The sequence below is a fragment of the Lampetra planeri genome, chromosome 6, assembly GCF_965212315.1.
Source record: "Lampetra planeri chromosome 6, kcLamPlan1.2.h2, whole genome shotgun sequence".
Taxonomy (NCBI): Eukaryota; Metazoa; Chordata; class Hyperoartia; order Petromyzontiformes; family Petromyzontidae; genus Lampetra; species Lampetra planeri.
This window is the reverse complement of record NC_136112.1, coordinates 918,606-969,335: the sequence shown is the minus strand read 5'-3', so window position 1 is coordinate 969,335 and position 50,730 is coordinate 918,606. Positions and strand designations below refer to the sequence as shown.

The following is a 50,730-nucleotide window of genomic DNA, read 5'->3' as shown; positions in this document are numbered from 1 at the left end:
TGCACACACGGTTGGGGCAAGTGCTGTTAGCGAGCAGCACCTATGAAGGATGGCGTGGCCATTGCAATGCCTGGCTGGCTCTTGTCTTCTGCTGATGTTTACACACCGCTCCAGGCACTCATTTAAAGCCGAGTTGACCTAGGGGAGGGCTGCCCAGGTAGCAGTTCAGATAATTGCCACCGATGTTAACCGTGGTAGGGGATTGAACTCGCGTTGCCGGGGGGTGGCGATGGTGTTTACCATCGCCACCCTTTACCATCACCACCCTTTACCATCGCCACCCTTTACCATCGCCACCCTTTACCATCGCCACCCCGCCGCTCCACGCACACGCCCCTACGCTCGTCACAAGATGCAGTATATATGTCTGTTTCGTTAGTTGTGTTGCTTAAGTTATGTCGACTTATCAAGGACTTTTGAACATGGTTCATAGATGCATTTCTGTTTATGGCATTGTGAATGCCTTTTGACTGGGGGTTGGGGTTTTTCTTTATGGGTGTAATGAGTCACCCTGCCCACTTGTGATTCAAATTATCACGATATCAGGGTCCCGATTCGAATCGATAATTTTATTTTTACACTGTGGCAATAATGTAGCAGCCAATCGTGGCTTACTGGAGTTCAAGTGATGAACCCATTACATAACGTGTATGAATTGTAAAACGGCGATACATGTATCGAGAGAGAGAGAAAGATTAAGAGTCAATATTGATCAATGAGTCTGCATAGTTTGCACCCAGCACTTAATTTCAGTCGGAACAGTTCGGAACTGTTCTAAAAATATATTTCCACACCACGTCTGCCTCATCTCGTTGTGTCCTCATTGTAGCCAATATTCCTATAAATCGGTCCATATAATTATGGGAATATATGGCATAATGATATAGGTTTATTATGAGTGATAGAGATGTACTCTGCGACCTCGTGGTAACAGTGCCTTTACACCCCTTACTCTGAGCCAGCCTAGCTTGCAGCCTTCCGGAAAATCTAGAGAGAAATTACACCCTGGTTTATACCCCGAGGTGTCCGCGTCTGCTGCAAAACGTGCATGTTTGCACACGCAGTAATGAGTGACTGTGTAATAAGACTGGCCATACATAGTAATAAGACTGGCCATACAGAGTAAAACGTAATAATGACAAATGTAACCAGGTGTCCAATTGACTCCTTGGGTGATAAAACATTTTTTAAAAAAACATGACTTGCAGCCCCTTTTAAAATCGTACACCGTAGGCTTTTGTGACAAATGGTGAGTAACATTAGACTTTTGGTCCAAAAATCGTAACAATCAACCCATTGTCAATCGACTGTGTCCGTCATACTTGACCACGCTGGTCAGTGCAGGTTAGTAAAGTTCATGGGGGGAGGGGCATCACGACCAGTTCATCTATCACTCGCCACTGATGTTAGTCATGGCCAGGAGTCAAACTGTGCTCGTCGTACCGCTGTGCGTGACCCACCCCCACTCCCACTTCCCCTGCTCGCACCAACTGAGCCCCGAGTGGAATCGGAAATAAAAGGCACTGGAAAATGTGAGTAGAGATTAACATTTTTACTGGCCGGCCTAAAATAATACCTCAACCAAAGACCAGAACAATTTTAGAATCGGATCACGTATATAAAGATAGCATAACAATTATATTCTCTAATCTCTAAAACCCTCGGTGAGTCTCTTGACTCGTGTTCGGACGGGTGCTGCAAGGGGATGTTTTTTCCAACGTTCTGCCGGCCAATTCATTTCTCCCACTCCTGCTTGGAAACCCAGCGTCGTCTAGCAGAGAGGTGACGGGGAAACGCCGCGGGGCGTGGGTTGAAACCACGGAACAGCGCAGTCACTCGCCACCACCGCAATCCTCGCTGTGTCGCATTGATACTCGGCTACGGCTGGACGGTGCTGCAACCGGTCAATAAAATAATCCGTTGGACAAGGAGCTACATTCTCTCTCCGGTGTGTTTTTGGATCGTACGGTACTTGCCCGTCGTTCTCAGACATGGTGTCCGATGGTTTCTGCTCCACGTTCTGAGAGCCTCTTCAGGAAATTCAGTTTTGACTCTTCACTCTTACAAGCTCAGGCGCTTCAAGGACCAAAGTTCCAGGAAAAGCGTTGTGCTTCTTCGGGTGACTCGGTTGGACGTTTCGCACCATGGTGGGAGTTTGTTGAGAAACTTGAGCTCCCGTAGCAAGTGCTCAAAGAAGCTGGATGTAACCAGCGAGGCGTCGTACGATCCAACACACCAGTAAATTGACGCGCTAACTAATTGGCACGTTTTGTTCACGTGATAAAACCGAACCAATTGGCTGTATCGGGTGGTGGTGGTGGTGGATTAACGGCACCTATATTTACGCGATCCAACCAAAAAAAAAGCTTTACGAATAATATTGGTCGCGAAAGCCTGCTACTACGGTGTTAAACTTCCTTAAGGAACTTCAGCTCCTGAAGAGGGATCGGACATCACGCGAACAACAACACGTGGTCGAAGCCAGCAAGCGCGTTGGAGAGGCGTGCACAGTCACGAAAATCAACTCCGTCGAGAAGGATTTCTATTCCAAACATTCCGCCGTCTTCTGAGTTCGACGGATCATCCAGAATGCGCCAGCTCTCGGAAGCTAAGCAACGTTCGAGCCTGGATAATGATTGAATGGGTGACCCACCAACACCATGCTTAACAGCTGTCATAGGTTACGCTTTTTTCCCCAGCAGTATTTGTTTATTGGGATAAACACAATTCACCATGAGAAAAAATAATTAAATAAAAAAATTCGTCGGTGAACAACTTGAGTTTACTGTTACTGACAGCATCCAGAGTACATAAAACACAAAATATAGCTTTTATGTGTGTGGCCAGGAGATAGCAGTACAGCAAGTGGGTCTGTTAACCTGCCTGGGTGGACCTGAGAGTGTAATCCTCCCCGTTGTCTGCAGGGGGCTTTTTCCAGGCGCTCGACTCCACTTGCCTCCTGCCGTGTCCCTCTCGTCCTCCTCGCTCCCAATCGTCTCTCTCTGTGTGTGTCCCTCCTCCTCCCTGTGCCAGTCCCCGTGCTCGGTCATTCTCCCTCCTTGCACCCCTCCACTGGAATACACTTCCCCGGTACATTAAGTATCACCGCTACCCATAGACTCAACACTGCTACCCATAGACTCAACACTGCTACCCATAGACTCAACACTGATACCCATAGACTCAACACTGCTACCCATAGACTCAACACTGATACCCATAGACTCAACACTGCTACCCATAGACTCAACACTGCCCATAGACTCAACACTTCTACCCATCGACTCAACACTGCTACCCATCGACTCATCACTGCCCCTGTACATTGAGCAGTCCCCCTCCTTCACCTCGGTCCGTTCCTCTCTCAAGCCTCGCGTCTTCTCCATCGCCCAATCTCCCCGCCTTCCCTTTCGTAGTCCCGAAGCGCATCATCGCTCTATCGCTGTCACTCGCTCCTCACTCACCGACTCGTAGCACGCCCCCGCCACCTGCACCGTCACACTCTCGTGTCGCCGTGTTGCGAGAGCTGGCAAGCGCTTCAAGTGTCAAGACGCCCTCGCTGTAAATAAGTCATATTTTTTTTAAAACTTTTTTTTAAGACACGCTTTAATGAAATGTATCGTACTGGCAATGGAAGAACTCCACGACTCCAGCAAGTGGCCCCGAAGCTTGCCGTAACGTAAGGGAGCGTGGCCAATTACAGCCAACGTCGGTTGAACGTGGACAATTAGACCCAAGCCGAAACATAACATAAAAAGAATGTTTAAAAAATATAGTTTTTTAATGATAGGATATAGTATTGTCATCAGTATGACATAAGTATACCAAGCTTGCAGTCGATATCGCATTGGGAAGTGGGTAAAAATTGAGTTACAAGATTTGAGGATACAACAACAACAGAGTGAGTTAATAAAAAACGTGTAAAATAAAATAATAATAAAAAGCGTGTAATTAAATAATAATAAAAAGCGTGTAAAATAATAAAAATCGTGAAATAAAATAATAATAAAACGCGTGTAATTAAATAATAAAAAGCGTGTTAAATAAAATAATAATAAAACGCGTGTAAAATAAAATAATAAAAGGCGTGTACTAATATATACAATTACATTCTGCTCAGCAACGTGGCGGGCAGCAGAGGGCACTGATGCTGCAGCAGCAGCAGCAGCCACGCCGCATGGTTGTACTCTACTCCTCTGCTCCCACGCCCACGTGGCCCCGCTGCCTTCGCCAACCCGCACTGACCAGGGCGGTGAAGTATGGTCACGGGCCGTCGTGGTGTGGGGGGAGGCGCTCATCCAGCAGTGGATAAACATAACTCGAACCTATTATTCAAAACAATATTATTTGCTGATTCTTGATCAAGCGGCCGGCGACAAACCACCGTTGTGATAATAATTTAAATTAAGTAAATTACGAGATTTATAATCGTTTCATGGTGACGCAACGCAACTATATTTCCTAGCACTGATTGGAAGTGTTATAGAACACATTAGAATCGCCACCACGGATAAGAGCGATTTACTAAAGCTGCGAGCCTTTACACTCTGTAGGATTGTAACTGCAGAAAGTTCTGGAAGTCGTGTTTGTAATGTGTGTCAACAATACACAGACATCGTTAGTCAATGTGTTTAGAACATATTGACATAAAATGCCCCGGGAATTAATTCCACCGCTTCACAATGTCTTTTATCCACTTACATTAAACTTATGTATACATTTGACAATTAAATGCAAATGTACTGAAGCGGACGTGACATTCTGAATTAATTGTTCAAAAACAGAATCGGAAAGCACGTATTGTTGAATGGGTCTTGTAAAAGACTGCCTCAATGTTAAACACTCAGTATTTAGTGATATATATGTAATTAGTGATATATATATAATACTTTTAGGAACCTCTGGTTACACCAGCCCACAGGGGATTATCTTCTTGGTTCTTTCGGTAAAGTCACGTAGAAGGGAAGTAATAAAATAATAAAAATAAAACATAATAAAATGAAATAATTCTCACGACGTTTCGGCTACAACGCAAGCATCCGTCTTCAGGTGAAGAATGAGACACTACCAAGCTAGGAGCTTATATATAAACTGGGTTGGAGGTGGAAGAGCGCCTTAACAAAAAAGAATGTGCATATGAAGAGGAATTTTGGCATATTCATGGAAAATGCGTAGGAGGTGGGCGGGGGGGGGGGGGTTTCAAAGGCATATTATGCCCATGCATTATGCAGGATCAACAGCACCAAGGGGGGGTGCAGGGAGTAGCATTAACAAAGGAAAGGAATGTTATTGATATGTTTGTCCTACCTGAAACACGGTAGGACAAACACCTCAGCCGTGGCAGATCACTGTTACAACTCAGTGGGCTCACATGACATTGACTTCTCCAAGACAGAGGTTCTCTGCAAGCCATCTGGCTATCATGAGAGATTCGTTCATGAGGCGATCCACATATACAAACACAGAGACAATTTTAACCGAGAAGATGGATTCTGGCTTAGCAATCATTGGAAGGACGTAATAAACCATTTCGATACACATTAGGGTGGGTAGAATAATACATAGTGTTATGTTGAAATGTATAAGGTATAGGGTGGTTTATAGTAATACAGTATATAATTTAATGTTGGGTTTATCTATGGCAGTATATAGTACGGTATATGCTCGTGTGATGTAAGATAATAAAGTTTAGATGGAAGCATATTATATAATTTTTACGACGTAGAATTGTAATGTATTACTTGCTGTTAGTAACTCAGCTTATTGTAGAGTATAGTAAGTATACTGATGGTGCTATGCAGTTTATACTTTAGTTTTTTATGTAGTTTATACTTTAGTTTTCTACGTGGTTGTTTAGTAACTGCAGCTACATATCAATAACATTCCTTTCCTTTGTTAATGCTACTCCCTGCACCCCCCCTTGGTGCTGTTGATCCTGCATAATGCATGGGCATAATATGCCTTTGAAACCCCCCCCCGCCCACCTCCTACGCATTTTCCATGAATATGCCAAAATTCCTCTTCATATGCACATTCTTTTTTGTTAAGGCGCTCTTCCACCTCCAACCCAGTTTATATATAAGTTTCTAGCTTGGTAGCGTCTCATTCTTCACCTGAAGACGGCTGCTTGCGTTGTAGCCGAAACGTCGTGAGAATTATTTCATTTTATTATGTTTTATTTTTATTATTTTATTACTTCCCTTCTACGTGACTTTACCGAAAGAACCAAGAAGATGAATCCCTGCAGTCACGAAAGCTTTAAATCACAGGGGATTAATTGTGTCCGTCGTGCAGGGAGGGGCTGGGTGGGGAGGGGGTGGGGAGGGTGGGGAGGCGCTGGGTGGGGAGGGTGGGGAGGGGCTGTGTGGGGAGGGGGGCTGGGTGGGGAGGGGTGGGGCTGGGTGGGGAGGGGCGGGGCTGGGTGGGGAGGGGCGGGGCTGGGTGGGGAGGGGCGGGGCTGGGTGGGGAGGGGCGGGGCTGGGTGGGGAGGGGCGGGGCTGGGTGGGGAGGGGCGGGGCTGGGTGGGGAGGGGCGGGGCTGGGTGGGGAGGGGCGGGGCTGGGTGGGGAGGGGCTGGTCACCCCGTGGTGCCCTTATAAAACTCAACGTTTAACCTACTCACGCCGGCTTGTGCCCGCCCTCACAGTTCGCCATATTTGCGGAATACACCACGCCGCCGTTGACCCTGGCCATTGACCGAGCAACCCAACGTTCTTATTAGCTCCCTCCGCAGGAATGTGTTTAGTGATATATATGTGATTAGTGATATCTAACCACTCGTTTTCCTTACCTAGATATGAAATTCGGCGGTTGCTATGCGAGTCTCCTCCGCATAGCAACAGCGCAGCACCCGTGGCCAGCTCGCAATGTTTATTATTTAACACGGCCATAAAATACCGAGAGACTCGCTTTTATATATATACAGAATATATAACTAACTCTGTTTGATCTCCACCTGTAAACCTTTTTATACAAACACGGCCCCCTATTGTCAATCCACTGCTGGATGAGCCCCCCCCCTCCGCACCACCAACACTTGGGGGGTTATTTGACCATACTTCACCACGACTAACCGCAATATTTGGCGCTGCTGCTGCTGCTGTGTTGACAGTGGTGCACAATTAACAATTAACATCCTCAACATGTTCCGTGTCAACGTCAACACGGTGCGTGTCTCTTGTGTGTTTGGCCTTAAAAGGGGGAAATAGATACGAGACGACGTTTCGAGAGATGGCCCTTCTTAAAAGCACATATAGCAGCGGCTGAGTGGAATTTTGTTTGGGGGGCATAGACGTAGAAGAGTGGCACGTCGCCAGGCAGTAGCCGATGATAACAATTACTATAGATGGCGCGACTCGCCTAATCAGTCACCCATTCAGTCACCCAATCAGTCACCCATTCAGTCACCCAATCAGACACCCAATCAGTCACCCATTCAGTCACCCTTTCAGTCACCAATTCAGTCACCCATTTAGTCACCAATTCAGTCACCCATTCAGTCACCCAATCAGTCACCCATTCAGTCACCCAATCAGACACCCAATCAGTCACCCAATCAGTCACCCATTCAGTCACCCTTTCAGTCACCAATTCAGTCACCCATTTAGTCACCAATTCAGTCACCCATTCAGTCACCCAATCAGTCACCCATTCAGTCACCCATTCAGTCACCCAAGTCACCCAATCAGTCACCCAATCAGTCAGACGTGCGAGTGACAATAATTATTACAATTTGATGACATCCATTTCATGTTTTTTTTCCTTTCCCCCAGGCATGTTTGAGCTATCATTCGTTTCGTAGCCAGCTCGCTTTTGAAAATTAAGTTTAATACGTCAGTGGGGCATTGCCTCGTCGTATTGGGGATGGTTTCGTGTCGTATTTGTGTGCGTCTGGGTCATTAGTTTACCTTTCCTGTACCGCCCCGACTGGACATCTGCACGTAAAGCGCTTCATAGCTCATCGGATTCCTAAATAAAATATTCTGATTAAGCCAGCAGTAGATTGAGTGTGGCTGGATGTTAAAAAACAAACCTCTGATCTGACACCGCGCTCCTCGCTCTCCGTGTTGACAGCCAGGCCGGTCACGTGGTGCCCGTGTCGCGCGCTGATTGGTCGACGACGGGGGGGGGGGGTGCACGCATCTCGCCGTTCTTCGCTCGGCGATTTCACGACGCAGCCTCGTCGCCCGCAGCGATGTCCCTCAAGCAGTGCATGGACGAGTGGGGCGAGCTGGAGACGGAGTACAAGACGTTACAGGTGTGACGCGCGGCCTCTCGGCTCGGGGGCGAGGGGGGTACCCCTCTTGCCTAATCACCCTGCCCGCCGATGCTCGCCCTTACGGGTAGCGCCAGTAGGCCCGAATGCCCCCCTCCTCCTCCCCGATCGCACCTCGTAACCATTGATTAATTACCATCATAATCCATGATCAATACGCTGCTGGATGAAGCCCCCACGCCGCCCCCATCACTCGCGTTCCAGTGATGTTTACATCTCACTCCATCTCCGCTTTGGGTGTCTCTGGACGTGTTGTTAACGATGGAAATTAATTGCAAATTCATTTTTTTGCATTCGTTGTTGCCGATTTTGTGTCTTGGTTCTTGCAATTATGGTCAAGCACTTCAAATTAGTCGTTGTGCACGCTTGTGAGTGGAGTGCTTTATAGAGTGCGGTGTACGTGAGGGGCTCGGTGGGGTTCGGTTCGCTCTGGAACACAACGTTGAGTGGGGGGCGCGATGTTCCAGATACGAGAACGTTCCAAACCAAGAACCCCCTCTGGCGGATTGGGAGGGCTTTGGTCGGGGGGTCAGCGTGGGGTTCATTGTGGCCACGACCTCGGCACTGGGTGTCGAATCGCCCGTCGGTCGTGACAAGGCTGGGGGGTTAGGCAATCCTCACCACGTGTCCTGAGGGTGGCGCACGGAGAGGCCGGACTGCGCTGCGCCGTCTGTCCATTTACCCCTTTCATCTGCTTGCCGCTGGTGTTTTGTATTGTCTACTTAATCGTTCTTGTTTAAATATTTTCCGCAACGACGCCAATTGAAATGTTGCGTGTTGTAGTTTTTTTGCGTCGATTTAAGAGCCATATCTAAGAGAGAGAAGGCCACTGCCACAAAACAAAAACATCTGGCAGTTTCCCAGCGTTGGTTTAAGCAACCCTGACTGCTGATGAGGCACTGGATGTCGAAACTGGTCCAGAATGGTTGGGGGAGCAGTGGCACGGTGATAAGCGCACTGCACTATGAACCCGTGACCTGAGTTTTATTCCTGGCTAAGGCTAACAGCATTGGTGTGTAATATCTGCACAGTGGTGTAGCTGTGAAGATTGTAGGCGGTGCAACTCTTCCAGGACCCATGTGCCCAGAGGGGCCCAAGCCCCGGCATATGAAGAGGGGAATAATTTGACGGGAAGTCTCATTTAATCCCTTGCACCAATGTCCATTCCTGCTACGCCACGCCACTGCCTGTGGCTCTCAATGTGAAGTTGTGGATGTCTTAAGTCGTTAGGCTATGGATCTCCATGCGGGTCCGTTGGTCTCGATGTGAGGCTATGAATGTCCATGTATGGGTGGGTCCCTTGGTGAATCGTAGGCATCATGCGAGTCTGTGGGCAGCGGTGTAGCTGTGTGCAGGTGGTGCAAGTGCAAGAGTGCCCACAGACCGAAGTGACCTAGAGTGCCGACCTACAAAGAGTGGTGAGCAATTAGACAGGGGGCCGCATTTAATTGCTTGCACCAGGGCCCTCGCCAGCTGCACCACGCCGCTGGCAGTGAGAGAGGCGTTGAAAGAGGCGAGAGACAGGCGAGAGAGAGGCGAGAGACAGGTGAGAGAGACAGGTGAGAGAGACAGGTGAGAGAGACAGGTGAGAGAGACAGGTGAGAGAGAGGCGAGAAACAGATAAGAGAGGTGAGAGACAGATGAGACGGATGAGAGAGGTGAGAGACAGAGGTGAGAGACAGAGGTGAGAGACAGAGGTGAGAGACAGAGGTGAGAGACAGAGTTGAGAGACAGACGTGAGAGACAGAGGTGAGAGACAGAGGTGAGAGACAGAGGTGAGAGACAGAGGTGAGAGACAGAGGTGAGAGACAGAGGTGAGAGACAGAGGTGAGAGACAGAGGTGAGAGACAGAGGTGAGAGACAGAGGTGAGAGACAGAGGTGAGAGACAGAGGTGAGAGACAGAGGTGAGAGACAGAGGTGAGAGACAGAGGTGAGAGACCGGTGTTGCTTCCTAACACGAGGTGGGTTGTCTTGTTTGGTCCCACAGGAGACGCACAAGTTGTATAAGCACAAACTGGACGAGGTCACGAGGCTGCAATCGAGTTGCTGCGAATCCATCGACAAGCAGAAGCGAGGCATGAAGGACCTCCTGCAGTCCCTCAAACAGTACTGGCCTCTCACCTGCACAGCAGGATTACACGCATGCGCACTGTACAATAACAAAAGAGAACAAAGATCACCCGTGTAGCCTTAACAGACTTTTGGGGCAAGTGCTGTTAGTGAGCACCTATGAAGGCTGGCACTGTGGCACACCATGCCCGGCTGCCTTTGTCTACCCAGTGGTGATGTTTACATATCGCACCAGGTGCTCATTTGAGGCTGAGTCGACCTCGGGGAGGCCCAGGACTGATTCAGGTAACCGTTACTATTGTACAATAAACACAAGCACTAACACCCACGCATGTGTGGTCGTGTCCTGGATCATAATTTACAACTTATCTACATTCCAAGTGCTTAGTGTTTGTTTTATACTGTTAGCGGTTGTTGATCTATTTAAAGCCTTACTCACGGATTGTTTTTTGTCAAACAAAGTTTTCAGAGAAGCATGTTGACTTCACGGTGGAACATTCTGGCACAGTGACTTGAAATGCTCTATTAACTGCTTTGATGTACAATCCGGTTCATATTTTTACAAAGTATCTTAAGTGCAACCACACATATCACAAACTCTGTACAAAACGTGGAATGTTACATTTCTTAACTGTAACCATGCATTTGCATTACTTTACTACTTAATTAAAAATTCACATTGAGTTGTCTGCAGCGGACGGTGCAACAAAATCCATTGTTGTACCAGAATTGTACGCTCCCAACATCTGTGCTACCCAGCTTCCCCAACCCGCGCTGACCGGCGCGGTGAAGAGTGGAGAATCGGCGCCCATGACCAACACGGCTTGCGGAGGCCCTAATCCACCAGTGAATGGACAAAAATAACGATGAGAACAAGTTCGGGCGAAATGGAGCGGTGGGATATTGGTTAGCGCAATGTGCTATTAACCTGGCGGCCTGCGTTTGGTTCTTAGCCATGCCGAACATCAGTGGGCAGTGTTATTTGAACCGTGCCAGAGCCCTCACCATCACTATCCTGCACAATGGTCAAAATAGCCCCTAGACTGACTAATTCGTCCATATTGACTAATCCATGTTGTATTCAGACACCGCACTCCAGATCAATACGCGTCTCTGTTTGCTTTTTTCCTCGCACTGCTGGCATGAACTGACCATGGAATTCCTTTCCAGAGTATCTTTACCCAGATTCGTATAACCGTTTCTGGAATACATTAATAGTGTTGCTTGTTACACGCGGCTTGGCATTCCTGACCTTTGGACCCGTACTCCGCCACTGATAGAAACAATATTTTTTAGGAATATTGTTTCGTGGCAGTGTCAACAGGCGTATCCTTTGCGGTGAACGTGGCGCGCGTGGGAGCGGTTGGTTTTGTGAGCGCTCACCGCGGTGTGTGGGTCTGCGTCACCCGCTCCGTTTTCATCTGCAGCTGTAAACCGCCCAAGTTCCCCGAGGAGAGGGAGGTGGTGGAGAAGGTGGAAGCGGCGATCGAGGAACGGCAGGCGATTTTCTTTGACATGGAAGCCTTCCTGCCGAAAAAGAATGGGTATGAGGAACAGGAAGGATGCACCCATGACCTTTGTCGAAATAGCCTTTCACATGGCTCCTAACTAGCCGGAGGAAACTTGAGCCCATTAGTTGTATTGCCATTGGCGGAGGTTTTGTCAGGAATTAATCCAGCAGTGGATATTTGATGATGATAATGATGAAAATGATGTTGGTTTTTTATGGAAGTTACTAAATCCTGTTTCCAGGTTATTTTAATCAATTAGAATAATTTGTACGCATGTGTTTTTACGTTTCTTTTTAAAATTCAATTCAGGCCAAAAAGGCAATGACGATTAGAGAAATCTGAACGCGTTCCACGGAGTGTTGACTTAACGCCTTGGCCCAACACTGTCAAAAAGATAACACTGTGCGTGATGTGGGAGAGAGATCCTTTTCGTTTTGCTTTGCTTGTCACGAACCCATGACAAAACAACGAACAATAATCTGGATGCACAGCTTCCGTAACCCTGTGAATGACATCACATCGTTGGAGTAATTTCTTGAGTAAAATTCCTTGTTGGTTTTGGCGTTACGAGACAGACACGGAATATTTTGAGCAGTTGTACTTGCAGCGTAAGCTTTAAGCTCCACAATAGATTTTAAGGAAATTGCACGTTAATGGTTCTGTGAGAGCCTTCACATTCGGTAATTGACACCCCTGATTAGCACGGCTGGCTACGTGTGCTGTGAAATACGTTCCACATACATACATTCGTGTCCAATACTTGTCAACTTGTATTTATAATCAATGATTTCACATCTCCACCGTGGAGATTGAGCAATTAGATAAGTTTCTGTGTAGGAGTGAGATGGAAGTCAGCAGAACTGGTGATGGGGAGGTGAGGCCTTCATCCTGCAGTGGGTAGACAATGGCTGACGAAGGTGATGATGATGATGATGATCCCGTAGACTATTAACTTTTAATCTTTTGTCCACGCCTGGTGTAGATTTAGAATGTATTGAACCATGCCTGTTATCAGATGCTCTGCTGTAGCATTCTCACATCGTATGTTGGTTGGACATAACATGTAAGTATCAGTGACGTGCGGTCAGGGGAGGCAGTGCAGGCAGAGCCTCACCTGTCATACTCCAATTTAAATAGCTGTTACGAAAAATCTTTAGATTTTTCCACTGAAATAAATGTAATTTCTGTATGATTCCAGTCATTTTTATAGTCAAAATATGTCACCAATGTAATCATTACTATCTCTCTGTCACCAATGTAATCATTACATTGGTGACAGAGAGATAGTAACAGGCACGCACTTATTGCCCGCGCTCCATCCAGTTTCTGAGGGGTTGCGCAATCAGAAGGGAGGCTGAGCTAAATGCTGCCTCACCTCTCGTCTATCCCTGTATTTGCAGCGGAGCTCCGCACATTTGGCGATTTTGACTATAAAAAGTTGGAGAAAAAAAATCATTTTTATTTTCTTACTTTTCATTGGAGTATGACAGGTGAGACTCTGCCCCTCCCCTGCCTCCCCTGACCGCACGTCCCTGCTGAGTATATACCAACAAGATAAGAGCTGCTATTTTTGGCTTGCATCCGCTCGAAAGCAGTCCTCTAAAGATCAAGACGTCATCCTCGCCAAAGCCGTTGATGCCCTGGTTGTGGTTGGTGGCTGGAAGATGACACCACCGGGAGAGTAGCCACGCAATACCCACGTGTGTGTGTGTGGATGCCACTCTCACACTTGAGAATCATTTGGGATTACTTATAGCGATCGCCATTTTGGTATGATACACAGCCATCATCATTTGGGATTTTACATCTCCATAATAATTTAGTATTTTACATAAGCATTACCTGGGATTATGCATAGTAATCATCGCCCACTACTGCCAGACTAATGCCCTCTTGCAGGCCAGGTGCTGAGTCACCTTATACCCACAGGGACACTTGCCACTGGGGGTGCCCCCGTTCACATGTTTGAGACGGGATGTGATGTAAAGCGCTCTGAGACGACCCAGCGCATGGTGGCGCTATTTCACAAACATTGCTGTTATATTTATTCGATTTCAGTCATCAACAGGTTATCCAGGGTCTCACGACCCTGCTGTGGGTGCCATTGGCCTTCTTGAGGCTCACATGCCTTGGGGTTTACTTAGTTACAACTACACCAAGGGTCCCCCCACCCCCCAAACCTAGAGCCCCTTTAGGCATAACTTTCAGAGAGACCCACTCGTGATATTTCCCCATCTCCCACAATGATGCTTGGGTGGAAGGAGTTGGCATTTGTGAAAGCTGTCTTTTACGCCATTGTCAACCCTACTGACGGTGACAATTTGTATTCTGTTCCACAGGTTGTACTTGAACTTGGTGCTGGGAAACGTGAACGTGACGTTACTGAGTAAACAGGCCAAGTACCCGCCTCCTCTTTTGCCACACCCTCCTTTACATTCGCCGGAAACCCGCACGCAAAATCGTCATTCACGGGGGGGGTGGGGGGGGTGCTCGCGGGCTTTGTGAACAACGACACGCCTTCCTGCACCACTTGCACGTCCTGGCATGCCGCCGTTGTAATGCACCGTCGCCACCAGTGGGGAAAACATGCCGAGCGTGTCAGCCGCATGCCACTGCATTCACAGGAAAGCTTTAATCACCCTTTCCCGTTCCAATGACGTACAAACTGTTCATCGTCAGTTTTTATTCCGATTCCGTTCCGATAACGTATGCGTACATCATCAAATCAAAAACAAGAGGCAAAAATGAATGTAACGTAACTTTATCGGGTACCAAAGCTCCCACAAGGCCATGCGGTAGGGCGTGTGGCACAGGCGTCAGCGGCCATCGAGTGCCGCGGTCGTGTCGCTACGATTCTCTGCCGTGAGTGCAATGTCTTTGAAAACAGCGGCGCTATGCCGCCCTTAGATAAAATTAATGCTGAGCCGCTTGCACGCTCCGAAATTCGGGGGTGAACGGAACACCCCCCCTGCAGCTTGCGGATGTCTCGGAAGGGGAAAGGGTGAGTACTGGGGTGAAAGCCAAGAGGACTCGTGGCAGCAGACAAGGGAGTGCTTGAGCCTGTGCAGGTGCCCCTCGGAAAATATTTGGAGGCAAGTTATTGTTCCTCCCCATCTTTAAAGTACAACCTATTGGTGTTTTCTATTTTATTCATCCGCTGCTAGCCTATTCGCTCCGGAAGTGTATCACGAGTGAATTTGCATATGGCAAGGAATAGTAAATCCTGATAAGGCGGGGACGTACTTTGGTGGTCTGGTCATGATGCATGGAGGTCAGAGACATTGCACAGCAGCAGCCACTTGAAAACTCTACCTCTGCTCTCACGCCATCGCTCGGCAATCCCCGTGTTGTGCACAGGCGCCACCTGGTGGCGGGGCGCGACCCACACGTGTCACCCTGCCGTGTTAACCTGCCCCCCAGTCGCATGTCGGCCAAATGGACAATATTTGTGCCCATTTGGGCAAAAAAGCGAATAGATTCCTGCATCAACACGAGCTGGGAAGGTCGCCAAGCCGATGTGTTTGGCCAAAATGTGAATCGGTTTTTATAATTTCAACTTCCCCCCCCATCACCACCACCCCCATCACAGGAAATTCCACAGTAGCCCGAGATGGGAAAAATGAGTCTGCGTGTTCACAATGAAACTAATTATTTGGTGATGCTAATGCTACGTTGGCAGTAATGCACAAGCACAATTAACAAAACGCTCACTGCGTTCGCCAATCACACTGTGGCCTTCAAATAAGAATATAGGAATGGCCAACGTTTCGGGCAATGGCCCTTCTGCATAGCGCCTAAATATAGGCCAGAGAGATATAGTGGATGATAAGAGTTGGAGACTGCATTTAACAGTTTACACCATGGGGCCTGATGAGAACTACATAATTAAAAAATAATTCTGATTAACAGATTTACAACTGTCATATGAATAGTTTTCTGATACTAGATTTGAAGCTTTCGTGACTGCAAGGATTCATATTCTTAGGTTTTTTCGGTAAAGTCACGTAGGTAAAAAACATTAATAAGTAAAATAAAATGAAATAAAAAAAAATCACGACGTTTCGGAGGCAACACAAGCTTCCGTCTTCAGGTGGTACCGTCACAGCCACGAAAGCTGTATCAAGTAAATGAGAGATTGCAGGAGCTACCACTCCGTTTATATAATGGTTGGAGAAGGTGGTGGGGCAAGGGCCGCATACTTTTTATTAATATGGTAAGGTGAGGCTTAAGACTAAGAATAGACTGCATAACAAACTGAGCCTTTGTTTGGAGAGGCACGGCTTGTGACTCAACCTGTGACGGGGAGACACCACTAAACATGGTAAAACTGTAATAGTTGTCTGTTAAATATGATTGGCAAATAAGTGTAGTTAAATCTTTTTTGCATGGTTAATCACATCTTTCCAATGATTACTCAGTTTGTAACCGTCATCACGGTTGAGTCACAACCGTCATCACATTTTCAGGGCACCCTCACTTCTTTGCCCAGCAAGGTTAATGACGTCTCGGCTTACCACTTGTGACGCCCGTACCTTGGGGAGCGGTGGCTCAGTGGTTAGGGCGGTGAACTATGACCTGAGATATCTAAGTTTAATTTTGGCTTCGGATGACATCAGTGACGATTGATATCCGTTATGGTCCTGGCTCCTCATTTCACCGACCGGCGTGGTAAAGTACGGTCAAGCAACCCCTGTGACCGACATAATATTAATCCAGCATTGGATTGACCGAGTGCTGTGGAGTATTTTAATCGTTATGGAGTGCACAGCTGATGTGTTGCGTGACTTAATATTTAAATTGAACACTGTCATAAAGTTCAGCAGGAATGTGCCCGATCTCACAGTGAGCAGTACAACGCTGTGCAGAACATCCGTTATTGTCCAACCCGCACTGACCAACGTAGTGAAGTATGGTCGTACGACTCCCACGGCCAGTGGTGGATTGACACAGGGGCTGGACGTGTGTGCATGCACTGCCACATTGACCCTCACTGATGTGGAGCGGTGACGCAAGGCAGAGTAACCCCCACCCCGTGTTGGCCATGCCCTGCAGATTTGCTTACAAGGACGAGTACGAGAAGTTCAAGCTGTATCTCACGACACTCCTCATCCTCGCGTCCTTCACCTGTCGATTCCTGGTCAACTACAGGTGTGTGCTACCCTTCCCCTCTGCTGCCGCCAGCCACCCGAGCTGTCGATTCCCTGCCCCTGTTCACCACGTCCAGGCTCGAGACCTTCCTTGTCTCTCTCTGCCTGTAGCTGACCACCTCTCTCTCCCTATGATCAATTTATTCCCGCTGTTTTCGTACCGCATTTTGAGGTGTGGTTGTATGTAGATGCTATATCCACATTTGATCGTTATTAAACGTAATACTGTTTTTTATTTGAATTGTACGTGTCAGATTGATTTACATTGTATGCACATTGTAAACATGTTATGTGCTAATGTTATAATTGGGCTTAAATTAGGAACATTACAAACGAGTTGGTCAAAATGAGACAATTATTGAATAATTTCCCATGGTGACAATTCACCGGCTCGCTGTGGGAGGGGAGTGAAGTGGAGCGCATCTTCCGTGCGGTGTCAGGGAGCTCGCACAGTCCACTGGCAGCAGCTCTTTGCCTGAGGCCTTCATGACAAGACCCTACGTGGTTCATTTCTTTATGAACTCATAATATGCGTGTGTGTGCACGCATGCCTGTGAGCGTGCGTGCGTTTGAGTATACAGTAAAACCTTGGATTGCGAACATGATGTCTTTCCTGAAACGTGCTTGTAATCCAAAGCACTCGTATATCAGTTGTGATCACGTGACGCTCGGCAGACAAAGCGTATACGCACTACTCGTATTGCAAGACCTCGCTCGTTTATCAAATTAATATTTACTTTACAAATTTTGCTCGTCTTGCAAAACACTCGCAGACCAAGTTACTCGCAATCCAAGGTTTTACTGTATATCTATTTGGGGAGCTGTAGTGTCGCGGTTAGCACGCCGACTACCAACCGGATGACCCGAGTTAAATGCCCTCTCATGACCAAGAACAGTGGTGAAAATTTTAACCTGTCCTGGGACTCCCCAAGGTCGACTCTGCCTTAAATGAATACCGAGTGCGGTGTGTAAACATCAGCACTGGGGAGAGCAAGGTGGCTGAGCGCGGTGCTGAGAAATCGGCTCCCTCGTGTGCTGTGCCGGCCTTCATGGGTGCTGGTCGATTGCCTGTGAGGGACTGTTACGAAATGTGCTTTCTTCCCCAACAGTCTGTCATTGGCTATCTGGGGTACCTTTGTTTTGTCTATGAGTATATGTGTGTGTACGAGTATATGTGTGTGTACGAGTATATGTGTGAACACGCGTGAGTGAATCTGTAAAATGTCTTTGGTACGGCAGAGTAAAAACAGAAATGTTACTGGCGTAAGCCAGCACATCATAAAAGCGTGCGGAACACAATTCCCACCGTGCAAAAGACGTAAACGATAACGTCCAAGCGCATCCTTTACCATCGCTTGTTTAACACAGCCACAAGCGGCGTTGCGCGGACTCTTTCACGAGAGAGCGACTAAAACGTTGGAACAATGCTTCGTTCCCCCGCTCCCGGCGCCGCCGCTGCCGTGTGATTTCAGGGTGACGGACGAGATTCTGAACTTCCTGCTCGTGTGGTACTACTGCACGCTCACCATCCGCGAGAGCGTTCTCATCAGCAATGGCTCTCGGTGAGTGTCACACGCTCGCCGCTCGCCAGGCCCACGCAGGCCTGTGGTTTATTTTCACTGAAGAGTTCTACCCCCCCACCCCCCCTCGCTAAAAGTCGACGCCTGATTCATTCGCGCCGGTACGACCCCCCACCCCCGTTATCTCTTTTGTGAAATTATGGGTAGACGATGCTTGTTTGCGATTCGTTTGATTTGTAGGTTGCTGGCAGGCGCTGCCTTGTCACCAAAGGGCAGCGCAGCAACATTAATTGTTCTATGGTAGTAACATTTCCAACGTATATGCTCCCCGCCTTCACCAAGCCGCACTGAGCAGCGTGGTGAAGTATGGTCACGACCCGCACGGCGTGGGGAGGACCTAATCCAGCAGTGGATTGCCAAAAGTGCCTGCATGTGAACATGACGACCAACTCTTAATTGCGCACACACACGGGGTTATGCTGACGTGAGCGCTCCCCTGACAAATAATAATAATAAAAAAACTGACAGTGTCTTGCACTTCATAAAATTGTGCATGTGACATTTCCAAAAACTTCCTGGAATGAATTGCTGATATATATAATATATAATTCTTAATATGTGACATTTTTTATTTTTGTTTTTGTACACCAAACAACACGTACCGCTGTGCAGTGACGATAAGACACGAATGGTGGCATTTATGGATGATCGATGTACAAAATGGCGATGGCAGCCTGTCACAACTTTCCATGCGGTCTATCCCCGGCAGGATTAAAGGCTGGTGGGTGGCGCACCACTACGTGTCCGCTTTCCTCTCGGGAACGATGCTCACCTGGTACGATCACGCGCCGACACCGACGCAACGTTGAACGGCGTCGTTATTGTGATTATATCGTTTCGCCTGCTTTTAGCGACGAAAGTCACGCTGGTTCTCAAGACTTTTTTTTCAGGAACCCTGAAAAACATTCGTAGAAAGGTTGCAATTTCCCGATTCAAGTTCTGGTTGCGAGATCAAGAAAGAGCAGCAAGCGGTGTAACATCAATCAATGCGTGTCAGAAAATGGCCAGAGAAAGTTGACATCAAAGAATAAGTTCTGAGCTCCCTTAAGCTGCATCTTATCCATACCCTCCCAGGTGCCCTGTTACCGACACATGTAACACTTGGCAGATCAAAGGAAATGCACCCAGCTATCCAGGTGACAACTGGAGAGAACCGGGATATTCTCGTTTGCACGAGTGACCTCTGGGGCGTTAGTCTGCCAGCAGGGGGGGCGATGACTGTCGTGTAAAATCCCAATCGAGTATTTTGCGGGGGATTAATTTTTTTAACTTGCAAGTTTGGATAATGGTGCCGGCATGTAATAATGGTCTGATGTTGTGGATGACGTTGGGGGGATCTTTAACATCCACTGTTATCATCGTGGTTATTACAACCACTGTAATGTATGTATGTTGAACTTATTTCACAAAGTACGTAGCCAACCGTGCTAATCGGAGGTGCGGGGGAAGGACAGCAAACTAGACACACGCAAAAAATTAACCAGGGCGGCCACTAGAATCGAACCACGAACCTCTGCAATGAACTGCGCTACCACTCGGCCGTGCCACCATTGTTGGTGACATGGCCTGAGACCGTCCACTCCCTAAGCTTGAGGAACCCGGGTTGGTCACAGGTCGCCGAAAACTTTGAACTCCCATCGTTTTGGGAGAGCTGGCACGAAAGTTAAGAGCTGTCATGTGTTTCGGTCCGTGTGCATTTACACGGTTTGAATTCAGAGGAGGCAGCCAAATGCATGCCTATACATAGATTTTTTTGGTATTTATTTTACAGCTTTCCTGGTCAAGCGTCATTGTAAAAGACTTCAGACGGCATCAGTCACTGTAAAAGTTGAACTTTTAGAACCCAATACATCGAGTTGGCTGACTGTCTTCCAGTCGCTAATGTAGTTCATATTTAATCCTCGACGCAAGAGTGATCAAACATCGTGTGTATCTAACACGTAGGCTTTCATGACCAATATGAGTTATAATTTAATTTTTAGTAAGATCGTGGAGTGTGTTGTAAACCCTCCTCCACCCAACCCAGCCACTTATTAAAGTTGTCACGTGAACAAACGTGCCAATTTGTTACCATGATTAACTTGTTTTTCAAGTATTTTTGTTCACTGCCTTCTGATGTTTTTCTTGCTGTTCTCAGGCCAAATGGGCTGATGTACCAGATGTTCAGAAACCAGTTTCTCGCCTTCACGATGTACCAGAGTGAGCTTCCTTCTTCTCCTCCAACTCGCCCACACACTCCCGAGCCAATCCCCACCAGCCATCACGCAATCACAGCGCGCGGCACATATGTACGACCAGAGCCGTCCCTCGGAGTATGGTAAATCGGGGCGACCTCCCCGGGCCCCGTGCTTTGGGGGGGCCCCGCACTTCGACGTCACGGTGTCAAATGTAATACTCCCGGTTTAGTTTGAATGCCTCGGAGGACCCACACTTTGGGATTTCCCCCGGATCCCGCACCCCCCGCTGTGGACAGCCCTGCATACAACAAAGCTTTAATTCCAGCTGGGTCTGTCCAGATTTACGAACCAGCAACTATCTCCATATCCAGCACACCACGGCCATTATAGCTCTCGCTACGGGTGTGGATAATAGTCTGCCGCACCTCCGATTAGCACGGTTGGCTACTTACTGTGCGAAAGAAGTTCAATATACATACGTGCCAACCACTCCGATCCCCTAATGACCCGGAAATTACTCTGTGAGACATTAAGCCCTGTGCGCGGGTGGTACGCATTTTCCACGGGTATGTGCGATTGCTGTTCTTTGTCCCAACAGACTTCCTCCAGTTCCTGCAGTATTACTACCAGAGCGGGTGTCTGTACCGGCTGCGTGCACTGGGGCACAGGCACAACATGGATCTGACCGTTGGTGAGCGTCGCTCCTTCAATGCCTCGCCGGCGCTTTGTCCTCCTGCCACCTTTGGAATGGCCTTGACCGCAGGGCCACGGCACATTCTGTCTCGTGACCTGTGGACGCTTGTGTGTGTATGTTTGAGCGTCTGTCAGTCGTGTGCGTGTCTGCCAGTGGGGAGCGGTAGCGTAGCGGTTAGTGCGCTGCGCTTCGAACCCGGCGAGTTCGATTCCCGCTCACGACCAACACCAGTAACGATCATCTGAACTAGTCATGGGCCTCCCCTAAGTCCACTCAGCCTAAAATGAGTAGCCAGTGTGCTGTGTAAACATCGCCACTGGGGAGACAAAGGCAACCGAGTGTGGTGCTGGTCACCCACCCCCTCGTGTGCCGTGCCGAGATTCAAAGGTGCTCACTAACAGCACTTGACCCACCAGTCTGTTACAGGCTATACGGGGGATCTTTGGCATTTGCCTGCGTGCGCATGTCTGTCTTTGTTTGTGTGAGCATGCATCTGTCTGCGTCCATCTCCATTTGCATGTGTGTGTATGTGTGCGCGTGTGTGTGCGTGTGTGTGCGCGCATGTGTGTGTGCGTGTGTGTGTGCGTGTGTCTTTCTCTTGCCCTCGTGTGACCCAGAGGGGTTCCAGTCGTGGATGTGGCGTGGACTCACGTTCCTGCTTCCGTTCCTCTTCTTTGGCCACGTGAGTTCACACCGAGCAAAGCTTTGTCGTTTTGGCCGACAGGCCATCTTTGGGAAGATCTCGATGTAATGAATGTAATTGCATCGTAATAATTACCATTACATTTTATGATTTTAATGAATGTTTTACTTGGACCATGACGCCGGCACACAATGGCCTATTCATGCGAATGACATCACGGGATCTCCAACGTCCCAATGTGAAGCAGACACCGCGTATATATTTTTTACGGTGAATACACCCGGCAGGTGCCCTGCCAGATTCACCACAACAGGCGTGCGACCACCACGCCCGGCTCTGCCAGGATCCTCTCCCCAAGGGTGTGGCAGGCACGGCCGGCACATTTGGCACCGTAGCCTCCGTGATCCCGAAGCACACGGGAGGAGGAGCCACGCCACCGCGCCGTGGGTTTTAACCCCGAGTCTCGCATACGCATCAGCGTGCGTTGTGCCCCCTTTCTGTCTCGCTCCTCTGCACGTGCCCCAGGTGCTCTCTTTACGATTTCGGTCGCCCACTTAATCCAGCGAGCCTGGCGGCCGAGCCCGTAACGCCGCCTGCCGCCGGGTCGGTTTGCGTGGCCTCCCCCAAACGTTTCATCGGCAGGGGAGGGAGTGGCGGGACCACCGACTGGTCCCGCTGTTAGCCCTGGTCGGTTTATCGAACTCGGTCGTCGGATTCACAGCGCGGCCGGCTAACCGCTGCTGCGCCGCCGCTCTGCCCTTGGCGGTTACGCGGAGCGTTACGGACGCTTAGCCACGCCACGTAGATTAACTATCGAGAAGATTGGGTGAAAACCACAGCGGCGGTCTCTTGCGTGCTCATATGAATAGTCGTAAGCGCTCATGTATGAGACTTACGTCCAAAATTAGAACTAAACCGTCCTTGCGTAAATACAGCCCACAGGGTCGGCCTTGCGCAAGAGAATGAGTGGGAGGCGACCGGGCAGCCCGTAGGCTCGCACCGCATTGGGGCACTGAGTCGGCGCTGCTGAGGTCCTGGGATCACATCCGGGCCACCGTCCGCTAATAGATCGGGTGGTTGTCGTGTGCGGCGAGTTGACGGACTCGGCCCGGTCCCCAATGAGTGCACAAGGAAAGCCACCAGACTGGCTTTTCTTGAGAATGACGAGTGTTATCTTTTGACGTGCTACCAACACTCTTTGAAAGGCTTTTAAAAGGTGTGTCCCAAGTGCGGATAAAGATTCCTGTTGATGCGACTTCAGAAGTAGTTGCGTGATGTCACCTTCTGAGCCTGTTCTCCAACACGTGGTGGTTCGCTGTGAGAGAGTTCAAAATTGAAGTCTCCTTGGCCTCATGACGTGACACCCGCAGCACAAACGGAATTTGGTTTTCACGACATAGGCTTCCGCGGTTGTGCCGTATATCTCGCCGGTGTGTGTTTTCAGGTTGTTACCAAACAACGCACGCGGTACAACCTGAAAACCCCATCGGTGTGGAATGTAATCAAGAGATAGAAATCTCAATGTGTCTGTCATTTGCATAAGTAAAGGCGGGTGGGCAATTGCTGGATTAAGTAGGCTTCTCTCTGAAAATTTGCGTCGCCATACATCTGGCGGAGACCATCTTCCTGTGTGCCAGGCGGGGACACTCGCCGCTGCTGCTAACACGCCTTCTCGCCCCCTGCAGCCCGCGAGGAATTTGGACGGGGGGGCGGGGGGCTAACCTGAACCAAGCCAACATGAACTTCGAACTTGCGCATGCTCCGCATACTTTCCGCGTGCATTGTGAGCGACGATAATTAAATATTTGCGTGGAATCCCGAACCGCTGACAAAGGGACTGTTCGCTGCGACCCGATGTTTGTCTTCTTGGTTGTGAACTGTGAACCCCTGCTGGTACCCCCTAATCGCGAGCACGCCGCTCGTGTGTTTCAAGTTGTGGCAGCTGTACAACTCCATCACGCTGTTCAAGCTGGCTCAGCACAAGGAGTGCAAGGAGTGGCAGGTGAGCCGCACGCTGAAATCTTCGGCGTCCTCACGCCCACGACAAAAATGTGCATTTGTTTTGTAATCTCTCGCCGCTTTCGCAGGCTTAGGAGGTGACAATGTCTGTTTTGCTCGCCGCGTCCAAATGCCCCAAGCGGCGGCACGACTCGGTGTTGTCGCGTAATAATGCGACGATTCTCAAACCTTGCCTTGGGTTGTCACCGTAAACCTGAAATCTGAGTTTGCACAGCTAAGCCGCGACGTTTACGTTGGTGCGAACAACAACGGACGTTTCCTTGAAGGCTTTTGGCCATCCGGTGTGCGCGGCGTGGGCTGGCACTCGAGCCGCCGCCGCGTGGCACCGTCGTCGCAAGCGGCGGCGCCGTCGCTTAACCTGGAGCCGCCGCCCCCTCGTGCGCAGGTGTTCGTGCTGGCGCTCACTTTCCTTGTGCTCTTCGGTGGGAACCTCCTCACCACGCTGCGGGTGATCCAGCAGAAGGTGCAGAGTGTACACGAGGGCACGGGCGACAAGGACAAGAGCGCCTGAGAAACCGCGACCCCCGACAAACCCAGAGCCGTCCGTGTTACGAAGAAACGTTCATCCATTTTTATATCGACCTGCGTCCGCCCCGACAACAGCGAGAGTGCTGACTCTACGTTTTAAAGATCACCTAATTTTACTTTTCAGCGTCGACGACGGCGCGCCTCGGCGTCGATTTGCGCGCACACGCACAAAAGGGCGCGGTCCGAGGGCACCCGCGTCTCTGCCGCGCCGGTCGCGCCGCCGCTGGGATGACGGATGGCGCCCGGAGGTGCCGGGGGGGGTTCGTCGAGAGAGAGCGAGAGCCGAATGCGATTCGCCCGAGGTGATTTTTCTGCCGATTAGCGTGCATGCGCCGTACAGCTTGCCGCAGCATCCGCCAGCCTTGGGCTACTCCGCGGGGCGTTGGGCCGCACCTCCGCCCTGCATCGCTTGCAGCGTCCGCTTCAAAGTCTTGACGAGTTCCGTGACCATGGAGGCAGAGTCACTGGTGGTGTTCCCGTGTGGGGGCCAAGCAGGGATTACATAAACGAAATGTCGCCTCCGTGGATTTGAAATCTCCCAGAGGCCAGCTCTCACACCCTTGCCATCTTGTGCGGTGGAGGGGGCCGGTTGGAATGCCCCACATGGTGTAACCACGGTGTCATGTTTAAGAAATGTAACCGGCAATTGTGCAAAGTAGTATTGTAATAATTTATTATTAAAACTACAACAGTATTTCACGTCATTGTTGCTGCTTGATAAGATCCACGCGGCTCGTGTCTCAGATTTGGCTTTTTTTGTTGTTGCTTTTTATCCTTTCCCCCCGGTAAATACAACTTTACGGTTCTTGTTAAAAATGAAAAAAATTAAATAGCATTACAATTTTCACGTGGCTTTAAGTTGTGCAAAGCGGTCAAACGTTGTCGCAAGACATCAGCATCATCATCGTTTCAGGAGCTCCCACCGTCATCATTCCAGTCGTCGTCACCAATTCTGGACATTAGTCACTGTTCAACAACCAAAAGAGGGGTTTACGTTTTAACTTTTAACCGAGTTAAGAGCGGTGCCACCACTACGGCCTCTCAAGAGCTGCCCCACGATGTGGACGGAGAAAAGTCACTGGGTGAACTTTAATTAGAACCGAGGTGTGAGAGAGCCCCTTTTAGAACAATAGGTTAATTCTCAAGGCAGACCTCAAATGCCATTGCGTTCACAGGCGCTGCCGACGTGAGCGCCGCCGAATGAACACCGTGCAGCGTGGATGCGTTTGGAGCTTATGAATGGGACCACGTCCCCAGTTACTCCGTGAGCTTCACAGCTGGACCCGATTCGCGTGTTCGTGGCGAAATCCCTTTTCCTCTTTGTCCGATATTTGGCGAATTCGCCATCGATGGCCAACGCCAACGACGAATCCCCACGGCGGCGCGTTACTTGACCGTCGAACGCCTTCCCCATCGTCTCCGTTTCCCCAAGTTCTAAACACCTTTTGTTCAATTCAGCATACTAACTCCTTGTCCATTAAACCTTTATTAATAGTGCTGTTTGTTCCTGGCCGTTGGGGGAGGGGGGGGGGTTTGGGCCTATAGGTAACCGTGATTTTAGTTTTGTGAAGACGTGAATCTAACCCCGTGTGGATGACCTGCAGGAGCGGACACCCAGCCCCGCATCGGAATGTGGGGCGCCGCAAAGATCCAACGGCGAGTGGCCTGTGGCATAAAACAACTTGAGTGGACTTTCTTTCGTCGTTCGTTTAAAAGAATACAGTATAAGTTAAAGGGGGAAAAAATGTCACTTTGCGGCATTGCCTACAATATGCCACGGGGCAGCCTTGAGGTTGGTGACCGCGTGCACAGATGCACGGTCACAAAGGCAGCGGCGAGTTATAGATTAATAAAGTGTTAGCTGGCGGGGTGGGGGGTCAGAAACACTGGCTGGAAACACTGCCAGTGAACCGCGGCCAACGGTTTGGGCAATGGTCCTTCAAGGCGGGCAGGCAAGAAGAGTAAACAGCCCAATTCACAATTGTTTTTTTTTACAAGTTTTTAGTTTTTTGTCCGCATTTTTTGGAAAAACCGTGCCGATGTCTCCACCACCACCGAAACATACCAATCGGCCGTGTGACGTCGAGTGTCTCGGCCTTTCCACCAGCATGTACTTTGTTTTTTTAAACACCACGGCACCGCGGCTGGTCCTAGTGGCTGAGCGTGACGTCGTAGCCACGGCTGGGATCACCCGTGGGCGCCTCTCCCGCAGGATTCCAGCAATCCCTCTGGACTTGGGGCTAAATCCTTGATCCAGACCCTGACCCGCGTGAGGGGATGCTCCTCGGCCGCTCACACTTCTCTCCCAGACAAGTCGCTCCTCTCCCGGAGCCCCTTGTCGCCCGTGACTTCAAGCCGCGATGGTTTGCGTCCAGGTCCCGAAGACGGCAGTTCAACGGTCTCGGGTTTGAAGGCATGTGCCCCGCGTCACCATGCAAACGTTAGCAGAATAAAGTAACAAAGATAACTCTTAGCTCTCGAGGGGAGAGTTCCTGGCCAGGAGTCGGAGGATCCTCTGGTCCCTTCGCGTGTGTCTGTCTGAGGAGCCGTTGAGCGGCACGTGGGAGGCGAGCGTTTGGCTCGTTCAGGGATTCATTCCTCCCTGGTTGTGCTCCCGGTCCACTGGTAGAGTGGAGTTGGTGGCATGTGCTGTTGTTGCCACGGCCACAGCGAGAGGTATGATGGATGTGGTGTGCCAGATCCGGAAATACTCGCCGGTTTGCAGACTCGGACATGGCTTCAATCCATTCGGTGGGGTGGGGGGGGGGTTGTTGACTTGAGGTGGTGGTGGGTGGAGGAGTTGTGGTGGGAGGTGGTGGGTGGAGGAGTTGGGGTGGGAGGTGGTGGGTGGAGAAGCTCATCGGCGGCTGTTGGAGGCCATCGTTTGGTCCATCACGTGGCCACTGGGGTTGTCGATGGCCGAAGAGGATCGGGCGAGGCCGAGGAACTCCAGGAGGAGGCCGCTGCTTGGTCCATCCCAGCGGTCAATGTCACGTCCCATAGTCGAGGACGATCGAGGATGTTTGAGAAGGGATGGGGGGTGGGGGCTGCGGTGGCTCAGAGCAGGGTGCACGCGCGAGCCTTCCGCCCCGCGCGCCGCCTCTCCCTGCGCTGCGTGCGCAGCCCCAGCTGCGCTGCGTCGCGGAACACGGAGCTCACGTTCTCGAAGAACTTGGCCGAACACTCGAGGTATTCGTGAGCCTGGATGCGCTGCGCCGCCTCCGTGGCCTGTGGGGGGGAGGGGGGCAGAGAGAGCGAAAGCATGGGGACGGGGGACGGGAGGTCGTGAGAAAGGGTACGGAGACGCGGGGAAGGCAACACGGGATATGGGGATGAGGGAAGCATAAGGGTAGGGGGTAGAGGAATTGGAGGACACGGGTGTACACACGGAGAAGGAGGGCACACATGCACGGGGGTAACGGTGGGGGTGACGGAACAACAGTTCGTGTGTCGATTACGGATTTTCATCGATTGCAAAAAAAAATGCCACGTCGCTGCGTGAGAGAGAAACACGTCGAGTGGGTCGCACTGAGCGGATCAACGCCGAGACCCCCTGACCACCCGGCCTCTGCCCCCTGTGAGATGGTGATGATGGTGGTGGTGGTGGTGCAGGGGGGTGATGGAGGCCGGGTCGGTGCGCGACTCGGCGTGTCTGCGCCCGTCACGCCGAGGGGGCTCGGGGCACGGGGGGGCCCCCCTCGCCGCGCCGTCCGTCTGCGGCAGGGGCCCCCGGTCCGTGCGACTGGCCGTGTTTGGCTTTCTCTGCGTCGGCGTTTCCCTCCGTTCGGTTGAGTGCAGGTGACGTCCCGCGTGAACCCAGAACCCGAATACTTATTTAGACTGGAGGAATCCGATGAGCTATAAAGCTCTTTTAAACAGATGCCCAGTTCGGAACGGATCGTAACAACAACAAACAAAACACGATAGGAGTGCAAAGTATAGGGAAGGTAAACAAATCACTGACAATATACTAATAAAACTAAACTATTTTTGTTTTTATGTTTGTAGGTAAAGGCCACTGAGATATTTATTTTTCAGGAGCGACCAGGCCACAACATGAAAGCTCATGTGGAAATCTATAGCAGCAAAATAATCTAAATCCACCACTCAACTCACCACTCAACTCACCACTCAACTCACCACTCGCCTAACTCACCACTCAACTCACCACTCAACTCACCAGTCGCCTAACTCACCACTCAACTCACAACTCAACTCACCACTCAACTCACCACTCAACTCACCACTCGCCTAACTCACCACTCAACTCACCACTCAACTCACCACTCGTCTAACTCACCAATCGCCTAACTCACCACTCAACTCACCACTCAACTCACCAGTCGCCTAACTCACCACTCAACTCACCACTCGCCTAACTCACCACTCAACTCGCCACTCCACTCTCCACTCGCCGCTCACTCATCCCTCACCCGTCTCTCACGACCCACCTCTCGCCCCCCCCACCCGCCCCCCTGGTGCCCGCACATCTCTCGCCGGTCACGGGGGGCAGCGCTGCGGTCCGACGCTCGCACGCCAGGGGCGGGGGGAAGGGTCGGTGGATCACGCGGGGATGGGCGTGCGTTCGCTCACCGCCATGTAGGTGACGGGCTCCTGTCCCTGCTCGCGAAGGCGCCGCAGCCGCAGCTTGTCCTTGCGCAGGTCGCTCTTGCAGCCCACGAGCAGCAGGGGCGTGCCGCGGCAGAAGTGGCCCACCTCGGGGGCCCACTGCGGGGGGAGGGCACGGAGACAAAGGCAAAGATACAACCGTGTAGCCTGAGCAGACTGTTGGGGCAAGTGCTGTTAGCGAGTTGCACCTACGAAGGCCGGAACGGCACACGAGGGGGTGGGTGGCCAGCACCACGCCCGGTCGTCTTTGTCTCCCCAGTGGCGATGTTTACTACACACCGCACCGGTACTCATTTGAGGCTGAGTCGACCTCGAGGAGGCCCAGGACCGGTTTAGATAATCGTTACTGGTGTTGGCAGTGAGCGAGAGTCGAACTCGGGTCGCCGGGTTCGTAGCGCAGCGTGGCGCTGACCGCTACACTACAGCTCCCCACCACCACCACCACCACTCTTGTTGTTGTTGCGCTGGTTTACCCAGGAAAGATTCACCCAGTGTCAAGAGACTCTTTCAGGAGGGTCCTACCGGCTTGGTGTCTTTCTGCAGTGGAGGGCGATGCTGCTGCTGCTGCTGTCATCCCAACAGAGTCATTTGCCGGTGATTTCTCAGCATTTGGGATGTTTGGCCAAAAGCAGTTTCATCGTGTGGATGTGTGTGTGTGGATGTGTGTGTGTGTATGTGTGTGTGTGTGATGTGTGTGTGGATGTGTGTGTGTGTATGTGTGTGTGTGGATGTGTGTGTGTGTGGATGTGTGTGTGTGTGGATGTGTGTGTGTGTGGATGTGTGTGTGTGTGTGGATGTGTGTGTGTGTGTTTAGCTTTTCATTTGTGTATTATCGTCCTTGTCTGTAATGCTAGTCGTCGTCGTCATAATCGTTGTCACCGTTATCATGATCGTTCAAGTCACTACCATCATTCTGGTCACGGTTATCGCCATCATCACAATCGTCGTCACCGCCGTCGTCATGGAGGGAGGAACGGCGGGGGATATCTCTGCAGGAGGAGAGGGAGAGATGGGGGGGGTGAATGTGAGGGATGGAGAGATGAAGGTGGAGCTCAGGGAGGGAGTCGGGGGGGGGGGACCCCCGCACCTTGGAGAAGACGTTGTCGAGGCTGTCGGGACTCGTGACGTCGAAGCAGATGAGGATCACGTGGGTGTCGTGGTAGGCGAGAGGGCGCAGGCGGTCGTAGTCCTCTTGTCCTGCAGGTGAGGAGCGCACAGGTGAGGGGTGCAGGTGGTGTCGGTGTGGTGGTGATGTGAGTAGGGCGATGTCGGTTAGGGAGGTGTTGTGGCTGTAGGTAGGGTGATGGTGTAGTTGATGTGGCTGTAGGTAAGGTGGTGGTGGTGATGGTGGTGGTGGTGTTGTGGCTGTAGGTAGGGTGGTGGTGGTGATGGTGGTAGTGGTGTGGGAGTGGTGGTGGTGATGTGGCTGTAGGTAAGGTGGTGATGGTGGTGTGGGAGTCGTGGTGGTAGTGATGGTGGTGGTGGTGTGGGAGTGGTGGTGATGTGGCTGTAGGTAAGGTGATGGTGGTGGTGTGGGAGTGGTGGTGGTGGTGTTGATATGGGAGTGGTGGTGGTGGTCATGGTGGTGGTGGTGTGGGAGTGGTGGTGATGTGGCTGTAGGTAAGGTGATGGTGGTGGTGTGGGAGTGGTGGTGGTGGTGTTGATATGGGAGTGGTGGTGGTGGTCATGGTGGTGGTGGTGTGGGAGTGGTGGTGGTGGTGATGGTGGTGTGGGAGTGGTGGTGGTGATGGTGGTGGTGTGGGAGTGGTGGTGGTGATGGTGGTGGTGGTGGTGTGGGAGTGGTGGTGGTGGTGATGGTGGTGTGGGAGTGGTGGTGGTGGTGGTGGTGTGGGAGTGGTGGTGGTGGTGGTGGTGGTGGTGTGGGAGTGGTGGTGGTCATGGTGGTGGTGGTGTGGGAGTGGTGGTGGTGATGGTGGTGGTGTGGGAGTGGTGGTGGTGGTGGTGGTGGAGTGGGAGTGGTGGTGGTGGTGTGGGAGTGGTGGTGGTGGTGGTGGTGTGGGAGTGGTGGTGGTGGTGGTGTGGGAGTGGTGGTGGTGATGGTGGTGGTGTGGGAGTGGTGGTGGTGATGGTGGTGGTGGTGGTGTGGGAGTGGTGGTGGTGGTGATGGTGGTGTGGGAGTGGTGGTGGTGGTGGTGGTGGTGGTGTGGGAGTGGTGGTGGTGATGGTGGTGGTGTGGGAGTGGTGGTGGTGATGGTGGTGGTGGTGATTGTGGTGGTGGTGTGGGAGTGGTGGTGATGTGGCTGTAGGTAAGGTGATGGTGGTGGTGTGGGAGTGGTGGTGGTGGTGTTGATATGGGAGTGGTGGTGGTGGTCATGGTGGTAGTGGTGTGGGAGTGGTGGTGGTGGTGTTGATATGGGAGTGGTGGTGGTGGTCATGGTGGTGGTGGTGTGGGAGTGGTGGTGGTGGTGGTGGTGGTGTGGGAGTGGTGGTGGTCATGATGGTGGTGGTGTGGGAGTGGTGGTGGTGGTGGTGTGGGAGTGGTGGTGGTGGTGATGGTGGTGGTGGTGGTGGTGGTGGTGTGGGAGTGGTGGTGGTGGTGTGGGAGTGGTGGGGCGCGTACCCGAGGTGTCCCACAGGGAGAGCGGCACCACCGTGTTCTTGTTGAGCGCCACGGTGGTGGAGAACTTCTCGAACACGGACGGGGTGTACTTCTGTGGCGGGATGGGGGCAACCAAACACGTGGACACGGTGAGAGGCCTGGCGCAGGGTCAGAAGATGATGACGACGACTCCAATGACAATTGTTAACTGAATGACGATGAGTCTCATTATGATGATGGCGATTATGATGACGTGAATACGATATGCTTTGATGGTGATGATGGTGGTAATTAGTTGAATGAGCCATGCAGGGTCTCATTGTGGTCACGATGATGACGGGCGTTGACGTGAACGCAAGGGATCGATGACGGTGATGATGGTGGTGGTGATGGTGGTGATGGAGGTGGTGGTGGTGATGATGGTGGTGATGATGGTGGTGATGGAGGTGGTGGTGATGGTGATGATGGTGGTGATCATGGTGATGGTGGTAGTGATGATGGTGGTGATAGTGGTGGTGGTGATGATGGTGATGGAGGTGGTGGTGGTGATTATGGTGGTGGTGATGATGGTGATGATGGTGATGATGATGGTGTTGGTGATGGAGGTGGTGGTGGTGATGATGGTGGTGATGATGGTGGTGGTAATGATGGTGGTGGTGATGATGGTGGTGATGGTGGTGATGATGGTGGTGATGATGGTGGTGATGGTGGTGATGGAGGTGGTGGTGGTGGTGATGATAGTGGTGGTGATGATGGTGACGATGGTGGTGATGATGGTGACGATTGTGGTGATAATGATGATTATGGTGGTGATGATGTTGGTGGTGACGATGATTATGGTGGTCATGATGGTGGTGATGGAGGTGGTGGTGATGATAGTGGTGATGATGATGGTGACGATGGTGGTGATGATGGTGACGATGGTGGTGATGATGGTGGTGGGGATGATGGTGGTGATGATGTTGGTGGTGACGATGGTGGTGATGATGATGATTATGGTGGTGATGATGGTGGTGATAATGATGGTGGTGACGATGGTGGTGGTGATGGTGCAAGGCAGCCCGCACGCGCTATTACACCGCTTGCCCATTAATCCTGGCTGGCGCCTGCACCACGTGACGCCAGGCGAGGCACCAGGTGGTGTTCGGAAATCTGCGCGTTTAGATCTCACGAAACCACGACCGCTGACCCAATCAAGACCCCTAATTATCGAGAGCCCCCCCCCCCATTGTGACGTCAGCAACACTCCCCGCGCTCTCTGCTCCCACGGTGGCGTGGGCTCGCCAGAATTGGCCAATGCGGTGCTGGCGTCATCGGCCATAATTGTAACAGTGACAGAGCACGCAAATCGAGTCGCTTGTAATCGGCAGGACAGCCGCTTCGTTTCATTTGTGTTTCGTTCAAACCGCGGGTGAGAACTCGAGATGCCGCGGGATCGGAGTCGCAAGCCGCGAGAGTGGCCTGGGCCAACAAAAGTTATCACATCAAGAAGAAGATTGTTAAACTTGTCAAGCCAGCGTCGTCGTGTTACCGATGAATGGCATTCGGCCACGAGCTAAAACAAAATAATCCAAAGCTCCCCCTCATAGCCTGACAGACTGTTGGGTCAAGTGCTGTTCGCGAGCACCTATGAAGGCCGACACGGTACACGACTGTGGGGGTGGCCAGCACCACGCCCGGCCGCCTTTGTCTCCCCAGTGGCGATGTTTACTACACACCACACTGGCTACTCATTTGAGGCTAAGCCGACCTAGGGGACCGGTTCGAATAATTATCACCGGTATTGGCCGTGAGCGGGAATCGAACTCGGGTCGCTGGGTTCGTAACGCAGCGCGCTGACCACTGCGCGCGTCTGCACGATGTATAGCTGGTACAATGTATAGCTGGCACAATGTATAGCTGGTACAATGTATAGCTGGTACAATGTATAGCTGGTACAATGTATAGCTGGTACAATGTATAGCTGGTACGATGTATAGCTGGCACAATGTATAGCTGGTACAATGTATAGCTGGTACAATGTATAGCTGGCACAATGTATAGCTGGTACAATGTATAGCTGGTACAATGTATAGCTGGTACAATGTATAGCTGGTACGATGTATAGCTGGCACAATGTATAGCTGGTACAATGTATAGCTGGCACAATGTATAGCTGGTACAATGTATAGCTGGTACAATGTATAGCTGGCACGATGTATAGCTGGTACAATGTATAGCTGGCACAATGTATAGCTGGTACAATGTATAGCTGGTACGATGTATAGCTGGCACGATGTATAGCTGGTACAATGTATAGCTGGTACGATGTATAGCTGGTACAATGTATAGCTGGCACGATGTATAGCTGGTACAATGTATAGCTGGCACAATGTATAGCTGGTACAATGTATAGCTGGCACAATGTATAGCTGGCACAATGTATAGCTGGCACAATGTATAGCTGGTACAATGTATAGCTGGTACAATGTATAGCTGGTACAATGTATAGCTGGTACAATGTATAGCTGGTACAATGTATAGCTGGCACGATGTATAGCTGGTACAATGTATAGCTGGCACGATGTATAGCTGGTACAATGTATAGCTGGCACAATGTATAGCTGGCACAATGTATAGCTGGTACAATGTATAGCTGGTACAATGTATAGCTGGTACAATGTATAGCTGGTACAATGTTTAGCTGGCACAATGTATAGCTGGTACAATGTATAGCTGGTACAATGTATAGCTGGTACAATGTTTAGCTGGCACAATGTATAGCTGGTACAATGTATAGCTGGTACAATGTATAGCTGGTACAATGTATAGCTGGTACAATGTATAGCTGGTACAATGTATAGCTGGCACAATGTATAGCTGGCACAATGTATAGCTGGCACAATGTATAGCTGGTACAATGTATAGCTGGCACAATGTATAGCTGGCACAATGTATAGCTGGTACAATGTATAGCTGGTACAATGTATAGCTGGTACAATGTATAGCTGGTACAATGTATAGCTGGTACAATGTATAGCTGGTACAATGTATAGCTGGTACAATGTATAGCTGGTACAATGTTTAGCTGGCACAATGTATAGCTGGTACAATGTATAGCTGGTACAATGTATAGCTGGCACAATGTATAGCTGGTACAATGTATAGCTGGTACAATGTATAGCTGGTACAATGTATAGCTGGTACAATGTATAGCTGGCACAATGTATAGCTGGTACAATGTATAGCTGGTACAATGTATAGCTGGCACAATGTATAGCTGGCACAATGTATAGCTGGTACAATGTATAGCTGGCACAATGTATAGCTGGTACAATGTATAGCTGGTACAATGTATAGCTGGTACAATGTATAGCTGGTACAATGTATAGCTGGTACAATGTATAGCTGGTATTGGCCAAAACATCGCAATGACGAAAAGTCGCCTGCAAATGAACTCAATTGGGATTAGACTTGGCAGCAATCATCGCCTCCCTTAATGCCCAAATTCCGGGCCGGGATCCTGCTGAGAGAGATTCTTGAGGCATTCCCCGCGTGGTAAACACGCACGATGGTGATGTCAATCGCGATACATTTATTGGATAACTTTGACAACCGTTCCGCAAAGAATCATTCCGCTGAGTCGGAACGTTCTTATCACGCGAATCGGGGCCCTCATTTCTCGCGGCCTCGTGCGCGAGTCGGGCTACGTTTGATTGTTCCTCGTGAGGTCGGGGCTGAGGTTGATTGTTCCGCGCGTTGAGGTGAGCCAGGGAGGGCTGCTACCAACAATGCCCTCGACCTCGTCGGATCTCGGAAGCTCAGCAGGTTGGAGCCTGGACGGCGCTTGTATGTGCGACCACCACAGTGCATAGAGCCCACGTGTTTATAAAGTCTGATGCTGCTGAGCTACGTTGTAGCAGCGACATCAATTGTTGTGCTCTACTCCTATGTCCCGACGTACTTCGATGCTACCCTCCTTCACCAACCTTCACTGACCGGCGTAGTGAAGTATGGTCAAACAAGCAACCAGAGAGAGGGCCTCCCTCCAGCAGTGGAATCACAGAAGGGCCGTTCGCGGACGACCGCGGTTCTACTCGAGTGGCCTGCGACGTAAAAACACGGAGGCTCAGAATCCTCGCGGGAACTCCCTCGGGAGTCCGGACCGCGACCCTGCCGCGCGTCCACGGAAATCTGAGCCCGAATGGAGCGAGGCAGAGACACGCTGCTTGAGGGAGAGAGACACTGCTCGAGGGAGAGACACACTGCTCGAGAGAGAGACACGCTGCTCGAGAGAGAGAGACACTGCTCGAGAGAGAGACACACTGCTCGAGGGAGAGACACGCTGCTCGAGGGAGAGACACGCTGCTCGAGGGAGAGACACACTGCTCGAGAGAGAGACACGCTGCTCGAGAGAGAGAGACACTGCTCGAGAGAGAGACACACTGCTCGAGAGAGAGACACACTGCTCGAGAGAGAGACACGCTGCTCGAGGGAGAGACACACTGCTCGAGAGAGAGACACGCTGCTCGAGAGAGAGAGACACTGCTCGAGAGAGAGACACACTGCTCGAGGGAGAGACACGCTGCTCGAGAGAGACACACTGCTCGAAGCAGACACGCTGCTCGAGGCGCACGCATCGAGTGGCTTCCAGCGAGCGTCGTGCGCGATCCCCTCTCACGCCGCCCACCAGCCGACCTGACTGCGACGGAAGCCGTGTGGCATTGCCCATCCACCATCGCTGCCCGGTAATCATGGAACGGATAGGCCCAATGTTGGCACAGCGGTTGCAACGAGATGCCATCGTTGGCATGCTGCCTGGGTGGTTACCTGACACTGGCGCGCTGTTTGGGAGGAACCCGCAGAGAGACAGAGAGAGAACCCAGAGGTGAGCTCACCGCACGCACGAGGTGGGTTGCCGAGCATCCAAATTCCCGTCTCCCTGGCCACGACACGCGTTTTACAGTGTGAGGCCAAGCGTTGCCTGCCGGATTAAACCTTGAGTCGTCGACCTCGGCCCAACCGGTTGGGTGTTACATCCCAGGGCTCACAACATCTGGCAAAATATTAGTGCCAATAATCCACCCAGCTGATCACAAAACAAAAGTAACTCTCGCAAACCCGAGTCAGTGATTGAGTTTTTTCCTGGTTGGCACGCACAGACACATACAGACACAGGCACACACACAGACAAATAAAAAAACAGACAAAGATCCCCCGTATAGCCTTAACATACGGTTGGGACAAGTGCTGTTAGCGAGAAGCACCTATGAAGGCCGGCACGTCACACGAGGGAGTGGGTGGCTAGCACCACGCCCGGCCGCCTTTGTCTCCCTCACACACACAGTAACACACACAGTAACACACACACACAGTGACACACACAGTAACACACACACAATAACACACACACACAGAGTGACACACACAGTAACACGCGTTAGTTTGACTTGACTCGAAGCAGGCGGAACCCCGCCCGAGCTCTTCACAGCTGTCCCGGACTCTGGAGCGCTCCGGGTGGCTCGGACGCACTGCGCGCGCCGCGGCAACAGCGGCAGGGGGAGCGGGGGGGGGGTGCAGCGGGGGGACCGTGAGGGGGGCAGCGGGGGGGGGGGCGCGGGGGGACAGGGGGGGTACCCACCTCGGGGAAAGCGCCCTTTGCGTAAACCATGAGCAGCGAGGTCTTCCCGCACGCTCCGTCTCCCACGATCACCGCCTTCACCTCCCGCGACTCCTCCCGCCTCTCCGCCTTGGCGCCGGGGTCCCCGTTGCTTCCCCCGGGGTCCCCCGAGACCAGGGGAGCCCCGTGCGCGCCGCGGGGTCCAGACGCGACCCCGTTCTCGAGCTTTGGGATGGTCCCGCCGTGTAGCTGACCGTGCGTTTGCATGAGTGTGTGAGCGTGCGTGTTCGCGTGTGGACTTGCCGGTGTGCGAGTGTGCAAGTTCCCGTGTGTGTGTGTGTTCCTGCGACTCTGAACGCGCTTGTGTATTCGCGTCTGTGTGTCTGTGTATTTAGCCGGTTGTGCGTACGTGCACCTGCGTGTGTATCCCAATGTGTGTACGCGTGAGTGTACTCGTACGTGTGTATGTACCTCTGTATACACGTGCACGTGACAGGCACGAGTATGTGCGCGCGTAGCTGTGTGCGCACGTGCGCGTGTTTACTTGCGTTTCTGTGCGCACGCGTGTTGGGTCGGGTGTGTGTCTACGTGTACCTGTGTATGGCACGAACGCGTGGCTGTGCGCGCGCGTGTGTGCGTGTGTGTCGCTAGCAAGCGTTGTCAGCGAGCGCCTATTAAGTCCAGGGACAGCGCGGCGATCGGCATCCACTCGTGGCTCGCGCGCGCTCCGTGTCGCGACTGATGGCGAGGATCACGAAGCGCGGTCTGGGTCCTGGGATCACAGGGGCGCCGCCAACTCCCCGCCTACTCCCCTCGCTCCACCCTGCCCCCCCCCCTTCCCCTACTCCACCCCTCACACACCGCGACCCCCAGGCCGCCACGAACCCCCTTGTGCCGTGAGGCACGAGAGGGGTGCGCCGCCGTGAGTCACCACGGACCGTTGCGCAAGCGAGCCCCTGCGTCACACCGTAGCCCTGTCCTGCCCTATCATACCCTCTCCCCCCTGCTCTCTCCCCCTCTGCCCTACCGTGTCCTCTCCCCCCTGCCCTACCATCTCCTCCCCTGCCCCCTCGTCCCTGCCCTCTCATCCCATGTCCTCTCCTCCCATGTCCTCTCTTCCCCTGCCACTCCTCGCCCTCCTCTGCCACCCCTCACGACACGATGTGGATTGACATTAACACGCTGAGACGGACATCGCCTCGGGAGGGTGGTTAAATACAGGGCCCAGAGCTTCGTTTCTCGTGGCCGATTATCCCGGGCACCCCAACCCAAGGCCGCAATTATAATATATATTGAGTGGGACACATCCCCCCAATATTCAAATATTCTCAAAATGTCCCTCCCCATATATTGCTTTAAAATAGATTTCTGTTTATATGATTGTGGTTAAACAAGAAAAGGTAAAAACGAAAAACAGAGCAATGCAATACAATACACTATTAGATATTATTGTAAAATATTAATAAAATACCGTCCTGTGTGTTAGTGAATTTTTAAATATTTTAGGCAGGAAATTCGTTTTCAAATTTAGATTTTTTTTCTGGGGGGGGGACCCCCAGACCCCCTGGAAGATTTGGTCCCTCCCAATCTTGACTCCATGGCTACGGCCTTGCCACAACCCCAAACACCTCTGGGCCCCGCCCGCTCTCGCGGTGCGTGGGGAGGGGGTGGGGGCGGGTTGGATTTTTCGGCGCTCAGCCTCGGGCAGCTCTGGCTAATTTTGAAGTCCTGATGGTGCTCACGTATTGATTTGTTCTCGAATGTTTTCGACCCTCGCTCGTGACAGCCACGGGGCTAAAGCACAGCGGGTTGGCACAGGAGTGGGCACAGGTGGTGCATCTGCCAGCCATCTCAGTCAAACCATGGCACCTGGGTCTGTCCCGTAACCTCCTGCCAGCGGGCGTTCGACCCTTCACGTGGCCTTATCGTGCACCTAGCCTGGCACAAGCGCTGTGGTGACGTCATGGACACTTAGTGGTGAATGGCGGTTGTTGTTGTTGTTGGTGGTGAGTCACAGGGGTGGTGGGAAAGACCTCCACCGTCCTCTCATCCTCTCACCCCCCCCCCCCTGGAGGGGTGGGGTCAAGGCAGACTCATCGTGTCACGCGCGCGCACCCACGCGCGTGCGCGCGCACGTGGGTGTGGGGTTCACGAGAGCGGTGGGACACCTCCTCGCTACGAACCCGGCCACCCGAGTTCGATTCCCGGCCACGACCAAACAGAAGTGGCGAGTGATATCTTGACAGTTCTCGGGCCTCCCTTAAGTGAGTAGCCGTTCCGGCCACCATAGGTGCTCGCTAACACAGCGGTGCTCGCCCCAACACTCTGTTAAGGGTATACTCTGTTAAGGGCTACACGGGGGGGAGTTTTGCCTTTGTGGCTTGGCAAACAGCGCTAGGAATGTTCCCGGGAGGGCGTTGCTTTACCGACGGAGATTTTTTGCGCGACTCTAACAATTACGGCGCGCTAACGCCGCGTGTACCCAGGGCGCTGCGTTTAAATTATAACCACACGAAATAAACAAATCGGTGCCAGCGAGGTGTGTGCGTGGTTGGTGAGGGGTCGTGGTTGGTGAGGGGTGGTGGTTGGTGAGGGGTGGTGGTTGGTGAGGGGTCACGGTTGGTGAGGGATTGTGGTTGGTGAGGGGTCGTGGTTGGTGAGGGATTGTGGTTGGTGAGGTGTCGCGGTTGGTGAGGGGTCGTGGTTGGTGAGGGGTCGCGGTTGGTGAGGGATCGCGGTTGGTGAGGGATGTGGTGACGTCGGCACGCTTCCCAGCCATCCCTGCATCATCGTCATCATCAGCAGCAGCACGGCGCTTGCTTTTGTTTTATAATGATTTGTTTCTATAAATAATCGTGATTGGAAATAACCAAATAAAGTATCATCAGCATCAGCAGCAGCCATTGTCAATCCACTGTTGGATAAACGTCTCAATATCTCATCACGGTTTAAAATCCCAAAAATTCGCATTTACCATGTGTCGCCTCCCAATATATCTAGGGAAGGGGGGGGGGGGGCTAGAAAGCCGACGTTTCGGGCATAGCTCCTTCTTCATAGTAACAAAAAAGTACATGTTTAAGTCCTCAACTTGAAAGCAAGGTCAAGTTGTCGTTGGGGCCAAGGTCATTTGCACCATCGCAGATCCTCCCCACTCCCCCTCCTCCCTCTTCTCCTTCGTCCCCTCCTCTTCCACCTCCTCCTCCCCCCCTCCTCCTCCTCCTTCCCCCTCCTCCTCCTCCCCCTTCTATCCCTCCTCCTCCACCTCCTCCCCCTCCACCTCCGCCTCACTACCACCGCCCCTCTCTGTTCTCCGCCGCGTCTCACAGCTGCTGCGCAGTGGCCGCGTGTCCCCGGGTCCCAGCGATGTCGCGCCTCTCTCGAATCGGCAATGAAAGAGGCATTGGTCCTCACCTCCTGAATCCAGCCCCGCAGAGCCAGTGGTTGGAAATTCGACATTGCCATGGTCGGGGGCGAATCTGGCCTTAGGACAACATTTATTGTTTACTGTAAACAATTTGGCTGCGTATTTGGACCGGTTTTAACCGGTAACCACATCCCTTTTCCCCTACCGCCCATCATTCCGAAGAATACATAAACATGAACACTCGACACACTCGCCAATAACACAGTGGCAGTAAAAAGTAATCAGCGTTTAATAGGCGACGTTTCGGGCAACGGCCCTTATTCACAGCACACAGCGAGGTGACTCAGCTCATCATCATTCGTTCGGGAGCCGATAAATCGAGCACCACATTGTGTGGAAGTCGAACAGTGGTTGTCCTGTGGATAGACTCGCCCCCGCCATAGCTCTGTGGAATTCCCACCACTGGCTCAGAGCTGTGAACACGATACGAGCACCGATGCCGCAAGGAAATCACTCCGAGGACGTTCATGAATTCGTCCGTTTTCAGAATCTATTTAACATCACGTAAACAATTCTGGCAAATCGCCTGATGACGCTGACTGTAATCACCAGCAAAACGTCGCAGTACTAAAATTGTAAATGCCGTGGGTTCACTCTCCAACACACTGGTCAGCTGAAGTAGCAACGAATTGTCACGTTTTTGTTTACATGACAACCCTCACTGATTGGCTGCGTCGGGGTTTTGGCGGCGGGCTAACGACCCATTTTTATATGGACGCGATCACAGCCCAAACCCACTGGGGTTTTTGCACAAAGCGTACAAATGCAGTGCTTTTTCTGGAAGACTTTGCTGTTTTTTCCTGGATTTTTCTGTTGCGCGTAGTCACTTTAAGATGTTTCTTGTCCATGATTTTGTTTGTTGCGGTTGCACCCGAGTCAAGAGCCGTATGGCTCACAGGGCTATACCTAATACATGAACTGAACTGAAACCCATCCTCCCTTCTGTTGTTCAGATTCACGTCGTTCGTGAAGCGGCCCGCGGTGACGCCTCGCAGCCTCTAGGGGAGCTGAGTCCACCCCGCGTGGCACCGCCGCCGCGTTCGCGAAACTCGCCAGGCACGGCGAGGGGGCGGTAGAGGCACGCAGAGGCCACGGCGCTCCGTTTTGAAATGGATTATTGCTCGAAACGTCGCCTGTTGCACGCCATTTTTTTTCTAATCTATTGCTGCTGTTGCTTGTGCGCCCACTGGCCACGCAGAATCACGATCCGCTGCCGGATGGAGGTTCTCCCCACATCGTGTCGGTCCCAGGGTGTTGCATGACCATACTTCACCACGCCTGCTCATTGCGGGTCGGTGAAGATGGGGAGCCAAGGACCGGCTCCGATGCATCACTCGCCACTGGTGTTGGCCTTGGCCGGGAATCGAACTTGGGTGGCGGGGTTTGATGGCACAGAGCACCGGATAACTGCTGCTCTGCTCATCGGACGCCGCGGTGGCGAGATGTTAACTACCTCGCCTGGTCTACAGGAGGTCGTGGGTTCGATCTCGACCCTGACGCCTGCTGCTGTGTATTTGGAGTTTGCGTGTCTCTCTCGCCGTGGTCGCGTGGATTTTTCTCCGGGTCCTCCGGTTTTCCCCTCCACATTTAGAATCAACATCACCACGCGTTTAGAGTCTTTGGCTGTTGCTGCTATAAATTTCCACGTGATGAGCCAACTTCGTTGAGCCATCATTTGTGACCATGTCGCTTCTGAAAGAGAGCTGCGTAGCTCAGTTGGCCTTACCGGGTAAAATGAAGTAACAATGGCAGTGGTGATTACAGTAATTGGGGGGGGAGCGTGGGATAGGGGGGGCAGGGCCGATGTTGTCTGTCGGCAGGTCGCTAGGTAACACGACGCAGTGCGCAAACCGCTGCGCCACCGCTCCATGCCGACGTACGTAGTACAATGTTGAACTTCTTTCGCACCGTACGTAGCCGACCGCGCTAATGGACGGTGCGTGCCGCGTCATCGATTGGTGCTCGCACGGAACGTGAGACGCCGCTTCGCTTGATTCATCGTCACATTCTATTGTACCTTGAAAAAGGAATAAGAACTCGACTCCTCTGGCTTACGTCTCCTTGTCAACTTTGAAGAAACTCCCTCGCGGCGTGCCCTGCAGCGAGTCCAAGCCCCCCTAGACCACCTCGGAGCTTCTTCCCCGCGCCGCCTTTCGCTTCGACTCCGGCACCGCGGGTTCTCCACGCCACAGTGAGCGACCTGGGGACCTGCGTGTGCTGCCAGTAGGGGGCGATCATTGCTGCTGCTGCTGGGCGCGATCCCAATCGAGTCATCATCTGCGGGGTGATTTTTAAATCCTTTATATTAAGTTCGCTTGCTTGCTTGCGTGCTTGCGTGCTTACTTGCTTACGACCGTGCAAATCTTTCGGTCGTTTTTTAACCCACTTTCCGTGATCCAATCGAGCTGACATTTTCCACACAGACTCGTTGTGCGTGACAATTAATTTTAGTGAAATTCTTTTTCCAAAATTTTACACTGTTTAGGGAAAACATTTTAAATATTTAATTACCAATTGCTTAATGCTGGCAGACAATCATCTGACCCATAGGTGGCAGCCATCTCAAGCCAGAGGACGAGAGGACTCTAGCCGCCACGCATATAAAGGATTTAGAGTGAAAAACTTTGTTTTTACGGGTTAATTTTTTTTATTTAAACGTGTCAGACTGAGACCGTGGCCCCGGCAAGCCAGTGGCGCGCCCTCTTGGGGACGGTGCCCTCAGTGGAGTCGCCGTGACGCGCACGGCGTGCGCGGTGCTGCCGCGGTCGTTCCACCACCGCGGTGTTTACCAGGGCGGCCGCTAGGTTCGAGCCGCAAGCCACCGCAACGAGCGGCGGGCGAACGCCGCTGATGAGAGATAACGATGATGGCGGTGATCGTGATAATGGGGATGCGATATGATGATAACGATGGTCGTGATAATGGTGATGAGAAATTATTTTTGGTGATGAGAGATAATGAGAGATAATGGCGAGGATGTTGTGGGAGATATTGAGAGATAAAGACGATGATCGTGCTGGTGAGAGATAATGGGAGATAACGATGGTAATTTAATGGGCGCTGATGTGGAAAGTGGGCCCATGGCACGGGCGGTAATGGAGCCTGCGGAGGGCTCGCGAGTGACGCGCGGGGCTAAAATTGTGGTGGCGCAAACTCCACCACCACCCCCAGGAGTTTCCACTCAAACACCCCCAAACCCCCACACCCCCACACACCCCCACACCCCCACACCCCCACACGCCCACACGCCCGTCACTCTCACTCACGACCACAAAGACAAAGAACCCCCCCGCCCCGCCCCCCGGTATAGCCTTCAACAGTCTGTTGGGGCAAGTGCTGTTGGACGAGTAGCAGCACCTGTGAAGGCCGGCGCTGTGGCACACGAGGGGGGGGGCGGGCAGCATCTCCCATTAGCAGCGTTGGCTACGTACGGTGTGAAAGAAGTTCAGCATTCATACATGCACCACGCCCCGGCCGCCTTTGTCTCCCCAGCGGCGATGTTTAGGCACCACACCGGGAACTCATTTGAGGCTGAGTCGACCTAGGGGAGGCCCAAGACCGGTTCAAATAGTCGCCGCTGTTAATTGGCCGTGAGCAGGAATCGAACTCGGGTCGCCGGGTTCGTAGCGTGGCGCGCCACTACCGCACTCACATCCTGACCCCACAATCCTCCACTTCACCCCCCCTTCACACTCACCATCCTCATCATCCTCACCATTCCTCCTCCAAACCATCCTCACCTTCACCACACTCCTCCATCCCCATGGACCTCGTCCCTCCTCACACCGCCCTCGTCGCCCTCCTTACCACCGCACCTCACCGATCGCCGGCCTCCTCACCCCTGCGTCTTCTTCCTCATCCTCACCCACTTCAGCATCCTCAGCATCACCAGCATCATCCTCCTCCTCTCATCCTCGACCTTATGATCGTCTCGTTTCTATTGTTCACGGGATGGGGGGGGGTATTGTCTGTCTTGTTTGTATTGTTCAAAGTCCGCCCGTACGTTCCGCTTCAGCAGAACGTACGTTGAACTTCTTTCGCACCGTACGTAGCCACCATCCTCCTCCCACTGTATTTGTGCACCAGATGGAAATTCCTTTCGGCACCGCCATGGAAAGCATCTCGAAATATGCGGTCGTTAATAGCGTACAGAGAGGCCAGAGGACATCCCCGCCGCACCCCAAGGTGAACAGGGAATGGCTCTGACTCCCGGCCTGCCCGCGATCGTGAAGGTCCTTAACGAGTGTGAGTCAGAGGGTCAGAGACCCCCGAAACCAAGAAGAATCACCCAAAGCCCGGGCCCTAATTGATGGCATCATATTCCACGATTAAGTCAAGCAAGCAGAGATGTAGGTGCTGTTGTAGTTCCCTACGTCTGTGCTGTAGCAGACGAACAGAGAGAGATACGGAGTAAGTGCACGACCCCCCTTGCTTGAAACCACAGTGGGGCTCTGCATGCCTGGCAAGGCTTCGACGAATTAAACTCTTGCCAGGACGTTTCCCGGAATGACACTGAGCAGGGAGATGGACTGAGTGATTGCATGTACACAGAAGCACGTCCAGATACATCCACATATACAGTTACACAGACACACACACGCGACGAACGCGTACACACACATAAACAAAGACGCACTCGGATGCGTACAGCTACACATACAGATATAAAGACACAGGTCCCACCGTATAGCCTCTTACAGGCTGTTGGGTCAGATCGCGTAAGTATAAATGTGTCGTATGTAGTTACCAGCGAAACGTGGGACTCAAATTGTAAATTTTGTGGATTTAATCTTGATTTGAAGACGGTCGTTTGCGTTGCGATCGAAACGTCGTGATCTAGTAATTTTCTATCTACGTGACTTTACCGAAAGAACCAAAGAGTTGAGGGTGTACTCTCCAACACACCGGTGGGCTGAAGTAGTACACTACACTATACACTACACACGAATACACACTACACTATACACTACACACTAATATACACTACATTATACACTACACATTTATATACATTACACTATACACTACACACTAATATACACTACATTATACACTACACATTTATATACATTACACTATACACTACACACTAATATACACTACATTATACACTACACATTTATATACATTACACTATACACTACACACTAATATACACTACATTATACACTACACACTTATATACACTACACTATACACTACACACTAATATACACTACATTATACACTACACACTTATATACATTACACTATACACTACACACTAATATACACTACATTATACACTACACACTTATATACATTACACTTTACACTACACACTAATATACACTACATTATACACTACACATTTATATACATTACACTATACACTACACACTAATATACACTACATTATACACTACACACTTATATACACTACACTATACACTACACACTAATATACACTACATTATACACTACACACTTATATACATTACACTATACACTACACACTAATATACACTACATTATACACTACACACTTATATACATTACACTTTACACTACACACTAATATACACTACATTATACACTACACATTTATATACATTACACTATACACTACACACTAATATACGATACGCCGCGCGCAGCGTGGCTCGGGGCGCGCTGCGTCTCGAGTAGGAGGTGCTGACAACGCCTCCACCGCAGCTGCAGAGAGCCACACAGTTACAGAGAGAGAGTGACTGTGAGTGGGGAGCGGTGGCGCAGCGGTTAGCGCTACCGCTGCGCTACGAACCCCGGCGTCCCGAGTTCCATTCCCGCTCACGGCCAACACCGGTCGACGATTATCTAAACCGGTCTTGGGCCTCCCATAGGTCGACTCAGCCTCAAATGAGATCCTGGTGCAATGTATAAACATCGCCACTAGGAAGACAAAGGCGGCCGGGCGAGGTGTTGGCCACCCACCCCCTCGTGTGCCGTACCGGCCTTCATAGGTGCTCGCTAACAGCGCTTGCCCAAATAGTTTTCTAAGGCTATACGGGGGATCTTTGTCTTTGTGGGGAGCGGTGGTGCAGCGGTTAGCGCGCTGCCGAATTCTTTCCCGTTCACGGCCACCCACGGCAGTGACGATTATCTGAACCGGTCCTGGGCCTCCCCTAGGTCGACTCAGCCTCAAATGAGTACCTGGCGCGGTGTGTAAACATCGCCACTGGGGAGACAAAGACGGACGGAAATTCTTACGGCCAACATCGCTCCCTTCATGCTAACAGCCCTTGCTCTAACATTTTTTGACATTTTATTTGACCAGGTAAGGCCCACTGAGCTGCCACCTGGCCACAAATGATGGTTCAACGAAGTGGCTCGTCATGCCGACATTTGTAGCGGCCAAATTATCTAAACGCGTGGCGATGTCGATTCTAAACGCGACCGCGGCAGAACACACAGACTCCGAATATACAGCAGCAGCAGGCTTCAGGGTTTCGGGATCGAACCCACGACCTCCTGTATACCAGGTGAGGTAGTTAACACCTCGCCACCGTGATCCTCCCGCATAAAGCTATACGGGGGGTCTTTGTCTTTTTTAGTCTCAGAATGATTAACCCCTGTAAGTGACGAGAGCTAGCCGTTAAGAATCGTATTATTCTGGTGTAAGATTTACGACGTCCGTTAACTTTACAATGCTTTTCATCCGCGGGTAATTTGTCCAATTGACGCGTCCTTAAGCGTTGACTGATGTCGTTTGAGTTGGCGAGTCGGCGGCTCTCGACGAGACGTCTGACCCGTGGCCACCCACACGGCGAGAAGGGCCGTCGAGTGCAGGAGGCAGTGCGCGGGGAAAGGAACGGCAGAGGGCGGGGGGGGGCAGAAGTCCCCAGGACGGGCAAGGCGAGGAGGCGAGAAGGGGAGGAGGAGGGGAGGGAGGAAGAATAACCGGGCCAAGATGTCGGGGATGAGAGGGTGATGATGATGATGAGAGGGAGATGATGATGAGAGGGTGATGATGATGATGAGAAGGAGATGATGATGAGAGGGTGATGATGAGAAGGTGATGATGAGAAGGAGATGATGATGATAACAAGGGAGGGAAGAGGGGGAAAGAGAAGGAAAGAGCGAGCAGCAGAAGCGATCTGCATGGAGGAGGAGGAGGAGGCGCAGCGGCTGTTTTCACAGCGGGCGGGCGGTGGGGAGAGGGGGGGGATTCACACTGAAGCCACGTGGTTTACGGGAAGCTCGAGTCGACTTGCATGCATGGACGATGCGAGTCACCGACGGGCAAGGTTCAAACCTTCAACTCGCTGGACTCCAGGAGCCGGTTTTATTCGCGGATCGCGCCGCTAAAACCCCGGGGCACCCGGGAGGTGTTGCCGCATCTTACTCGGACACGGCCATTGTGTGCCGGAGCAAGCCCGGCCACCCTCCCGACTTTGACCCTTTGACCCGTGCGAGATTTCCATTGCAACGCGGCTGGCGCGTCACGGCTCGACAGGGGGGGGGGGGATGCGCCCCCCCTCACTCCTCCACCCATTACGTCATTCCCCGACGCGAGAGGCACCGAGTTCCAAAATAAACGTCGCAAACCGCCGCCCATTCATCTTCTTCACGGAGACAACGATCCCCGCGGAGGCAGGACAGAGTGCTGTTAGCGAGCACCTATTAAGGCCACGCACGGCCGCACGAGGCGCGTGATGGGCGCACAACGTCGAGCGCGGTGACCGCTGCACCACCACTCCCCAACCACGTGCAAAGACACGTGCCCCCCCGTGTAGCTCTACGTAGACGGTGAAAGTCGGGGTGCTGTTTGCGAGCACCTATTGAGGCCGGCACAGCCATAAAAACCCCCAGCACCGCCTTCGTCTCCCCCGTCGCTTCGTGAGCGCGGCTCATGAGGCCAACCGTGTGACGGTGGTGCTCCATAGACCAGAGTCTAACTCGGACTTTCTGCCGCGTGAGTTGTCAAGGTCGCGGTGCTCAGGACGGAGTGTGCTGCATTTATCCCGAGGGAGGGGGGGGAGGGGGGGGGGGGGCTAAGAGAGGGGGAGGGGCAGTGGGGGCTAGGGGCGGGGGGCTGTAAAGTCGGACCCCCACCCCACTCCACCTCCCACTGAGTTGGCAAAGCACCAACGACAGTCACTGTTATCATCATCATCACTGTTATTATCAACATCATCATCATCATCACTGTTATTATCATCAACGTCATCATTATCACTGTTATTATCAACATAGTCATCATGAATATCGGCAGACGCACCAAAATCAGCAGCAGTAGCAGTCACCATGCTCACAATCATCAACACAACTGTTAGCACAAGCAACATCGGCAGCAGCAGCAACATCAGTAATCGTTCACATGATCAAAAACATTGTTATCGTCATCATCAGCAGCAGAATTGTTACTGCCACCATCATCATCAGTAGGAGCAGCAGCGCCGTCATTGCCATCATGGTCGTCATCGCAGGGGATCTGCTCCCTTGCCCTCACTCCTGGCCAACGCCACTGGCTGATGCTGCTGTGGCTTTGATGGCAGTGGTGAGGCGGGGAGATAGAAGGGATGGATGCACGCTTGGCTGCCCCTCCCTCCCTCTCTCCGTCGTACTCCACAACTCCTCCGTGGCTTCCACAACTACCGCGCGCCGCTCGCTCGGAGCGACAACTTAATTAGGGGTGGTGGCTCCCGGCGTGGAAGAGGGAGGAGGAGGAGCGGGTGGCACGGGACCCGGCACGGGGGCGCGCCGCGCGTGCTTCTCAGTGGTCGCGGGCACGCGGCGGCGTGAACGTTCTGACTCCAAGTGGACGACACCGCGGCGCGCTCATTGGGAACTCGCCCGGGGGAGGGGGGTGGGGGGTGGAAATGATCACAACCCACGGTGGCTACCGGGCGTTGGACGACCACTCCTATCGACTCGATGAATTATCACCAATTCGAGCTGCGATTCGATTCGGTTTTTTTAAAGATTGTTATTTTTTTGTGTGTGGGCACAGCTCATGTGTGTCCCGTTAAAGCCTCCAGGGAACGTGAGCATAGAGGATTCACCGCATACATTGTAAATAATCGATACAGATTAAGGCATAATCGATACATATATCGTCATTTTGGTGACCCAAGTCACGCGGTACGGGGGTCATCCAAGTCACTTGGGTCCTCGTCATTTGGGTTCCCATCCGGTTGCGCGCAGTCGACTGGGCAACCTGAAAGCGCTCTTCGTGCGCACGATTCGATGCGTCGTTCGTGTTTCGTGAATATATAAATAAATAAAATGTGATCGTTTTTAATCGTCGATGAACCGACGCGCCCTGACATCCACGCGTGGTGGATGAGGTTGATAATTATATTATCCATCTCCTGGGTCGCAGAGTTGGCGCGCGCGAGTGCGAGAGAGAGAGCGAGAGAGAGGGCGAGAGTGTTTAACACGCATCGCGTGAGTGTCGCTGCATGAAGCGCACAGCCTCCCGTGGACCTGTCCCTCGCTATGAATAGCGAGGGACAGTGGCCTGGGCCACGGAGCTGACGGAAGAACCGCTGGGAATCACACAACAGCGACGCCCCCCCCACGCCCGACTCCCTCCATCATCTCCCCCCCCCCCACCACGCACAGCAGCAGCAGCAGCGGCCTGGTACCCCCTGGACATTCGCTCCCCATTCTCTGTGATCCCCGCCCCCCCGACCCACCCAGCGCCCCTCCCCCCGCCTTCTATCCACTCCGCCGCACAAAGCACCAAATTTGGCGACTGCATCGCCCGTTGCGCCTCGTGCCGCTCGAAAATAGCCCCGGACAGCCCCTCCCCCCTCCACCCCCCCGTACCGCGTAGCCCCCCCCCACCCCTCCCAGCACCTCGTCCCGACCCCACTTCATCCTCCATCCTCCCCTCCTCCTCCTCCTCCTC

At 51.9% G+C, this 50,730-nt stretch overlaps 3 protein-coding genes across 6 annotated transcripts in view; 2 read left to right on the top strand and 1 right to left on the bottom strand.

Moving 5' to 3' along the window:
• LOC144719327 (calcium release-activated calcium channel protein 1-like) overlaps positions 1-1,937 on the top strand; it is a 15,172-nt gene extending 13,235 nt beyond the window's left edge. For all 3 annotated transcript variants that reach the window (XM_078595171.1, XM_078595173.1, XM_078595172.1), the window contains exon 2: positions 1-1,937. This exon is cut by the window's left edge and continues 2,357 nt beyond it. The gene's annotated coding sequence lies outside the window, so the exon portion shown is untranslated.
• A 6,170-nt stretch (positions 1,938-8,107) lies between these two features.
• On the top strand, positions 8,108-25,343 carry LOC144719325 (transmembrane protein 120B-like). 2 transcript variants are annotated; one of them, XM_078595168.1, is made up of 12 exons: positions 8,108-8,256; positions 10,263-10,381; positions 11,773-11,889; positions 14,196-14,255; positions 16,909-17,004; positions 18,476-18,565; positions 19,293-19,358; positions 20,721-20,782; positions 21,359-21,451; positions 22,072-22,136; positions 24,031-24,099; positions 24,502-25,343. In XM_078595168.1, the coding sequence occupies exons 1-12, from the start codon at positions 8,194-8,196 to the stop codon at positions 24,625-24,627; spliced, it is 1,026 nt and encodes a 341-aa protein (XP_078451294.1). In that variant the 5' UTR covers positions 8,108-8,193; the 3' UTR covers positions 24,628-25,343. The 2 variants fall into 2 exon arrangements, with proteins under 2 accessions (XP_078451294.1, XP_078451295.1); XM_078595169.1 differs by lacking the exons at positions 24,031-24,099; positions 24,502-25,343 and adding an exon at positions 22,385-23,931.
• LOC144719328 (rho-related GTP-binding protein RhoF-like) lies at positions 25,301-38,207 on the bottom strand. Its single transcript, XM_078595174.1, has 5 exons — positions 37,454-38,207; positions 31,855-31,945; positions 30,361-30,470; positions 29,238-29,372; positions 25,301-27,872 (listed from the first exon to the last, which is right to left on the bottom strand). The coding sequence occupies exons 1-5, from the start codon at positions 37,697-37,699 to the stop codon at positions 27,702-27,704; spliced, it is 753 nt and encodes a 250-aa protein (XP_078451300.1). The 5' UTR covers positions 37,700-38,207; the 3' UTR covers positions 25,301-27,701.
• Between the last annotated feature and the right edge of the window lie 12,523 nt (positions 38,208-50,730).

Coding starts and splice junctions, on each gene's coding strand:
- LOC144719325 (XM_078595168.1), top strand. CDS start 8,194: ATGTCCCTCAAGCAGTGCATGGACGAGTGGGGCGAGCTGGAGACGGAG. Junction 14,256..16,908: donor TTACTGAGTAAACAGGCCAA/GTACCCGCCTCC, acceptor CATGCCCTGCAG/ATTTGCTTACAAGGACGAGT. Junction 20,783..21,358: donor CGCCTTCACGATGTACCAGA/GTGAGCTTCCTT, acceptor TTGTCCCAACAG/ACTTCCTCCAGTTCCTGCAG.
- LOC144719328 (XM_078595174.1), bottom strand. CDS start 37,699: ATGCAAACGCACGGTCAGCTACACGGCGGGACCATCCCAAAGCTCGAG. Junction 30,471..31,854: donor CTCCCTGTGGGACACCTCGG/GTACGCGCCCCA, acceptor CCTCACCTGCAG/GACAAGAGGACTACGACCGC. Junction 27,873..29,237: donor AGCCCGTCACCTACATGGCG/GTGAGCGAACGC, acceptor TCCCCCCCACAG/GCCACGGAGGCGGCGCAGCG.